Genomic DNA, 67,775 nt, shown 5'->3' on the forward strand with positions numbered 1-67,775 from the left:
GAGGAATTCCGGGATATAGTCGATAACGAGCGAATTGGTCCGACACAACATAGAGTCTTCAGAGTTCGGGCGATCGGTTCTGGGAGTAGGCACGCATGCATTCGACCAGGGGCGAATAAACTCGCTGGGCGCTACGCACGCTGGAGTCGAACGCGGCAGGGACAGCCTGCACGTACATGTCAGCATCAGAAGAGAAACAGATGATCAACTGTTCACGGACCGACATGGACTTGGCCATGGCGAGGTTGATGAGGAGGTCGGAGCAAGAGAGCTTCACGACCTCCCAGGCCTCCTCGAACGCGGTGAGCTTCTCAGTCAGCTCGCGGCAATCGTCCTTGATCAGGGAGGCGGTACCGCGCGTGCCCATCCTGAGTTCTTCCTGGACTTCTGAGTCTACACGTGCGGATACTGTGAGTTGAAGAGGAACAATTGTACGGGAGAGAGCTCACATGGGTGGAAGCGGATGTCCGTGCGAAGGGGGCCAACAGAGAAGTGCACGGAATTGATGCCCGAGAGCAGGCGGTGAAACGTCTTGACGAGTTGTGTCAGCAACTTGTATAGCGCCTGCCAGATCGTCATGCACAGTCTGTCCCCTTTTCAGTCCCTATATGCGGCACGAGGAGGTAGATAAACTCTTACTCCTCAAGACCCGACCAAATCTTGGTGAAGAAACCCTGCGATTCGGCCTGGCTGCGTAGCGCGGCAGCGATCTTGAGCTGGAAGGTCTCGACGTCCTTGCCAAGCTCGTTAAACTTCTCGGCAGTCTTCTTCGCGTTCTCTTGGTGGATCGCGATGGCCTTCCAGGGCGTCAGAATACAAGCTACGAATCGAGCGCGCACTCGTACCTCCAGGAACCGCGTGACCATGATCCTCTTCTCTCGATAGGGCATCTTGGAGTGCGAGAGTGGGATAACCACCTCGACGAAGTCTGTGTCGGTTATGTCCATGATACACGGGGTAGCAATCACAAAACTAGTGGAGACATACTGTGGAGGAAACTTGCGCATTGCGAAGCGTTGTGTTGCGAATCACGGTACACCCTCCGGTGTCTCTGGCGAGCGGAACGTCTTTCCTTTAGTTTCCTATGAACGTGGATTGCCTATCATGACTGACCTGACGCAGAGTGTTCCACTCCTCGGTGAGAGGGTGATGCTCGCCGATTTGCGGTGTTGTCTCCAGCTCTCCGGAGACGGATTTGAAGAGATTCTGTATCTCCTGCTGATCGCTCAGAAGGGGCGCGAAACATCTCTTGAGCTCTTCGGCATTGTCATTTCTGTATGGAGGGGGAGGCGTCCTTGCGCTGCTACCAGACATGGCTGTATGTGAGAGAGCAAGACAAGGACGGCGAGTAGAAGCCCATCCGACCAACGCGATTATACGCCATGAGGCAGCCACCGAGCAAATCATGTGACACCTACAACATGCATCTGTACCGCCGGGTGTGTGGCTGTGCATACTTCCTGCTTCTTGAGCTTGGACCTATATACCTACAGTAATGTCGCGACGCCTTTGGTCCACGTTAGTGTGATGAATGAAGAGTCTGACTCCGTGCTACCTCGAACGACGTCGACCGGGATGTTCAGTGCAGGTGAGCGCACAATTTCCGTTGCACATTAGAATCACTCTCCAGTGTGCATTATTTCCTGCCAGGGCTGCCTCATACTGAGTTGATTCATGAGTTATGGTTCTGTCACCGGCGCCAGTAAGTTCGTAACCTAGCTTCCACTCCACTCGCAGAATCATGTTGGGCTTATGTAATGGATGCCCGCTTGACTATGAGTGTACTGACCGTGTATCAGACTTGAAGCCATCTTTCACGTCGCTATTCGTCGATCACCGAGACATACAGAGGCTCTTCGCAAGAGTTGCTACACAACCTAATATGATGCCTGAAATTGGGTCGTGTTACCCGCTCGGTGAGGAGTGGGAGATCCTACGCTAGGTCAGTCCGATTTCTGGCCGTTGTATATGTTAGGCTGCCGGCGACTTACTGTGAAGTTGTTGTATCGCATGACACTGAGTAGCATCCTACAGATCTTCAATGAACACAAGGCGAAAGCAGAGCGATGTCCAATTTGATTTGGTAACCTGTGAAGACTCCTGTCCTTCATGAGCACGCAATACCATTGACATTGCCGTTGGTTTGTGTAGCCACGTTATGTGTGAAACATCCGTGCGGAAAGATTCTACGGACTTCATTCATAGTTGTTCATGATAGCAACCCCTCACATTTCGCCGCAATCCTGATAAGCCGGGGCTAACCTGTCGCTGCCGGTTCACTGCACAGCGCATGGGGACAGAGGCTCAGAAATCGCAGCCGCGTGAGTTCTTATGCGGTTCTGCATCCACACGACGCGTCTATTGTCTGATCGTGTTCGAAGGTCGTGATCAAACTGCACTAGGCTTTGGGTGATATTGCATGAATCCACCTTCGGAACAGTACAACGCCCCGGGCCCACCCTGCTGTATGATAGAGACGACCAGGCTGTATTCTCAAGCTTGCCACACCCGTGTTGCTCAACGAGATCCAGCTGAATGCGCTTGATGACCTCGGAGTCGTCCCTGAGGCTGATAATCACCAATGAATCCAGAGGCGTTTCAAGGGCCTATGACTCTACTACTTAGGTGACTGTTGCCGCGCAGCAAGTTCCAGTAGACACGTTGTCTGAGCTCGGCCCATATTGTACGCATGTACTCCGAGTCCTATACTTCGCATTGGGTATATGGGGAGTGAATGCACAAGGGCTGGCAAAGGGCTGCAGACGTTCAGCTGGTCAAGGCATCAGGGAGACGCCTGATTTCAATGAGCGACGCGACGCGTCTGCCACCTGACCGTGTTGGGCTTAAAGTTAAGGTTCCGACTGCCATGCCTCTCAGAGACGATATAAAACCGAACGGCGTGGGAGGGCGCCCGCCCGCTCCTTGTCTAATGTCTTGCTCTCCGACATCCCCGCTATGCCTGACAGCAACATAACGCCCCCACCCCCATATACCGAACCCAGTGACCATGTCGCAGAATTGAAACATAGCTTCATGTCTCTCTTCACTGAGGACCAGGAGATACGGAGTCTCTTCGACGTCGTCACCACCCGACTAGAGACTACGCCCCAGATTGGGCCGGATCACCCGCTCGCTGAGGAATGGACAACCTTGCGCAAGGTCGGTCCTGCTTTTGGCGACAGCCGGAATACCATGTCCAACGTAACGGGCCCGACAGATGTATAGAGACGCATACAGGGATACACGGGCACAGGCAGATCGATGCGCGACCTTTCTAGAGCGTGAGTGACAATTGTACTAAGTCTGTTGTTTTCGATGATGACCGTATGTACAGACAGTCTTTCAAGATATCGTTCTTCCGCTTTCGCAATCTGAGTCAAGTGTTCCCTTACACGACAGAGTCGATATGGTTCAGCAATTTATAGCGGTATGTAGCGTCGATCCTTTTGTCGTAGGCTCCTTTCATTGCGCGTGCGCGTCCACAATTCCTTAGCACCTGCCAAGGGCGCAATGGTGCCAGAATCTATGCGGCAGCTTGCTTGGTCGCCCGTGGCTGTGCTTCACTTGCGATCATGCCTTACAATGTTCCAAAAACCGACGGTACTACAACTAGTGCACCGGTCAATCAGAGCGTTGTACAAGCATGCCAGTGCGACGCAGCGTTGCGTCCGTCCGACCTCAATTGCTTCTTGGCCCAGATCCTCTTCAATATACTGCTTCCCCTGAGCATTCAATAACTTCTGACAGATGATCGACGAATACAAGTTGGATGTACAAGCATGTTCGGATAAATTCAACGAACTCAAGGAGAGGATTCAATCTTTCGAAGACAGGCTACGCACAGAACCGGTTCGAACCGCCGCGCCTCAGGACTTCTTTGCAAACACTTGGTCCCAAATTACAGAGTACGCCCGCCGGACGTGTTTGTGAGATGCAGTCTCTGACCAATGCGGGATAGCTTCTGTTCAGCCATTGGGAAGGCGATCAGCAAACTACTCGACCATTTTGTTACGTTGATTCGACAGCTCTTCTCGGAGGTGAAGTCTGTGCACATGTCGATGGGTAAGCAGACACTACCGACACCGGCTATGCGCGGGTACACGACTTACACGTCATCTTACCCTCCAGGGCCTCTGCGCATGAGTGCGCACTTCGGCGATGGTAAGTACAAGTCATCTCACGAGCTCGCCCTGCCATTGCTCAGCGCTCAGATCCTTCTTCGCCTCGTCCCAGACTCGCGGATCTCGGAAGAGATTGAAATGAATCCACGAGGAGGCATCGCCGCGGCACCAGAAATCGACGATACCGCTCGCAGAATCGCAGAGAAAGTGAGCGCATCTGAGTTCGCCTGGGATGCTGTCAGGATGTCCTGCGATACGCTACGAATCCAGCTTCGCCTGGCAGGAACGACGCCGTCTGTAAGTCAATCATTTTCACATAGGCCGACTAGGACTGACTAGTGATACTCGCACGTAGGTTGCTCCTGATGCTGTCCTCCAGTCGCAGTTCGAGATGGTTGGGCTGCTTATCGGCCTCTCGTCAAGAGCATGCGAGCGTATTCTGTGGGCAGGCCGCCCCAGGTTTGATTGCGCGGAGCTTGTCGCCTTGATGGCAGCCCGGATCGCCAAGCACCCCGACTCGCCATTGCGTGGAAGATACCTCGTTGTTGTGGACAGCGACCGAGGACCCGCGTCGATCGATAGTTTGTGAGCATCATGTTTCTTGGTTGCATACGTATGCTTTGTATGAATGTGTAGGCAGTTGTACATAATCCTATGCTTCAGTGACATGCATCATCTTTCAGATTGAATCCGCCTTGTGTCAATATCATCGATGCTCACTAGCACTGTATATGAGTTTGTATGCATTGTTGCAGACATGCTGGATTCGGACGTTTGGAGCGACGATCTCGTCAATAGTAGCATGTCGTTAACGCTATGCAAGCATGCTGTAATATATATACACGGAGAGACAGCAATGTAATGGTTTCCACAGCCATGGACAGCACGTACAGTTCAAATGTTCAACCACATAAGCACACCACTCGATCCAACCTCGCATCCTCTCCTCCTTCCTCGTTACTTCACCCTCCTATCCCGAGACAAGCTCAGGCCCAGGTCATGCGAGGACCATCATGCCCGAAAACAGAGTTGCGACGAGCGAGACGAGGATACCCACAGCAAGCGCGGGGCCGTTCACAGGCGCGATGAGCGCCGCAGCGCTCGACGACGAGCTGCTGCCGCTGGACGACGATCCTCCCGACGAGCCATTGGCTGAAGCGGTCGACCGACCCGACGCACCCGACGCAGATGCAGACGCAGACCCGGACACCGAGATGGTCGCAGGAACAGAGGAAGAAACCGCCGCTACCGAGTCAGGTCACCCCTCCGACACACAGCAGCGGAACGAGACGCACCTGAGCCGGACCCGCCCGCGTTCGTCGAGAGCGCCGCGAAGCCGACCGCGGCGGGGCTCTGGCGGAAGACGGAGTAGACGTTCTTGAGGAAGGTGTCGCCGACGACCCACGTGAGGCTGTTCGAGTCGCTCGGCACGTTCGACCCCTCCGAGAGCACGAAGAACCCGCCGAGGCAGTCCGTCCCCGCGCTGTCCACCGCGCCGAGGTTCATGTCCGCCGCGCTGATCGGCCACGCCTGCCCGCCGAACGCGATCGTCACGTTCGGTTTCGTTGTGCACGCTGAGGGCAGGGGTTCAGTACTCAGCGGGGACGAAGGGGACACGAGTGGGGCGACTCACGGAAGGCGTAGTAGCCGGCGTACTGGCCGGTGAGGGCCTGCGAGCCCTCGATCTGGGCGTAGATCGCAGAGATGGCGTCGCTGGGGCCGCCGATGAGCGTTGTGCCCGTGTCGATCGCCGCATTCGCGCTCGAGCTGCCGAGGCCGACAGAGTTCCCGTTCACCGTGACTCCCGAGATGGTCAGCGTCCAGTACGTGGGGCCGCTCGTGTCCGTGAGAGGGTAGTACGTGATGTCGCCCGAGTACAGCGAGCCATTCACGCCGCCGAGGGTGAACGTTCCTCCGGGCTCCTCCACTGATGCGGACATGTCGTCCACGAAACGTGTGAGGTAGAACGCGAACTCGGGGTTCGCGAGCGAGTTCTGCCCGATGAGCGCCTGCCAGAAGGGCACCGCGCCCGTCGCGGCGAGGGTCTGGAACGCGAGCCCCATGATGCCCGTGACGTTCCCGTCGAGGAGGTTGGTCGAGACGTCGTCGACGACGAGGAACGTCTGCGAGCTCACCGTCTGCCCTGCGAGCGAGACGGTGTCGCTACCGAGCGAGCCCTGCACCTCACCCGAGCCGTACGTGATCGAGACCGCGCCATTGGAGCCGCCACCGTGCCCACCACTGGACGAGGTGGAGGAGCTGTTGGACTTGAAACTCGACGAGGAGGAAGAGTCATACTCGGGTGTGTCGGAGGGGCAGCCGGAGCAAGTTTTGGAAGCCAGCCAGAGGTCGGACGAGCCCGTGTCCATGATGACGGGGAAGGATTGGGAGGGCGTCCCGACGGAGATCGTGCCAATGTAAGACGAATCATAATCCTGGGTCAAAAAGTGTCAGCGCAGCCCAATTCAGTCAGAAAAGCATAGGGTGACGGAATACAGTCATCCGCAGTAGCATCACCGTGTCTCGTCTGGGCACACGAGCGCATCAGGGGTCCCAAGTGTTCTGGACGCTGCAGAGAAATTGAAAGCTTTTGGGACCCGTAACGGTCGACGCCGCCCGACCAAGCATGCGATGTAGTTCACAACCCACGACGGGGCCCACAGTCGCCCGAGCGCAAGGACCCCCATCTTCGGCTTCATCGTCCACCTGCCAAGGCGCAGAATGGAGCCTCGAACCTCAGCAGCCGGAATCGCGTTGGCTCACATCCGACACAGGCCAGGTCCTCTGCGTTTGACACATCGTGACCCTTCTGGTGAAAACAACAATAAAAGACCTGGCGCAAAGTGCGACGGCACTCCAATTAGTACTGCATTCATAGTCGCAGTCGTACACTGTCACCCCGCTGAGCAGCACTAGGCGTGAAAACCTGCTATTTCAACCACCGGACGTGCTTGAGTCCCTGTTTGCACTGCTACATTGCGTAGCAAGTCACAGAAGAACGAACAGCCGCCGGACAACATGCCTGGCTAGCCAAGCGTGGAAGTGACCGCACGAGGCGATCCGCACGCATATCCGATCATACATTCGACATGAATGCGCAGTGCGCAGCAACAAGGAGGGCGGTGGGGCAGGCAACGGGCACCACCCAGCCCAGGCATACTCGAAGCCGGTGCAAGTTGCACGTCCTACGAGCTATTTTGCGGGAGGACAACAATTGTTGGCAAGCGTATAGCCAAGCGCTAGAACGCATACAGAGTTGTGCTAGACTCGCACGCCGATAGTTGGTGTTCGCGCTTGGATGCGCAGTTCCTGCCTGCCTTTGCTCTGGGCCATGGCTCGAGCATAATGCCCTTTGCATTGCAGGACGTGTGCACCCAGGGAACGAACGAGCATCCGGAAAGGTGCAGTGAAGGTGGGGCGAACTCCCAGCCTATGCCCCAGAACAGAGCACACGAGCTGTACAACCAATGCGCATGACGATTCTATTTCGTAGCGTCACTCGACACGACAGGGAAAATCATGGGCGCCCTGCCTGACGACCGACAGGCGTGGTAGGGGAACAATGCTCACCTGGTTGGTGAGCTGCGTGCCCACGGTCTCGCCTCTCTTCCTGAGCTTGCTCGCCATGGTCTCGAAGCCGTACTTGCTCCTGACAAAGTCGCCGGCCGCGGGGTACCGGCTGACGTCCTTCACGCGTCGGCCAGTGGCTCTCTTGGAAAGCGGGACATGGATGGGGTCCGCGAGCGCGAGCGCGGCGAGAGAAAGCGGTATCCAGGCGGTCGCATGGACCATGGTGGGAGAGGGGTAAGTAGTAGATGGGGGAGAAAGAGAAAGAGCGGGTGAGGGAAAGAGGGGCAGCGGGAGGACGTCGGGATATAGACCGTGGAGTCGTCTGCACCTCCGCAGCCGCTCTGCCCAGCCAACAGCCGCCCGTCCCTCGATCGCCGGGCGCTTCGGCGCCACGGCGCACTCCCCTTTTGACTTTCTCCTCCTCGACGCCACCACCTCTCCCACTCCTCCCCGCCGGCCGCCGCCTTCCCCCGCTGCGCGCAATATCCTGCGCATTTCCTTCCCAATTTCCTGGGGGTATCTCTCTGGCGGTTGCTGCCCACGTTCGTCGCCGGTGCCTGGCCCGACGATGCATGCATAGCCTTCGTTGTTGTTCTTGTCCTGCCAAGTAGTCCCCTGCCCAGGTCTCCAACCGTCATGCCTCCGAACAAACGCCCCCCTGCCAAATCTGCAACGCAACTGAGTCAAAGTACACCTGCGCACAGTGCAGGATCGTCTAGTACGCCGCATGTCCTCTCCGACGCACCCAAGCTGAAGCCGGCGGGGCTCCAGCTGCTCGATTGCGTGCTACAAGACCCATAGAGGTACGCGCCCGTGCCGCCTTGGCCTTGGCCCAAGTACAAGCTGTCTCATCCTTATTCTTCGCCTATTCCGACAGCATCCTCGTGTCAGCCTCAGCCCGCGCCTCCGTCGAATCATACGACTCTTGACAGCGGTAACGAACAACACGTTCAAGTCGCGGGCCCGTCCACGATCGACCTTGGCCAGCAACTGAGTCAGACAGGCATCCTCGGCGCGGGTCACTCTGGCTTGGATGACGCGCCGAGAAGCAGGGACGTGCACGTTGAGACACCGTCAGTACCGCTCCGACCACTCACGTCACTAAAATGGCCCTACGTCCCTGAAGAGTCTGCGTACCCCGACCCGCTCAAACGGGATGACCCAAAACCGCTACAGCTTCACCAATATGAAGGCATAGGTAAGGCTCGTTGTATTGCGTGTTCGCTCGTCCGTTCTGTGATTGTCTTCCTCCTTCAACGATCTGTCAAAAGTGCGACGGCAATCATCTCGCACGTTCAACACAAATGGCGGTCAGATCCGTCTGCACTGTCGATCATCTCTGTCACTGCCAATCCAAGCCCTGTCTTAGGGACGATCACGTACTCTCCAGTTCGCCTGGCCGCATCGCACTGCGCCCGCCACACACACCCCACCCTACCGGTGTCGACACATCCAGAACGACCATCACATCGCATGAGCAGCTGCACAGACAGAGGCAGAACTCTACCTTCGCAGCCGAGACCGACGTGTCAGTGTCTCAGCGGTGCTCCCCCGCGAGTCAGCAGCGTGCCCCCAGTCCGCTCGCTCGCGCGGTGACTCAGAAACACCACTGCGACACAGCACCTTGGACAGATACATCCCGCCGTCTTCACCGCACCCCCTCCCCTCCGTAGCCTTCTCTTGCTACCCTCGCTGACCCACTCATCCATCTAGCGACCTCACCCTCCATCCGCCGCACCCTCGCCGCGCACCCCCACCTCCCCACGCTCCTCCGCCAGATCGACGCCCTCCGCGGGCCCGCGCGCGAGGCGGCGCTCGAGCGCGCCCTCGGTGTTGCCGACCCGAGTCCGAACGACACAAGAGGAGCGGGAGCGGGACTAGGCGCAGGGCGGGGCGAGGACCGGGAGGACAGGAAGGCGCTGAGGGAGCTCGCGGAGGCGGTGGAGGCGGCGGTGAGGGGCGGACGGGAGGGGATGTTGGGCTTGGATTGGGGGGATTGACTTGGGATTGGTATTGAATGTCGAGTGTCGGGTGTTGAGTGTGTCTTCGGAGCTGACTTGGAACGCGAAGTGGTCCGGAGCTTAAGCCAGGCAGCGGTGTTATGTGGGCGGGAGAGTGGGATGGGGCGTACGAATGGAGTGGATCCAAGTGATGCTCGCACCGTGCGCGGTTGTCTAGATATGAGTGCGGCTTGCGTGGCTGAGCCTCAAGGAGCCGGCGTCGGCGTATGATGCATGATGCATGATGCGGCTCAAGCAAATATCTCGTCGCGTGTGTGGTATGTATGTGCATATGACGGTCCGACTCCCAGTCTTCCTGAGGCTCCTCGGTCGCAACTCGTCCTCGATCGGCGGTGGCTGACTCGGACCGCGACGCGCAACGCGTTATGTACGCGTTGTTTGGTTCGCGTTCCGTTCCTGGCAAGTATAGACGTTCCTCGTCAGCCGTTGTGAGATGGCTGCGCGCCCCTGGCGAAACCCTCGCGGTCTGCAATGCTGGGAGATTTAGTCGGATACATGACGGGCTCTCACTCTGATGACAAGAGGCCTGGCTGTCCGCGTACTAGCGACGATTGCAAAACGCCGTGCGGACAGTTGCAGACTGTAGGACGCGACAAGGACGACCGATGCCGGTGACACAGGTCGGGATATAGACGCAGAATGTTGAGAATATTGAGAATACTGTGTCGCACTCTCGAGGATGGTGGCACTGGGCGGGCGGTGGGGTCGCATGTAATCCCAACTGCACCTGAAACGGCCCTTCTTGTATTCAGACACTCGTGATCGCCCGTGGATCATGGACACAGAGTACTTATCTTACAACCAATTCAGGTCCTGCGTGCGGTAGTACAGCGACATCCCACCGACGAGACTGCGCAACATCCAGGCTACACTACCGTGCTTAACGCCATAGCGACTTGCACCATCACGGTGCCACGAAACCTTGAGCGACATGGCGAGCATCATAAATCGCGCTTGATGTCGTACCTCAGACTCTTCAGAATCCCACAATATCTCGAACGCGTGGCACTGCGACTTCAATCGATTTGTATCGCTGGGATGCTGCGAATACAGTCACTCGTATTGAATATGTCGCCTCACCTGCTCTCCGGAGCACTTGTCAGCCTGCCCATCGCGGCCCGTCTTCGATGTTGCCTCCAAGTTTGCTAACACTTTATAACACATTGGGGTAGACGGTAGCGACAATCATCCAGCGGTTGATCATGTAAAGTGATACTGATCGCGTGCTCACCAGCCTTTCATTACAGGTACCGCTTGAGATCAGTGTGGAGGACCAAGGAGCCTCCGTCGCCCGAATACGCATATACCAGTCTCGATAACGCTGGTCGGACAATTCCCTGTCTATGTATGACTTCCTTGACATCCAGGGAAGAAGACAGGGGAGCTCACAGCGGCGGGATCTCCTGCGAGAGCGGAAGCCTGTCAATCGAGATGTCCACAGTGGTCAGCATGCTGGTCGAGGACCTTTGCCCAGAGGGTGTTCTATTATTCGCGCCATTAGACAGCTATGTGTTCATAAGCGGAGAGGCAAGTCGCATCTGTATGATTGAGCTCTCGAATTCGGACATGGTCGTTGCAGGTCTTCACGGTTTCGATGGAGAGCGAACGGTTGCATGAGGTCGAAGCGACGGTGTTCTTGGACGAGAACCCGCATCCCATGAATCGAAACGAAGGGGGCATATGCAACCAGCATAATGAGGCATTCTCGTATTGTATTTCGATCACGTTCCAAGGCAGATTCATTGAACGTTCCATGTGCGGCACTGAGCTCCGGACGTCCTCTTCAGCGGACGTCAGATTTGCACAAATGTGCGCACTAAGCGGATTTGTGGTGGAGAGTATCTGTCTGTCGACTATGGGCTGGATTAGCGGCCAGCCATGCAGTAACGATACCACGTACCTCGCCAATGCCTTGCGCATAGACACACCTGTATATGAGTCTATTAGACACTAAGGGCAAGCAGTGAAGCACACCGAGTGAAGACTGATACAATTAAGGTATGGTACAGGTTGCCCGGCATCTCGCGAGTGGGTTGGCGCCCAAGTACAAAGGACCAGCCACAGTCGCGTTCCCCCAGTTTCACTTCCCTCTTCGCACCTGCATTACCCCGCCCTCAACATTGCGCACAATCATCCATATCCTGGCTTCATATCGTCATTATACAATGCCGACAACGATCTATCCCGATCGCGAATGCACCCACCTGCCAGATATGATACCCACCGACAACGCCACTGCGAAGACACGCACCCTACACTCTTCCGACGCGATGTCGCAGCAGCGCATCGATGAGACGCAGGACCCCTCCTGTTGCGTTGACGTGCCTTACATACACGACGTGAAGGCTCGACACCAGCGCACTTCATCTTCCGGGACCTCATCCAACGCGAGCTCCTGGAGTACGCAGACATTTACGACAGCCGACAGCCATGCCAAAGTGGTAAGTGAAATGACCACCTGGAGTAGTAAATGCATGTGTACTCACGGATATTGTACGATAGCTGGTCCCCCTTCAGGACCGGAACTGCAATACCCTGGCGAACCATCGTCGTCCCGAAGCGCCACCGACCTTCCTTGGAGGGGCCTTCCTCAACCCAGTCTGGGTCAATACTCCTCGTGTCGGCCTCGGCCATGTCGACCGCCCACACACCCACATGCTCGAGCCCTTCCGGGTTCCAAGGGGTGCGATTCTCAATCCCGTATGGGTCGACACCCCCGGTGTCGGACGAGGGAACGTGTCCGGTGCCCGCGCGGACCTCGAGCCTTTCAGGCCCAGCCTTGCCGAGGGTGCGCCATGGCCGAAGTGCCTCAGCCGCCAGAGGCAGGCGACCGCAGCCCCGCTGGAGCGTCCCCCGAAGTCTCCTGTGTACGATTATGGGGGGCCTCCGACGACCTCGACTGGGCTGTCGCGCTCAGCACCTACGACCGCCTCGATATCGAGGAGACGAAGCATGCCGTTGACTTCCTGTCCCTGTGGAAGAGGAAGTCGGAGAGCTTAGCCAGACGGTACGAGGTGCAGTATCGGAAGGCGATGAACGTGGTCGAAAGAGCTGGGGAGGTGTTGCTGGAGGAGATACGGATGGAGGATGCCCCGAGTTTGCTGCTCGCACCGTTGGAGGAAGACACGTCAGCCGAAGTTGCCGACAACTCCTGGCCTGATGACCTCCAGACGCCGTCGAAGTTGGACAGCATCATGCCTAACCTCGTCGGATTAGGCGAACACTTCGAGGATTGAAGGGACGTTGGGGGGAGGGGGAGTGAACATACGGTGACCATCGAAGAGATGCAACGCAAGGTCGTGGCTATGTTGGCCACCGAGAGGTGTATAAAGGAATGAGGAGATGGTTTTCAGCGATGTGTGTATCGGACAGCCTTGTATTTGTTTCGTGATAGCGGCTACCTGTGACACAAACCAGCGCGCTCTCGACAGCTCCGTTCGCATGTTCGTGAATATCTGACTAGCCGCGTAAGCGCCTATGTTTGAAAGGTCGGCAACAGCGCGACGCACCTGTGAGCTTCTGCCCTCATCAATAACGAGACACAACGAAGGCATCACTTCCTGCAGCACTTAAGTCAATGCGTTCAACACAGGAACAGGCGAGTGAGCTTACCGATCGTCTATTTCATCTGAGTAGCGGAGTCGAACGCTCACCACTTTCATCCTAACTCCGAGTATCGGCGGTGACCCTTGGAATCGACAAAGTACGAAGGCCGCCTGTTATAAGGTTGCGCAAGGACAACGGACACCGCAGAAGCGGACAGCCATTCGGTGAGATTAATGGTCATTAACCTCAGGAACAGGATCTATGCTTACCAGGAGTTCATACACGCGGCAGTATACAGCGATAGGCTAGCAGAGTACGCAATGACGGATCGCGCGAACATGCTGGATTCCTCGTTGTAGTCCATCCGCGGCATGTTCAACACGAGAAGCCACCTTCAGATTGACGATAGCACGCGCCTACGGTCCTTAAAGAGTGCATCTGGTGCAGAGGAGCTGCTCCCCCTTAATCCTGGAATGCAACGTATCTCCGGTGTAAAGAACGAAGGTACAACGACTGTGCGAGCGGGTACTGTAGACTGACAGACGCAAAACGTCATTCAGAGGTACTGGCTGATGGTGTTGACGAACACCCACCTAAACTTGCAATGCATACTTGAATGATCTTTCGTGGTTATCCGTGAAGAACGAGGGAATGACTTGAAGTACAAGTTTGGTTCCTATACGGCTGTACCAACGCTCGAGCACAGTCGCGTTACAATACGCTAAGCTCGCCACAGGCCGGTGTGGCTTGGGCCACCATCGCGTAAGCGCTCAGCATAAAGGCCGCCACCGACCTGAACTCGACTTGCACATTCTTGTCTTTGTCCCCCACGACAACAACGAAGCGAAGCCCCTCAAACCCTATACAAACCCTACAAAAACCTCGCCGATCACTCATCAGCTTACAATGCGCGCGACATACTTGCTCTCACTTACCAAACGCGACGCGAAGGGGAAGGGGAAGGGGAATCTGAATCCCGCGAATGTGGCGTACGCTCAACCAACCACTGCCCCGCATGCAATTGGTGGACCATCCTACGCCGACGCATATACGAGCAGCCCGGAGAGCCTCGTATGGGCTGACGAAGCCAGACGCGTCGCTGTTGAAGGCAACGCCACTCCTCTCGATGTGGCCGCAGCGTCCTCGCGCAAGTACTCGCGTACGCGACGCGTCCCCGACTACAGCATGATGCCATACATGACTCCACAAGAGATGGTTATGGAGTTGTGGAAGCCCAGCATCGCCATCGTAGAGCCGATCGTCTTCGCGGCGCCACGCCCGACGCGGCCTCCGAAGGTCGACAGGGCAAATATATCCGCCGTCGTTGATCACGACTGGGAAGTCTGGAGAGGTGGTGTGCGTCTGCAACACACAAAACAAAGTACGGTAAACGACGACCACCCGGTGAGTGACCATGTGCAACCGTACTAGGTTTTGTGCTTACCTTGGATATGCGACGTGACTATGTGCAGGTGGATAGCGAGTACGCTTCCTGGCCACCCTTCCTACCACACCGTTGCGAGACGGCACAATCGACACACGAGATGTCTTCGGGGCTTGCGGGTCGAGGCACGGGCACTCTGACGCTCCAGAGCCTCGTCACTGACGACCTGGGTTCAGAGCCCGTCGATGCCAATGAAGGGTCCAATGTAGGCGTCCTGTCGGAGGGATCAGACTCATCCTCCGATACGGCAAGCAGCTTTGGCCGCGACGATGGATTCTGTGTCCAAGGAAGAGAGGATTGGGCATACGGGCTCGCCACTGTCGAGCCAATTGTGATGAAGACTGCAGACGGCCCGTTGCGCGAATGCGACTGGATCGACTGCCCGTTCTGTCCTTCTTCGGTCGGTGAGGCAATCTTCTCGGAAGGGGATGCCAACAGCCTCACAGGCCGCGCGCATTAAGGCAACTCGAAGGGGTCGCCCAAGGAGAGCGGGTCGCGAGCACGGGCGTCCGGACGCTCTCGACGTCGGGCTGGCTCATCGTCTTCAGGCAAGAAGAGGGCCTCGGCAAAGACTCGTCACGTCGAGACAGGCTGCATCCCAGCGAGAGAGAAAGGGACTCGAGCGTTACCCTCCACGAAAGACATCTCCAGTTGCCCGCGACCTTGCGACTGGATCGATTGTCTGATCTGCGAGCAGGCTGAGTCCGCGTCGACCACGGCGCGGCGCGAGAATGCTGGGCAATGCTCGGCCGGAGAGAGTACAAGTCGCAAGCCGTCGCACCGCAAGACCAGGAGAAACGGAGGCGGGGAGTTCCATCGGGTTGCCGTCATGTTGGGCCTGGTGCCCGAGCTATGACTGCGATACGTCCGCTCAGGGGGATCGGATTTTTCTATCTAGTTGATGTTCTCACCTGTACTTGTAGAGTAGGCTGCCGTCAAAGAGAACAGCCCAATCCTTGGATCGTCGTCTGAGCAGTCGGTCATGATACAGTCGCAAGTGCCAGCAGCGGCCGAACAGCCACCGTCATCATGAAATAGTAAGTTGAGTCGCAAGCGCTGTGGTGTTGCTAGTGGGGTCGACCAGCTCGGCGAGGGCAAAGATGTCAGGACTCAGGGCGATTTTTGCAAGGAGAAAGACACGACGAAGACAGGTGCAGTCACTGAGTCAGTGAAGGACGACGTATCTTCTTCCGGTTATTAGGGGCAGCACGGGCCGATGTATTGATGCTCGATTGAAGCTTCAAAAAATGTATTGCGTGTCTCTTACCGTGGCATACAGAGCTAAGACTACTTAATGGTGTGGCTTAGTAAGTTCAACTTGAGTGCGGTGTTCATTGATCTTCCTCTCCTCATCTCAGACCACGCCGTTCAACGGCCACGATGCATGGTTGAATGTCGCCTAACTGCATGCCTTGTGCGGACTCCGTGTGTAGCATCGATATGGCCCTCAAGGAGGACTCTGAGTCTTAAGGAACCACACGGGTCGTTGCAGCTTGCGCGTGGCGGAAACGGCGGGTTCCACCTCCACGTGGCGGGGATGATCGCCACTCGTAGTCTCAGATTCTGCCACGCCAAAATCATACTGACGCATATTGTTTCAGAATCAGTCCACTGTTACAGTGCCAAAATGTCGAAAACTCTGGCAAGAACTCGTCTGGGCTCATTTCGTTCAGCCGTACACAAACTCAGGACGTTGAAGTATCATCCCTCAGCTGCGCGACCTCACGACGTCAGAGCAATACAGGCCATATTACGAGGAAACGGCTATCCTAGAGCATGGAACAGAGCGACCCGGTGGTCCTATGTAATTTTGCTGGCTCAGCCTGGCTGTGAGCCGGCAGTGCGGTTAGTCGCACGTGCCTCCGCGTATATAGACTGTCGCAGACGAAGGTGACGGTCTTCGCCTACGACCACACTCACGTCGTGTTCGGCTCCTCGAGCCTCCCTGTTGTGATCCCGTCCACTCGTTTACGACGATGACCATGCTGTCTTTCCTCTCTCTGGGCTTGCTCGCGCTTCCTGCAGTCCATGCAACAGGTTCCCCTTTCCACGCTCGGGATGCTTCAACCGATTCTGCAAACTCAACAAACTCGACCGTCGACATGGTCGCGGCGGCGTGGTATACCGGGTGGCACTCCGACACCCTCACGCTGGGCAACGTAAGCTGGGACAAGTACACCCACCTTGTGTATTCCTTCGCGTGAGTGCTTTACCTCCTGGGTGATCTGCGTCATGGAGAATCAGCGGCAACTGCATCATTGTTATTGGTACCGCGGCGCGGACACATTTCATAGAACTAGACGAATGGGGACACGACGTTCAGCCGTGTTCTCCCACCTATTTGGTGTTGTTTCAACCACACGCATTCCGCCACACTCCCGTAACAATTCTTTCCATTCTGTTTAGTCCCAAGTCGCCAAGTTACACGCAGCCGTGTTTAGTAGCATGACGATGCGGATTGCAAAAGTGACCTTCGCATAATACGACAGAACGAGGAACGTACGTTGGCTCAGGGTGGCGTGGCTGGCCTTTCCTCCTCTTTGACAATATGGGATTTCTTACTCGATCATCTCAACTAACAGCCCATTTTTACTTTATCAGTGCAACAGAACCCTCAGCGAACGTCTCTCTTGACGGCTCCGACCCCGAGCTTCTCCCCCAGTTTGTGTCCATGGCCCACGATAACGTACGTACACGTAACTCCGTCCTTGAGACGCATCGTTGAACACCGTCAATATACAGGCCGTGAAGGCCATGGTGTCTGTCGGCGGCTGGGGTGGTTCCACCCACTTCTCAGACAACATGGCAACGCCAGACAACATCACCAACTTCGTTCAATCTATCGCCAGCTTCGCGACGCAATACGACCTGGATGGTATCGACTTCGAGTGTGTACTTACTTCACTTGTCTCGTTGGCTACCTGACTAACAATCTACTAGCTGGGAATACCCCGGCAAGCAGGGTATCGGTTGCAACGTCGTCTCTGAGAACGACACAGACAACTTTCTTTCCTTCCTGCAGGCGTTCCGTCAGGAGATGGGCTCGAAGTTCATCATGACCGCCTCCGTCCCCGTCGTGCCCTGGACCGGCTCGAACGGCAGCTCCGTCAGCAACGTCTCGGACTTCGCCACCGTCCTCGACTGGGTAAACGTGATGAACTACGACGTGCACGGCAGCTGGGACTCCACCGTAGGCCCGAACGCACCGCTGAACGACACCTGCGCGAACAGTACGACCGCGGTGGGCAGTGCGGTGAGTGCGCTCGCCGCGTGGAGCGCCGCGGGTATGCCAGCGCACCAGATCGTGCTCGGCGTCGCGGGCTACGGCCACTCGTACGCTGTCGAGCCCTCCGCCGCCGTCGCCCAGAACGGCACGCTCAACATGTACCCCGCGTTCAACACGTCCGAGCAGCCGCTCGGCGACGCGTGGGACAACGCGACGAACACCGACGTCTGCGGCGTCGTCTCCGGACCTTCGGGCGTTATGGACTTCTGGGGCCTCATCGAAGGGGGCTACCTCAATCCGAACGGCTCCGTTGCTGACGGCATCATCTACATCTTCGACGGGTGCAGCCAGACGGTGCGTACATCCCATCCCTCGCTAGGGCTGAAGGGAGCGACTGACTGATGGGTCGACGTGTAGCCATTTGTGTACGACGAGTGCTCCCAGGTGATGGTCTCGTTCGACGACGCGGACTCGTTCGGAGCCAAGGGCAGCTTCATCGCGGACAGCAACCTGCGCGGCTTCGCGATGTGGGAGGCGGGCAGCGACTACAACGACATCCTTCTCGACTCGATCCGCGCCGCCGCCGGCTTCCCCGACGACGAGGACGATGACTGCTGAGCGTGGCCGTTGATTAGTGACTGCTGCATGTCGAACGGGCTGCTGTGCCGCTCGGACGTTCTTCTCCTCTCGCACCTTATCTGTTATTGTTGGCATCTGTCTAGCTCTGCGGGACGGTTGAACCGTCCGCTTGCTGGTCTTGGACTTAGCTCCCGCTGTGCATCGTCACGCTCGTCATCGTCATCGATCCGTCTGCTGCATACTGCCCGTCGCTACTTATCCCATCGTCACCGTATCAATAATGATCTCGCATCCATAAGTCTGCATCTTGGTGACACTGTACAGGCTATGCCCTGTACTGTTAGGCTTAGACAATACTGGGCAAGAGCCGGTGCCGATTGTCAGTGTGATCAGTCGGGTTTGTCCTGCTTCCGTAACGTCCGACAGATGTGCGGTGTTTTTGCAAGCCGTATGTACATAAAGCAGCAGTGGGCGTCTATAGTAACGCGCCCACATCTGCCCACCGTACTTAAGTACATGCATGTGACATTCTCCAGTCAAACAACGACGTTCACCCCGGCCGGGTTCTGGCAAAGTCTGTCTCATGTCCTATGGCGGTGTCTGCTTCGTGCCATACGTACCACATCTAGGTACGTGCATCCTACCTTCCGAATCCATAGTACTTACCTGCCGACCTGTGGCTTGCGGCTTGCCCACATATCCTGTGCGGCCCGTGCATACGTCAACGTTCGGAGGAACTGCGAACTTATCACCGATTTCCGGTACAGCACGAACTTCCGATTTCACCGCCAACGTTCTGCTGGCAGCCGGGGGCCATCGCAACGGACGGTGTCCATATGGTCCAGCTGCGCATCTTGCGAAAGTAGATGTACACTTGACAGGGTTTACGTTCCCGGCACCGCCCAGCAGATCGACCTGCTTCACTTGCCCACGACCGCCGGTACCGGTCGGAGGCAGTGGACTGCTCCCATGTGGTCGACCCACGGCGAGTCCAACTCGGTGCCTCTGAGGCAGACCCGGGCCGGTGCCATGTCGCGGCAAATGCCTCTCTGACACAACCCGTCTGAAGCTACCCTGCTATTGATAGCTTCCTACCTGCAACAGGTTCCGAACTGCATTGCGCGGTCGATTGTCGAAGCGCTGCTGTGCGCCCGCTGTCGGACATGGAGCGCGACGATGAAGTCTGGTACCGTTGAAGAGCGCCCAGGTGCGTGAGGCTGTGTTGTCTGGTTTGATCCACACTGACCTTCGCCCAACTTTTGCCCCCACTACTTCGAGGCGCTTGCCACAAGTCTGAGGATGCCGCTATGGGACCGGGGGATGCGCCCATTGACAAAGATCGCTGTACGTATGACACTCGACCTACAGATGTTCAACGTCCAACGCGCGCATAGACGACGCCGAGACAAAGTTCATGTAGAGTCCGATCACGAAGTCACTGAGCGCGGGGAAGTTCCTGAATCGAGATTCGAGATCCTCGTACGGGCTGTCTTGTACTATGTACAACGGCCGATGCCTTGAATGCTGAGCGCTGCGTACTGGTAGGTCATGGGTCGGCGAAACGCCAGGTAGGAGGTAAGTCTGCTGCGGGTATGATGGCCGACGTTGACTATCCGTGCGTACCATGCGTATGTGCCCGCTTCTTGACATGCGACAACCTCATTGTGCGTCCTCGCAAGCACCGTCTCGAATTGTTGTCTGTGCAGGGCCACGGTCAATTCAAAGACCATTTGAATAACGAGACCGCGCACGATCATATCACTAGCGTCTCCGGTCCTAATGAATACCTTTACACAGAAATCTGCCACGAGGCTCATACAGCACTCGTTCGGGCTTCATAGAAGCATCCGTCTGGTCCGCCGAATTATTCCCGACCTGAAGTATTAATGTATCACAAAACAAAGTTAGGTGCGTATTGTTGCTAGCTCCTACCATGACCCCGTATTCGACGGAGTCCGCCGATGGCCCGCGCTGCCTAGACGAAGTAGCATTTTTGAGGCTCCCCCGGTCTCCACCACGTTCGCAGACTTTCGACGATCGAGCCTGAGCTCGTGCGGTGGAGGGCGCACCAGAGCCTACACGCACTTGTCCAGGGTTCTGATGAATAGAACCGCACGAATCTCAAGCTGACAGATACCTGTTGTCAGCGGTGATCTCTATCGAAAATGACAGCATGTGCGCACGGGGAACAGAAACAGACGGAAACAATGTCGCACCGAAGCAACCGGTCGCCTTCTCTCTTCGAATTCAAGGACGGGCGCGCGCTTCGTCTTCCCAGGCTTGATTTCGCTAATATTGTATATCGCAGGCTCTCTGCATGCTGGAGGAGTCGAAGGCTGGTCGAAGGGCAGACCCATACGTGGCGAAGTCGTAAGGACCCCGGCACGTTTTCTTGTACTGAGATCTTCACGTAGACGGCGATTACTGACCGTCCACTCAAGTGCACATGATGGCCACCCTATCAGCCCCTCTCTACCCTTCGCCCAAGGCTTCACCGTCTCTCCAGAATGGTCTCCGCCTTGTTTCTTCTGTACACAGCACCGATGGCTGTGTTGATAAGTACGGAAGTCCTTCCCGAACCCCCTGGCATTTACGTCGATCCTTTGTCGAGCACCCGGCCTGTGCTGACGGTAGAAGTTCTATAATCCACTGTCACGCGTCAAGAACCTACGCTAGCCGCATGCCAATTCAAATGTGCCGATGAGCTACTCGAGGTGGCGGAATATTTCTGGGCCGTCATGTCGGCTACCTGTCGGCACGTTGGGGGCAGGGAGCGGGGGCTTATTGCGAGCTTGGGCATGTGGCGACTCCGGTACTGCAGTGGCAGCACAGTTGCTGTGGATAAAATCCGCGCAGAATACCGCGGAGAAACTACCTGACTTAACCGTCTGTAACGGTCCCCGGGGCAGTCTCGTCGCGACGCTTGCACGCTGAATCCCGGCTGATGTCCCAAAACCACCGAGAAGACGGCTTTTCGAAAGGCGAATTACTCAACCCACTGGCAGGGCCAGGCAGGCGCTCGGACGATGGAAGACTGCCGCTGTTCGAGGGTAAATCCAAGTGAAGATATCGCACACAACGCGGATCCTCTCGTCGAGATTCGGTTTCATACCGTCTTCTCGTTCCCGGAGTCGGGATAACGAGTGGGTTGACCGCGACACTACGACCTCTATGATTCAACAGCATGTCAGCGAACACAAGCGAACCGCTGTCCGCATCAGCCCGAACAGATGCTCGAGACACGTAAGCACTTACTCTTGTTCTACTTGCACCAAGTTGAATACGGCTGTCTTCTGTGAAGATTCTGCCCGAACACTGGATATCCCTCTTGGCTCTTCAACAGGCTGGCCGCCACGATCACGACACGGATGGTTCGTTGCTAGGCTGCTAGTACTGCGCGGCCGGTTTTGCCCACATGATGTTGGTGTGTCTGTTGACGATGCACAGTAGCTCCGCTCAACTCTGAGGCCAGAACATCAGGACGTCTCGTTACTACGACCGCCGCGACTATAGCCCGGATCCAGCAACTCGCTGAAACGATGGAAAGGACCGCATCTCACTGCCCAGCCTCGTTTAAAGAGCGCAATGTGATTGGAAGACTCGGTGCATAAACGGTGAGTGGACAATCGGCACTGTCCGTCGCGCAGGCTATACCCCCGGTATCTCAGGAGAAAAATTGAAGCCAGCGTATCATTCCGAACTGGCCAGGCAATCAGGAGACGACTTTCAAATGGCCGAATGGAACAATCAGCACAGTCCCTAGGCGGTAGTACACTACGCTCAAATCCAGGTTCTTGTCGTCCAGCCTCGCACACAGGGAATGCTCATCTCATAGTGCTCCTCCCAGGAATCTTTGTTGCTCGAGCTACATCGCTAAGTGTTCAACTGACAATGGTTCAGGAACCTGTAGCCTGGGATCGCTGATCCAGAAAGTCATACTAGTACGTGGTCGCAACAAACAAGTGACGAGATCCACGACACGGGATGACACTGCAGAGAGCAGGAACGGTCCTAGCCAGCCCATTGATATCGACCCTATCATTCTGACGCTTCGCAGTGCCATATATCAGCCGGTACACTTGCCATCAACCCACGATAGAATCGGCTCACGCAACCCAATGCAGTGACGCAGGCGTCAACTCCCCCGATCACGTCGACGAGGTGAAGGGCCTTTCCACTTGGGTACGACCGGTCTCCCCACACGCCTTGCGTGTAGATAGATGGCATCAGGTTCGCGGCAGAATTGGATTCACCTACATCAAAGGAATCACGAATAAAGTCGTTGTACACATTTTGATCACGCGACGACTCGGACCGTGGTGAGTCCTCCCGCTGCTCTCAGTAACAACCGCGAGTTACCGACCAGCTGGTATCGGTACCAGTGCGAAACGCATTCTAGCACCACGGGACCGATCGTAACACGCACGCTGTTGCTCCACGGCGGACCGTGTCACGACCATTCTTCATCTCGTCGCCGTTCCTGCTGCGCACTGGCACCGGCCGGCCGGAGGACTCTCATAATGCACTCCTCGACATCGTCGCCGGCTCGGTTCCTGGGTCCTCGATCGCGGCTGCGGGAGCAGGCTCGATCCCGGCGGACCCTTCTTCGATCGAGCGACCGCAATTTCCCAGCAACGAATCCGCTGCGCGCAAACTACAGGGTCTACTTACGGACGACTCGGAGGGAGATCGCAGATCCGCAGCGCGCACACGGGCGCTCCGTCGCCCTGATCCGCTCGCTGGTGGCGGAGGCTGTCACCTCGAACCGGGGCTCGGAGGTGGCTGGCGCGCGCGGACGAGGCGGGATCGCCGCCTGGGACCGGGAGGGTGATGCGCGCGACAGCGACGGTGATGATGGTCGATGGAACTTAGAATGCGGTGAGTGCCAGTGCGACGCTAGAATGATCGCGAGTCGGCCGCCGCGCGAGCGTGTCGTTGGGGACGATGTGCAGAACGATTAGCAGCGCCGTCCGTGCGGATTGCCGTACGTGTTTTGGGAGGTTCATCTGTCGCGCGATGCCACGGTTGGAAGGCACTCGCATGCGCGCAAGTTTCCGCGGGACGTCCCCAGTGGATCTCAGCAGACGGTACTACAGCGCCTTCGGTTGTGTCTTAGGTGGATCGAGCGGGGAATCTGAGATGGGCATCGCGACTCCTCTGCCAGTGCGGGTGACGCGTACCAGGGATCCACTGAGCGATGCAAGTCAAAGTTCATGCACTGGCACCAGGTACACAATCTGCCATGGCTCGCCTCGTGCCAGTGCGCGAGTACCGCGCCTGTTCACGTTGAACGCGCCGACACGACGTAGGGCCGCAGCACGGTTGTCACTTGTGTGTATTCACGCCGGGCTTTTGCTCAAACACCGGCTCTTTCGCCTGTCACCGTCGACTTTGAACGGGCTCGCGACGGAGCACTCATACGATACGCCGAGCCCTGCTTCGTCCGCGGAGAACACGACGAGTATAACCTGTGCGCACCTCATCTGCTATTCAACACTGCGTTATGCAGGGCGAGGCTGATAGAAACGAGTCCGCAGATGCGAGAGAATGCCGAACCAAGTTGTACCGACGGTTACTACGCACCACCAGGTTGGTTAGATCATGGTCCATATTTGTGAAACAAAGGCGAAGACATACGTACGACATCTTACTAACGAAGGCTTTCCCAATTTGCGTCGGACCGACTCTATGTAAGGTAACCACTTCGTTGGTAGCACAGAGATGGTCTCGGAGCCAAAGCATCAAATGGGCGCACACACCTGTGCGAAGTATTTAGTTCCACCGCGGACTAGTTTCAAAATTCAGTGATCGTCGCTCGTTCGCCTCCTCCAACACTTACCAACATGATAGTAACCCCAAGAAGCCAGCTCGTTAGCTCAGTTTCGAGACGGACGGCGTATTGACGCTCCACCGCCGTGTGCGCGAGTGATGCGCCCGAGGACGAGCAGCCCCAAATCGGGCGGATGGAGCGTTGTTCGGCACACACGTCTCCCAAATAGGCAACAACTCCAGTGCTTCGTGCTTCGCAGGCGTAGCGGAGCGTGCGGGAGGTGGCACGGCGCGAAGCGACGGCTGCACGGGCGCTGATGCGGCGAAGGGGATCGGTGGTCGAGAAGCATGTTCGCGGAATGGCGGCTGGGCCGATCGCCAGCGGCCGTAAGATCGATTCGGAACTCGCGTGGCTCAGTGTCCTCGGGCGCTGACCTGGTCCGTGCTGCATGTCAGCGCGATGTTTCTTTGGTCTGTCAGTAAGGGAAGTCGTGCGCGGTCGATGAGGCGTGGTGCCCGTGCGCCTTCTCTGCGCGAAGATCAGCTCTGAGTGAGCATTACGACATGGTAACATTGAAGGAACGGGACTAGTACGGAACTGTCAAAGACAAGTGTAAGATGTTCTTTCGCGCCGTCCAGTTCGGAGACGTTATCTTCCCAGCAGGGATCCAGGTGACTATTGGGTATTAAACTTCACGCGTTCTCCGACGGCGGATGATGGACAATGGACGCCCATGCATTGGTTATGACAATTGTACTGGAGACGGGCCATCATTGTACTGCGAACTGTGTAAGGAGATAGGACCACGAGGATGGGTCAGAACCGCGCTATCGGAATTGCTGGCGTCGTCGAAGGCAGGAAAGAGCAAGGCACGCCCCTCAGGGATGGTACCGGCGGCATGAGCAGAGGAGGTCGGCCGGCAGGTCTTTGGGCTGTATCGATGTACGCCGAGGGTCGCATCACGTCCGCGCCCCCCTGTCTGCATTTGGGCAACCGCCTCTGCTATCCCCTTCCGGGTCGCGTAGCGGGGGACCAGCAGGCCCGGGACCGCAAGGAACGATCTCCGATCCAAGCCCGCGGCAAATGCCTCGCGGCCAGAACAGGCAAAGGTAAATTGCGCGCGGAACGCATGGCTACGCGGGTGATTGGATGATCGCGCGCCATCGCTCGCTCGCTGGCGCTGCCCGAGCGCGACGAACACGGAGCGCGGCGGGGGTGGCGGGTGGCGGGGCGGTGGCTGGGGTGGGCCGGATGAGAGCGGCGAGGTCTGTGCTCGTCCCACCAGCGACCTGCGACTGGCGTCGAGACGAGGACCGCCAAGTGTCGAGTGGGACGGGTATGATTGCCCGCTGTGAGAGGGACGTGGGAGGCGCATATGACCATGATGGCACGCGTCCGACTCTGGGCAAGCAGTGCAGCGGGCGCCTACACGCTCTTGTCGCGACAAGCCGGAATTATGGCTTCCGCGCTCTCGCCAGAAGTGATTTGATACAAGTACGGCTGGATCGTCCCCCGCCGGGGTCGTTCGCCTTGTTCTTCGCCTTTGGCTCTCCTCGTCCTCCTCCTCAGGCGGCCGTCTCTGTCTCGTGTGACGCACCCGGCTTTGCTCGCCGCCTCGAGTCTCCCCTGGATAGGGCTCCCTTCCACCGTGTACCTTCTTTTGGGCCCCGACCCTTGCCACTTTCTCACCTTCTCCGTGCCCACCTTTGCCCTTTCGCATATTCTACTACACTATTTTTGTAATGGCCGAGAAGCGGGCGTCCCTATCATCCACACCGGGTCCGAGCAACACCCTCCAGAGAGGTCCGTCTCCCCCGCATCCGTGGGCTATTTCCGATCCACTTACTCTCATGTCATCGTCCTGCCGCAGGTAAAGCATGTCTCCGCTGCCGGAAACGCAAGATGGTCAGTCGCCCCGCCCTTCCCCCCACACGTGCCGCTGACGCCCCAGGTAGCGCTGCGACGGCGCAAAGCCCGCATGCCAACAATGCGTCCGCGCAAAGAAAGGCGATGCCTGCGAGTACGACGACGGGAAGGGGAAGACGCGCACCCAGCTCATGCGAGAGCACATCGCTCGCCTCGAGCTTAGGGTCAAGGAGCTTGAGGGCCTCGAACACTCGTCTCCGTCCGTGACGCTGTTCGATCCTCACTCACAGACCCCGTATTACTCTGGGTCGTCCTCCTCCTCTAGCCACGGTTCCCCGGGCACCTATAGTCTTCCTACTTCGGCATCGCCGACGCCGTTTCAACCAGGTGAGCCGCCACTCGCGTCGCGCTGCTGCCCCCCTCGCTGACACCCGGGTCCGCGCTAGACGTAGAGTCAAGTTGGGAGACACAATGGGAGAACATGGCAGTGCGTGTGTGATCCTGTCTCACTGCTTGCGTTGTGTAATGTCCCCCTTAGGACTTCGCGGGACCTGTCAGCGAACCATACAATCCGTCAGACGAGCCACCACTCGAGCTTGCGCAGATGCTGTAAGTACGATCATATCCGATGCGGTCTAGAGGGCTTACTCCCCATGGCACGTAGGTTGGAGATCTTCCTTCCCCACAGGCATCAGTGTGGTCTTGAACTGCATCCTGATCGTCTGCGAGAATCTCTGACTCTCCCCTCATCAGAGCGCCGGCATCCAGTCCTGATGAACGCGATCTACCTGTGGGCGTGTTACCTGTCGCGGCCAGGATCTCTTTGCGAGCATGAGCCCCATTACTTGTCGCGTGCGCTGTCGGCTATGACCGACGCGATCCAGTACCCATCCAAAGTGATCGACGTGATCCAGGCGTCCTGCATCCTGTCAGTGTACTACCTCTCGAACGGCCGCCTGTTCGAGGGCAGCTACCACTCGACCGTCGCGTCTTCGCTGGCAGTGCAGTTCGGTCTGCACCAGATTGATGTGGACGAGCGGACGCCGCTGTCGAGCGCGGAGGACTGGGACTCGACGTTCAGACTTGAGCCTGCGAAGGACACGATTGAGCGCGGAGAGCGAATACTGACGTTCTGGCAAGTGTACAACCTGGACCGGTGCTGGTCCGTGGCGCTCCAACGGCCGTCGACCATCCCGGACAGCGATCACCCCTGGACGTGTATCAGCACACCGTGGCCACAGAGTATGGACGAGTATGCATGTGTATGTGATGATGCGTAACTTATGCCCCGTAGGAATAGTGTATTAATCTGTTTAATTGGGTAGGGAGACATTGACGTGGGCAACGCGAGCCCGACCGTGCAAGGCTTTTTCATGCACCAAGCTCAGACGTCGAACATGGTCAGTGGCTTCTCGACTGCAGCTCTCCGCGCGAAAGCGTCCGCACTCTTCGAGGCTGCCAACCGGCTGTCGTCAAGCTGGAGCTCACGTACGTCCTGCTTTCCTCGCCCGTGAGGCGTCGCTCATCCGTCGTTTGCCAGAAGTGCCCTCCTCCAACGCGTTCATGGACAACTTCCGCGTCCTCGAGCACACCATCACGCGCTTCGCGTCGACGCTGCTGCCCCTGCATCAGCTCGGCGCGGCGCTGCCCGAGGACAAGTACACGCTCATCATGGTCCACAGCCTGGCGCACGCCGCGATGGTCCGTCTGCACTTCCCGTTCATGGAGAACGACGCCATCTCGCGCGAGAAGTGTCTGCGCTCCGCGCGGGGCATGATCCTCGTCTCTAAGCACATCGTCGACATGGACTTCGAGTTCCTGGACCCCCTGATCGGTGTACGTCACATCATTGCTCTCGTAATCGTCCCGGGTTCTCGCTGATTAGCGCGCTCGTATCTGTCAGCCCTGTTGGTCTTCGGCAGCGAAGGTGCTCGAGTCAGAGCTGCTTCGCCTTCAGTCTTCGTGGCCGCCGATGAACTCGCTGGAGATCCAGGGCGAGCTGGGCGCCGTCCTCTTTGTCATGACGAAGCTCAGCGCACGGTTCCCGCTTTTAAGTGGGTTTTCCGCCTATCGTCGTGGTGTTGCATGTGTGACTGATCATCAGCGGTGGAGTTGTAGGCTACCAGGCCGCGAAAATCCAGAACTTCCTCGAGTCAAAATAGGTGTTTCCGCCTGACCGGACCCTCTACGACCAGTCGTTATCTGGTCTCTGAACACGCGCGGCCGTCTGCGGCCGCCGATTCAGCTACGTTATTTTTACGTTCTTGACGAACTTTCACGCTCCCTCGGACAGCTATCTGCTTTATGCGTTTCTTCACGCTCGAGCTCGGGGAGCTCACTGACACTCGCTACGAACTGTCGAACTTGCCTTCACGCCACTCGGACACTTCACGGACACGGACTCGCTTGGGCTGTTGTCACGGACTATACCAACGGACTTATTGATATCGGACTAAGCTACGGACTTGTTGCCACGGACTACATAATAACGGACACGGACACGGACACGCACTGTACTTTTATTCATCGTCGCATATCCTAAGTAGTGCAGAATATTGACAAGGACTACTGTAGAACTAGACGATACTATCACTTGGACCCGAGGTTGTGTTCTGGTCTAATGTAGTACATCGAAAGCGAAGCAAATCGTACTAAAACCCCGTCTCCTGTGATTTAGGCTTCGTCTCTTGGTTTCCACATGCTCAAGGCTCTATGCTTTGACAGGGAACTCCTCCAATGCGGTATCAAATAATAGAGGTTCAACGTTACACCGGCTCGGGCTCAAACATGACAGAAGACGATCAACGGTCGTTAAATGCAGATAGTTGTGTGTGTTTCTGATATATTATGCCACTAGTCTCTGGAAGCCACAGCTGTACATGTCTCGTATTTATCGTCTCTCGAAACTGTCGGTCTACTGACAATACCCCAGACCAACGACCCTTCCGGATCAAAAGCCCAAGCTCGACAAGCGTCGACGCCAGCTTCGCGGTGGCACGAAAGGCAATCGGCGATCACTGATGTGACGACGTGGATCAGACGAGACATGAAGAAGGCATGTGCAGTGTCGATCGGTATGCGCGAACCCAGCGGGCAGTAGTTCCGAGCTGCGAGAAAGGTGGGGGTGCAGTACATTAGCGGTGCTTCGCGTCGGTGGCCTTGGAGCGAGGAGCACAGGGATGCTATGGCTGGCTCGTGAGACCGGCCATGTCTTCGAACCACTCCACCACGGCGGCGACTTTGCGCACGGAGGCGTCGCTGAATCCTAGCCTGAGGTCCGGCCGGAAACGTTTGTCGCCTGGCATGAGGGGCATGGTGCGGTAGCATATTTCCAACCGAGACTTGACATTGGCGGAGGCGGTGAGTGTCACCGGGGCCGCATTACCAGAAACCTTGTCGGTGGTGGGGTCACTGATCCCCCAGGACGCGAGGACATCTGGTGCACATGGAGGCTTCAATACATGGGGACATTGAGCGCACGCATGAAACTCACTCTCGAGCAGGACGATGTCTCCGCGTTTGACGCCAGCAGCTGTGTCTGCACCGCCCCACGTTTCAGCGGTCTCTCTCCACGCCGTGACCTTACAAACGCATCCTTCTTCGTCACCCAGAATGAGCTTGAGCAGGGACACCTCCTTGCCGGCCTCAGCTCCCTTCTTTATGCGGATAGTGTCCGGACCCTCGACTTCAAGCACTGCTGCCAGGATAGTGACCTTTCGCGATCCTTTTCGTCCTGTGTTCCCCGCTCGGCCAATGTCTGCTTGTGCATGTGCCGCCAACTGTGACAGGGTCGTCAAAGTGTGGATGCTGAAGTGGAACTCCGGAAACCGCCCGACGGAGGATGCGTCCGAGTACTCAAACGAGCCAGACGCACGAGTGTCTTGCGTCTCGAGCATAGAGCGAACTCGCGATATGCTGGCGGTCGGTCGCAGAAACGTTAGAGCTGTTTTTGACAGATTTTGTGTCTTCGTCGTCTCGAGGACGGTAAGGGGCCAAGTTATGGCAGCTGTGTCATCTGCGGCCGAGCGTCGCTGCGGTGAGATCGATGACATGACCATGCGGTATAGCGGCAGTACCTGGAGGAGCTACAGGACTCGTTTGCAGATTCTGTGCGACGTTCATTACGCTCAGGTAGTGGCTCTCGTCGTCGTCATCTTGAAAAATGATGTTTTCATACAACGCCGATATTCTCCTGCTTGCGGCCTCAATGGTGTCGGGAAGTAGGGTTATGTTCCGTTGGCTGATCGACGACACAGTCTGCCAGTAGTACGCCTCTTTGTCTTCCTTGATTTCCCTGGCCAGAGGTGCCCCCAGGAACACTCTATGCGACTTCATTGAGATGAAGGAGTTGGCTGGAATGATATTATTGTGATTAGTACATGCGCTCCCATGTCAAAAACATTGCAAAGGGAATCATCGGCACCACAGCTCTGACCGCAAGCTGAAGGACGTGCGGATTTTGATGAGACGTGTATAAGTCAGTCATGAACAAGTCAAGTGCACAGACATGTACAGAGGCCGTTGTACCGTTGTAGCACTGGGAGACAAGAATACTTGCATTCCAGTCAGATAATTTCACCACAGTCTCCCTGCGACTCCTCAAGGCCTCAAGCTCAAGGTTCAACAAATGCATGTGCTGTGGCGAGAGCAGTCTCAGACTTGAGTGAGAGAAGTCCCCGACTCCGACCGGAGGGAGAGGAGGGCTTTGTCCACCCTAACTTGAGACGATGCCGGCGATGCCGCTCCCTCCGTGGGAAACACGTGACTTGCAACTCCCATAAACGGTATCGCAGCAATGCCCGAGTGTCCTACGAGGCAGCTCGAGGCAGTTGGATCCTTCCGTGCATCTGGCTGTGTCTGGACGCCTGGATCTCTGACCATCAAACGACTCCTCCCAAATGCAGGAGAGTTTCTCTCATTTTTGATAGCCTGCACTTACAGACTTATGTACTGTGATACATAAGTACTGAGTACTGAGTCGTGGAAGCCCGAGACGCCCGGGCGGCGAAGCCACCGCGGGCGTGAGGGCTTCCAGTTGAGTCTCCATACCACTCCGATGGTACAATATTACAATACATACATAATATACTCTGGTGCCGCTGTGGCAGGCTGAGTAGCTGTGTTCCATACAGGAGTCGGGGATCGGCGCTTGCGCCGCTACGATTATGTAGAAAGGCGCTTGCTGAGTACTTGAGTTCGTTGTCACGTGTGATGTACTGGTTCGTGCTGCTTCGAGCCCGATCGCGAGCGCGTCTCGGATGCTCCTCAGCCGCCGACAGGCCAACACAGTACATTGCTCCGACTCGCCGCTCATGACCAGTGTGCTGACTTCGTCGTCTACCTCCCTCGACTGATAGCTCTTAGACTGCGACGAGGTCTTTGGGATTTTCGATCCAACTGTCGTCGTCGACGCGTCAAACAGTTGTATTCGATCGTGGTCACGGTGGCATACGTGTAGTAAGGCTTTGACGGTGAGTTACCTTGGTGCTCAGATCTCATAGCCCGCTACGACTGAGCCATACTTTTTCTGTACCACAGGATCTGGTCTAAAATTGTGTATTCACCATGTCTCGCAGCGTAGACGATCTGAGACCTGCTGCGATGGACATCCCGGGCGCACGTCACGCACAGGAATTGGCCGACCAGCTGCACATCATCGTAGGATCTCCCGAGCAGGTTGACGACGGCAACCTACGTTCCCGGCAAATGCGCAGTCCTCCGTCGCTTGATATTCCTCCAAGACCTAGCATTTTACGCAATATCTCAACTGCAACCCTCCCACCTACACGAGGGTCGGGTACGCACTCTCGTATTCACGACCTTCACTCTGGTGCTAGCTCTGGCTCTACCCTAAATCACTTCCAATCACGAGAATGGAGCGTCTTTGGCGAGTTGTTCGACGCGAAGGATCGGCTGAGGACGCCTGCCCCACACAGCACAGAAGTTCGCTTGAGGAATCATAAGAGACGCCATACCACGAACCCGACTGCTCCTTATCCTCCGTCGCAAGATCGAGAATGCCCTTCCGACACGGTGCAATCGCCAGTAGAAGATCCTAATCTCACAGAACCTTCAACAGAAAGTTCGGAAGAGGAATTGCTGTTTCATGGCAGTAATTCACGACCCAACGCTCCCTCCCTGACAGTGAACAGTACTTCTCACTCCTCGTCGACGCGCCCGCGGTGGCGTTGGCCATCCCTTTCTGCGCTGCCACCTCTCTCGCCTCTCCAACGCAACATCCTCAAATGTTCTGTAGCTTACTTCGTGGCGTCTCTCTTCACGTTTTCGCCATATCTTTCGGGTTTCATTGCCGACCTCACCAATTATGGCCCTGGCGAGTCCTTTCCCGCACCTTCTGGCCATATGGTCGCTACAGTGTAGGTCGTATGAGCCATGTATTCGGTGGATTCCCTGACACTGGATTGGGCAGTGCCGTTTACTATAACCCCGCAAAGACACTGGGCGGCATGATCGAAGCAGATATGTACTGCATGATGGGACTTTTGTTCGCAGCGTTCGTATCCCTGAGCAGCATGACCATGTTTTGGTTCTTCGAGGTCAGAGCCGGCTGGGAGTGGCTGGCAGATGCCCTAGTGATCTTGTGGATTGGGACTGGAATGTCTCTTGTTGCCTGGACGAAACTATGGATGGCGAAGCCAACTTTCAACACCGGTTCGTTAGCCTTGATTCTTTACGCGTTCACTCACCAATTCTACTTACAGCATGCAGTATGACCGCCATTATTCTCTTCGTGGTGTGAGTGTCCCGGTGCATCGTCCATACGCGATTTCTAACGATGTCCCAAGAGTGATCAAGGAAGGTGGCCTTCAGACCCTTCTCCAAGTCTCCTTCATCATCTTGTGTGGAGCGACAGTCTCAAATCTCGTCTGCATGCTTCTCTGGCCTCAACGGGCTACTAAGAATCTGCAGAAAGCGATGACTCAGACGCTGCAGTCATTCTCCACCCTGCTGGAGATGCTCACGGACACGTTCCTCCTCGAGGATTCGCTACAGAACCTCACTGGCGACAAGCTGCGAAAGGCTGCGGAGAGCCACCAGGCGAGTTTCACGAGTCTGAAGAAGCATTTCGACGAGGCGCAGTCGGAGTGGCTCATCGGCGGCCCCAAGAAACCTCGCGGAGACAAGACGGACAACCTGCGTGAGAGCTCCGGCCAGGCGTACCAGGACGCGATCGGATGTCTCAACCGACTCGGCCAGCATCTGAACGGCCTGCGGAGTGGCACGACCCTCCAGTACGAGCTGATCAAAGCGGAGAAGGACGGGAAGCTCGTGTTGAGGAACCGGTATCCCAATACGTCTGGCGGTACAATGCCCACGGGGGCTGCATCGGACTCGTCGGCGACCATCCGAGAGGACGAGGATGCGGCTATGTTGCAGGCTGCTGCTTCCATGTTTGGAGATCTCATTGACGACCTCGGTCCCCCGTTGAAGGCGCTCTCTGTACGTCTCTGATCACGTCCACTTTTGCGTGTCGTCTTGACTTGCAACACTCCCAGACAGCTTGCATAACGACGCTTAAGAGGCTAAAAGACGGATTTACCGCGCGTAAAGATCCCGTAAACCGTATGACCTCCGCGGAGTTCCAACAGCTTGCGGATGCTGTTCGAAGGGCTCTCTTTACATTCGAGAGCACGTCCAACCACGCCGTGGTTCGGATGTACAGACGCCAGCAGAACATGTCTGGTACACAGTCTCGGGACTCATACGGCTCGGCGCTTTACGAGAACCATGTCCTGATGGACAATGATGGCGAGAGTGTCTTCCTGGTATATTTGTGAGTGCTTTGCTGCAATTGGGACCGGTTCGTCTCCGGGTTCTGATGCCGACGCACGATAGCTTCATTTTCACCCTGCAAGAATTCTCGAAGGAGCTCATCGCTCTCGTCGATGCACTGGAAAGACTATATGCGGCGGAACATGAACGTGCCAGCCCGCGTATGAAGTGGAAGTGGCTGCGAGATGCTATTAGTATATCTGGCCCGCGGCGTGCCTCTCAGAACAAACGCAATGAAAGGAGCTTTAGCAAGCGATTCTGTACGTGATAAAATTTGACCTTCATTGCTGTCGGCCTTACTTCTGCACAGCTGTATATTTCAATCCAGGTCCACGACGCGATCCTGTAGCGTTCCCGAAGATCCGACCCCATGCCCCGAATACTATGCAGACCCCTGCACGATCAAATTTGTCACTGATTGGTCGGTTGAAGCAATCGCTGTGGGCGATCGGCGCACGGTTAAGGGAACCTGACATCAAGTATGCTTTCAAGGCCGGAATGGCTACCGCGATGCTTGCCGCCCCTGCCTTTTTCGACTCTACACGGCCACTATTCTTGCATTATCGCGGAGAATGGGCCCTAATCTCGGTAGGTCTTGCCCCCCAACCAGGTTAGCACTCGCCCTCATAACCCACCACCAGTTCTTCGTCGTCATATCCCCAACCATTGGAGCAGTGAGTCTACCTCTCAATCGATGCGCGCTACATAATATATGCTAAAATCACAAGACAAATTTCATGGGAGTGCACCGAGTGCTAGGCACGCTGTAAGTCAATGGCAACTCCAGTACCAATTGACAGAGTTGACACGACCTGCGATCTAGCTTCGGCGCAACAACTGCAGCTGGCATCTGGACGCTTTTCCCGGAGAATCCCTACGCCCTCTCGATCTTCGGATTCTTCTTCTCCATCCCTTGCTTCTACTACATCGTAGCCAAGCCACAATATGCGACATCGTCCAGGTTTGTGTTGCTGACGTACAACCTGACGTGTTTGTATTGGTACGATATCTTCATCACTGATCGCTATTGCGGCATTTGACTCTGTCGACCTCCAGCTACAACTTGCGGCGGAAGGATGTTGATGTCCTCGAAATTGCTTACCATCGCGCAGTCGCCGTCACAATCGGAGTCATCTGGGCAGCCATTGTATCGCGTTACTGGTGGCCGACGGAGGCACGACGCGCTCTGGGTAAAGCTCTTGGAGAGTGAGTAGCACGACACCCGCCTTTCTCCCTATTCTCATGCTGACTGTTCGACCAGGTTCTGCCTCAATATGGGATGGTTATACACCCGTTTGGTCGCCTTTAACTCGTTTGCCGATGCCGACTTGCGAGCAATGCAGGATGATGCCGACGATGAATCTGAATCATCGCCTTTCATGCCGCAGTCGCGAAACGCACATCTTACCAACTCCATTCATCACTTCATGGCCATGTGGGTAGCGCAGTATTGCATATCCATACCACAAGATCCTGACTGACTGTCGATACTTAGGGAGCTGCATCTGCAGATCAAGCTGATTGAAATCCAAGGCTTGCTGGCTCAGACGCAACACGAGCCTCGTTGGAAGGGTCCATTCCCGGTCACCTTGTATCGGTCAATCTTGACAAGTCTACAGAAAATATTGGATCAATTACACAGTATGCGGTGTGTGACGGCGCGGGAGGAATGGTAAGTGCATCTTGACAGATCATCGGTCAACTCGACAACTGACGTTGAATCTAGGCATACGGTGCATACCACATCGCGACGTTATTGATATAGCTACTTACGTGTGTACACAGACCGTCCGTCGCGACTTCATCTTGCCCGTGAACAGGGAACGACGCGAGATGGTTGGGAATATTATTCTCTATTTCTCGACCCTATCCGCTGCGTTTGCCTTGAAATCGCCCCTTCCTCCGTATCTGCCTCCCGCCGAGGAGGCGCGACTACGTCTGGTCAGTCAGCATCGTTGTCCTGTGGAAAGAGGCGAGCTGATGACCAAATAAATGCAGGTCGATGCGATCAGGAAGCTCGACGTTGTCCGCAATCGAGACGTACGGGGGTCGAGGCAGCTCCTCTTCTTCGCCTACGCGCTCACCATGAAAGGCGTCATACAAGAGCTCAACTTCCTCGGGCATACCCTGCAAGATGTCTTCGGTGTAATCGGACAGTCGCGGGAAGAGTTCGAAGCTTTGTTCAACGTCATCGATGCGCCCAGCGACGTCTAACATGTTTACTGCTGCGTCGTACTGATTCCAACCGATGGATTACTTACGGGGCTTTCTTGGTCCACTGTATATTCTCATAGACGTAACTCATAGCATATATGGATAGACTTAGGATCGGATCCAATGGCACGGCTCGATAGGACAGGTCACTGCAATACTATCGGCGAACCTCGCAAGGTATGGGAGTACAACAGATATTAGGATGTCTTAGTCCTTTTCTTTCTCCTCGGTCCTCCCGGCTGCTCATCCCCCTGCATCCTAGCCAGCAACGACGATTTGGGCGTTGGGCTACTTTGCCCATTATCCGTAGTCGCGGCTTTCGCTGCGCCCTTGATGCTGAAGCCCAACACCGGGTTCTTGTCTGGTTCTTGACGGCCATGCCGTGGCTGCGCCATTGTTACCGGTGTAGAGTCCAAACGACGCCTCCCACTGTCCGCTCCACGGTCTCCGGTTATACTACCGTTCGAAGGCAGTGTTGCAAGGCGGCTCAGCAACGACGGCGACTCGTCGATGCCGCCTCCCTTCTTCGCCCGTTTCGCCGCCCGTAGCTCGTCCTCCTGGGGTGTTGAAGGTTGTCCATTGCGTGCTGCGGCGCCTGCGATGGACAGTCCCACTAGTGGGCGTGGTTGTGACGTTGATGCACGCTGCTGGGCCGTCCGCGACGTCGACGGTGTCACGGTCACCCCGTTCGTCGTGCTCGCCGTTGGGCGGGGCGGCAAACTCGCAGGCTTGTCTTCATGCTTGCGCTTGACGTTCATGATGCGCCGCTCCGCCTTAGTCGGGGAGGCGCTGCCGGGGCTGGGGCTGCTACTTGTACCTTGTGAGGCATTAGTAGGTGCGGGTGCTGCCGATATCGGCACGGGGGGCCTGCCAATAGCCTGGAGAGACTGCTCAAAGAGAAGAGAGAAACGTGTCGGAGACAAGCAGCTAAAATGAAAGACGGCCCATTGCGAACCCTAATGACACTCTGGATGTCTTGCTCGTCGTCAATCTTCGCGTCTTTGCCTTGGGTGGTGAGCAGATTCTGGATGTTCTGGAGGTCGGTCCCCAGACGTGAGGGCAAGGCCCATTTGTACTCGTTATGATGCTGCAATGTTAAGCTGCTGGTAAGACGGTAGTTTGCGGGCAAGGTACTCACACGTAGGCATGTCTTCAGGAAGACGTGGCAGGCTTTCCATGGTCGCTGCTCAGAAGTGAACTTCGTCTCGGAGAATACCTGCGGGCGACGATCAGCTCGTGAATCCGCCGCCGCGACACTATCCATACCTGTAGGTAATTGTGGCACACATGGGGTGTTTGCCTACGCAGCGTTGCGTCTTCTTGTGGCATCATGCTTGCACCTTCGAGAGGGCTGGCTTGGCAGGCTGCAAGAGTATCGGCAACATTGGATAGTACGAACGCTTGGGCGTCCTCAGTGAGCCTAAGCAAAGTGGGTTTCGCGGCTAGTTGTGATGTAAAATAGAAGCGCAGCAGATGTGAGGGGTGTGCCACACGCTTCTGTACGGCGATAATTGAAGCAAGGTCCAGGTAGTATCGAGAGTTGGTCAGCGGTGTGTGCGCTTCAGCTGCCAGGAGGTCGGTCTTGAGAGACCCTTTGGCTTTCTCCAGGACAGCATCAAGTAGTTGTTTGCCGCGAGGCGAGCTTGGTTTGAAGGATGGTAATGACAACAGGACGTCCTTCGCAATGACATCTATATCTGCCGGGGTCAGCTTGTCAACTGCCTGTGGCGTTTGTGTTAGCCTGCATCGAGGCCCGGACTGACAACCACACACACCCTCAACAGTCCTGCGACAAGCGTCTCCTCCGCGGCGCTCCCGGGGGTACTTGTATGTCGTTCCACAGCGCGCTTGGCTTCACCTGTCATGAATGATAGTACCAGTGAACGGAGCCGAGTCCGGATGGCTTGCTCCTCTTCGTCCATAGGTTCGTCGGGTGGCACGATCTGATCGCAGAGGACACCTAGCGTGACAGCGGGATCCATGTCGAGGTGTTCAGAAAGCATGCGCTTGACGACTGAGACTTCGTCTTGTTCATCTAATACATAGGGAGCATGTTAGTGGCGAATGATGTGGTAGACAGCGACACTTGCGGGCGACGCTGCAAGCCGGTAACAGAGATCAGGAAGCAAGACTCACCACTCTGAAGTAGTTGCACCAGCACGTCCGCGTTTCTCTTCACCCACTTTGGCTGTTCCTTTGACACGTCTGCGATCGCTCTATACCCGCACATTCGGACCTGCAAGAAAGACGTTGTCCCTTGTACCCCGATACGAGGTCTGAAGCCACATACCTTCATCACCTGGTCCTCACAGAGGTCATATACCGCATTGATAGCGTCGTCTTCCAGTTCCGGGAAGTCCTTGATGAAAACCTTGAGGTTCTGGGCCACCACGATCTTGAGCTTTGGATGGGGGGAACGCGCTAGCTCAATGAGCCGCTTCATGGCCTCTTTTCTCTGCCCGCATCGTGTGAGACAACGCACATCACGTAGTACTCGTAGCTTACATGGGAGGACTTTGCTGGTGTTTTGAAGGCCTTGCGCAGGACCTCGTTGATTTCCTTCTCCTGCTCGTCGAGGCTTCTGCCCTCCATGGTTGAGTAGGTTGATGCGAGAGTCGACTACGGACTTGGTCTGTTGCCGCCACACCCAGTCTGAGGCTCCAAACACACACAAATAGACGCCAGCCACCCCAGCAGCGACTCTCCGGCGCTTGCCAGCACGTACAGTACACACCCAGCGTGCAGACTACCGGCTCGTTCGCCTCTAAGAGACCCGGAGTCGGGACTGATGGTGCTACAGAGACGAGTGCAATCTTGAAGATGGGATTTATTGGCTATATCTGACAGGTTCCACACCAGGTTTGTGATAGCCCAGGATTCGGGAAAGAGCGACGCTGCGCTCATCACAACTGGCACTGAATCGTATCCCAGTCTTCATTGTGCCTACGATACGTAGTGAGTGCAATGCAATTGATCGTACGGCTACTGCTGAATATTGCCCTTGAAATGTTTGATCCTCAATCACCTGTGAACTTCGGTCCGTCAGCTCAGAGGGCATTTAGACTTTAGCTTCATCGCTCACAATGCGTGCCACGGATGATCGCAATCCATACAGGAAACCCTAGTCGAGCCCCTCGCAGAGTGTGCTATCTCCATCCAGCGCCGTGTCCTCCGAGGGGGACAGCATGTACTCGCCCAGGAACATGAGCGAGTGGTTGACTACCTCCGCGACGGGCGTGAGGAGCTCGTCTCGATACTCGCGTATCTCGACTGGGTTCCTCTTCGGCGAGCCGCTGCGATCGAACGTCTCCACCCATACCAGCGCGTCGATATGCATGACAAACGCGGTCACTAACTTGTTCCTCCTCCTCAGGTCGTTCTGCATGATCTGGTTAATCGTCTCTTGCCGCAGCGTACCCTGCCACCATCGCAGGAATGAAATTCGCCCGGCTTCGTAGGGTTGGATGCGAACCGCGTCACGGCGCGTTCGGATGCGGTCGTCCAGAGTCAACAAGTCTCTGAGCAGTCCTCGCTTCAGCGCAACTCTTTGGGTGACAACACGTTCCGGGTCGTTGGTGAGTTTCGGATCCATTGTCGTGAACCTGGAGACTATGGTTTTCATTTCGGACGGAAGCGCGTCGAACTTCTTGCCGCCTAGGACATAGTCCTGGAGAGCGAACGTGTAGTCCACGCAGGGATTGACCTTGCCGAACCTCGACATGGTGAGCAGGGGTGGTAGGAGATGTGGAGCGACGACTGCAGGCCAGTTTGCTGTACGCTGCCTTCTTCATGGCTCGCTTTTATAGCAGACGGTCTCGCAATGGGTGGCCAGCTGTGGCTAATTCGCAGGTCCCCGGAGGTTGCCGCGAGCCACTCAGCTAACCAATTCTGTGCACACAGGCGATATTGTTCGCCTAAAGCAGAAGACTCGGGGCACGGCTCAGGCTGGAGTCATCGTTTGTGCAAGACCGACAATGCAAACACTGGCGGGGCTTCAAACCAATGTAGCAGACGAATAGGCGGACGGGGAATGTGACTACGGACTCGGACGTCCGTACGAATAGCCCTTCATTTCCTTTGAACGAGAGCCTTCTGTTCCGAGTCAGTCGCAAATGTTCAGCCACAACTTGACATGCCACATCATAAGTACCTGTATACAGTTTGCTTACTACGGTAAGTAAATAAGTTAGTAGGCACGTACTGCACTTCTGGAGCCTGTATCAATACACTTTCTCTTCCACCGCAACCACCATGTAGCGTTTGCATCGATCCATCTGCGCTCATCCAGCAGTCGACCACGATGCTTTCACACCGTTCCAACCTAGCTCACTGTTTTATGATGCCCTCTGGCCGCTGTTGATCCTTGCGCCCGCGTCGTGACTGACTGATCAGACGACGGTCCAAAGACCGAGCTGTTCTCTTCATCGGCCTACTCTAAAAGTACAGGTGAGAACACAAACTAGATGGAAAAAACGATCCCCCTGAGCGGACGTATCGCAGTCATAGCTCGGGCACCAAGCCCAACATGACGGCAACCCTATAGAACTCCCTGCCTTCCTTTCTCCTGTTCTTGCGGTCCGACGGCTTGTGACCTGTGATTTCTCCGGCCGAGCACTCTCCAGCATTCTCGCGCCGCGCCGTGGTCGACGCGGACTCGGCCTGCTCGCAGATCAGACAATCGATCCAGTCGCAAGGTCGCTGGCAACTGGAGACGTCTTTCATGGAGGACGACGCTCGAGACCTTTTCTCTCTCGCTGAGATGCAGCCTGTCTCGACGTGACGAGTCTTTGCCGAGGCCCTCTTCTTGCCTGAAGATGATGAGCCAGCCCGACGGCGAGAGCGTCCGGACGCCCGTGCTCGCGCCCCGCTTTCCTTGGGCGACGCCTTCGACTTGGCGACGCCTTCCGAGAAGACTGCCTCGCCGACTGAAGAAGGGCAGAATGGACAATCGATCCAGTCGCATTCGCGCAACGGGCCGTCTGCAGTCTTCATCACAATTGGCTCTTCAGTGGCGAGCCCGTATGTCCAATCCTCTTTCCCTTGGGCGCAGAAGCCATCGTCGCGGCCAAAGCTGCTTGCCGTATCGGAGGATGATTCTGATCCCTCCGACAGGACGCCTACATTGGACCCTTCATTGGCATCGACGGGCTCTGAACCCAGGTCGTCAGTGACGAGGCTCTGGAGCGTCAGAGTGCCCGTACCTGGAAACGCAAGCCCCAAAGACTTCTGATGTGTCGGTGGTACGGTCTCGCAACGATGTGGTAGGAATGGTGGCCACGAAGCAAACTCGCTATCCTCCTGCACCATCCAGAAAGTCCGATCCACGGGGACGGGCGTTTCCGAAACGCGCAACGCGCAACGCGAAACGTCACGAAGTGTTACCAACTGTGACCCGTTACGCACCTTTCGTGGCCCGAGTACCAAGAATAGCAAGCTGAGTAAGCCGCTTCATTCCATTCATTCGGCTTATATGCTGCTTCAAAGCCTCAGTAAGTATTTTGGCTTTGCTACTAGCAGTAGTTGAGTCTGTATTAGTGGGTGGTTGATTTCTCACAGTGTTTCCGAGCGCGCGGGCGCCCTGCAACGGTGCAACCCGATTTGGAAAGCTCTTCCAAATCAGGCAATAAGCGCCTCACTTCGCGCGCCCCTCGCTACATCCGAATGAGTTGATACTTAAATCCAAATCTTCCTCAACTACTTGCTTGCTGCTTGGGAAAATCACTGTAATGAAAGATTTAAAAGGGTTACTCGCAATATACTTGTATTTTCTAGGAGCAACCCTTGGCTGACCGAGCGACACAAGTGGCCCGATGCCCCTGTAGGTGCTTTGTCAGTTACCGTATTCAGTAAGTAACACTGTGACGGACGTTTCGCAGAGGCGTTTCGCAGGGGCGTTTCGCAAACGCGTTGCGCAACGCCTCTCCCAGTCGATCGGACGTTCTCGCACCATCACGACGCGCACCCAAGGTAAGCACAAAGCCGAGTACGGTTGCACATGGTCACTCACCGGGTGGTCGTTGTTTACCGTACCCTGCTTTGTGATTCGCAGACGCACACCACCTCTCCAGACCTCCCAATCGTGATCAACTATGGCGGATATATTCGCCCTGTCGACCTTCGGAGGCCGCGTCGGTCGTGGCGCCGCGAAGACGATCGCCTCTACGATGGCGATGCTGGGCTTCCACAACTCCATAACCATCTCTTGCGGAGTCATGTAAGGCATCATGCCGTAGTCTGGGACGCGTCGCGTACGCGAGTACTGGCGCGAGGGCGCTGCGGCCACACTGGGAGGAGTGGCGTTGTCTTCAACAGCGACACGTCCAGCTCCGTCAGCCCTTACGAGGCGCTCCTGGTTGCCAGTATATGCGTCGGCATAGCATGGTTCGTCAATTGAACGCATGACGGTGGCCGGTTGAGCGTACGCCACATTCGCGAGGTTCGCAACTGCGTTCGCCTTCGCGTCGTGCCTGGTAAGTGAGAGCAGGTATGTTGCACGCATTGTAGACTGATGGTTTTGGTCAAGGTGATTGTAGTATGCGAATGCGCTTTGTGTCGCTAGATAGACGTCGTCGTGGGCGGACAAAAACAAGGATGTATGGGTGGCGTTCCAAGCTGGGTGGCGATCTTATATGTTGGGCGCTTACTCGATCATGGCCGAAGTCGTACACAGCTCCTTGGCGTAGATGGACCTCTCTTATGCGCGAGGCTGTGGCCATGTACGAGGACGTTACAAGTCCGGGGTATGCGCGGGTATATATACGATCTGCAGATCTCCCAACTTGCCAGGGCCTTTGATTATTGCTACCCCCAGCATATCCGCCTGCAAGTCTACGAACTCGCGTCTTCATCCCGCCCATTCACGTTCTACTCCTCACAAAGGCGCGGCCATGCCTGTCTGATCGTCGGACGACACTTCGTGCGAGGAGCGGCTTCCAGCGCGCCGACAGTAGAGGGTTGAGGTGCGCGGCGTGTCAACTGCTTGCGTACAGTCAACATACGACGTATCGGACATGTTGAAACGTCTAGTGACACGGAGAAGGCGTTACAGAAGTATATACCACAGGTAAAAAAAAAACAGTAAACCAGAATTGTATCCGACACGAACAGACTGCTGATGCAGCGTCTTGTCAGATTTTCGACCCGCGTCCCCCCGAGAAACCATTCTTCTCGACCATTTCCTCGTGCGCCACAGAGCCTTTCAGAAGGCATCACGGGACCACCCATTCCGAAACATCCTCAGCCAAATTGTCCAGCTCTCCTTATTTGTCTGCATTGTCCTGAGACAACGCAGCGCCAAACCGCAGGTGTCGAGAAGAGGGCGCGCCCTCGAGTTCGGAATCGTCATTCCCCTCAAGCGAGGGCAGTAACCACGGAGTAGCATCCGGGTACCTATCTTGAAGCAGTATTGGATCCTCGAGGAGCGGGTCCTCGCCTTGCTCTGCCGCCTGACGCCGCTGGCTCCATGCTATCGTCAACTCTGATTCCTTCGACCACTCTGTCTGGAAGTCTATGGAGTGCGTTGCCTCCTCGGGACGAAGGTGGTCATAGGTCTTCAGGGCGACTGCCCAGTCGTACTCGATAGATGGTCCGTGATCATGAATCGGATACATCGACTCGAGAAGGTAGGCGTGGGCGCCGGTTGCATGTCCCTGACTGACCCGCGTCGCGTCAATCCGCACCGGATCGAGGACGCCACCTCCATTGTCCATGTAGGGCTCCAAGAAGTGAGTGTGGTTGCGGTCCACATCGCGCCACTCGATCTGTGGCATGTCGTTCCATACTGAATCCAAGGTTGTTCCTGGTTGCACATGGAGAGTCAAGTCGGTGTTGGTTACATCGGACAGATATATTGGGTCGAACGGGAGTGGGATATGCTACATGATGACAACGTGAGTACACACCCAGATATGACTGAGATCGCTAGTCTGACTTACCGTTCTGGCATGGCGGTCATCGGTTGTATTTGTGTGTGTACTGTAGACTTTTAAATGATTCATCACCTAGGTGTGACTGTGACAGCCGAAACGAATTTTTGATTTCGTCAATTGCCTTGTGTGACCATGACAGAACGAAAATTTCGTCAAAACCCACTGTATAGAACTAACAAAATGTTACTTATCGTGTTTTGTAGAATGCCCAATGTTAGGCGCCCAATTTTCCAATTCGCCCGCTCCAAATGTGACCGTTATTTTCACCGAAAAATCGTTCCGTCAGGGGGCCTTGTGACACGTGACCGACGAATCATTTAAAAGTCTACAGTACTCTCAGAGCTCATTGTTGTGGTCCCGGGAAGAGCGATCTGCTGTCCAGCACCCGCATTCTGGGTGTGAAGCATGTTGATATCGGTAGAAGTAGGGTGTGTACCCTCCCGCAACGTCCCACCGGAGGAGGTCAGGGTATCCATGGTCTGAGTGGCGCTGCCACTGTTGGCCACCGTAACTAGGAGGTGGGTGGATTCATGATCGAAATCGATAGTCCTGGGCATTGTAGGATGACGATGTGGAATCAGAGTTTGATTTTGCAGGGTGCGATGCGACAACAAGTGCAGGAGAGCGGGGTAGGACGTCGAGGTGCGATGCGAGACGTGAATGTGGCTCGTCCTTTGACTTCCGGCGCCTAACCGCTCGCAAAATGCCGGGGCACTTGTGCTCCCCCTCATTCGTCCTCCATTAGCTAAGGCTATGGACACTGGACAGACTCGGAAAATCTGTGCCGAGCGGGTGATATACTTGATTCCATGAACGCTGCGCGCGAGAACATTATATCGGGGTGGAACGAAAACTTTGTGAACCACGACTCAGCGTTGCAAGGTCAGCGGCTGCATTTTCTTACGACTATTACTGCTGTCGCGGACCCATCGTACCGACGAAAGGCAGGCCATATAGGCATATGTTTGTACAAGATCCTTGTAGTGAGCATGGAGTGATCATACATAAACTCCAGTACTTACCTGCAGCCATTCTCATACATGAGCTACCACTCGCTCATGTATGAGCGAGGCGCCGTCATGTATGAATGAAGCGCCGTCGGTCGTTACCTGATATGGCAGCTACCCCGGGCGCCTGGCGCCTTCGTCCCCGGCGGGGCGGTACCACTGGCGGCTACCCCATATGGATGGACATCGGGGTCAGCGCATCTGAGATCAGGTACGATCTCGGATCCCCTGCCGCCCTGCCCTGCCCGCTGCGTGGCGTCGGTTTCGGCCAAACCCGGGAGCTCGCCACGAGCCGAGCGAGCGGCGAGCGCTTCCGCCCGCCGTTTACGACCTCCACTGGCACCACCCCGCGTCGGTCACCGACGTCGTTAGAGCACAGCGGGCACGACGACAGCGAGTAGCCGACACTGACATCGAGGTGAGCGCAGACGCACACGAGCGAGCGAGCTGACCGCAGCCACAGGACGCGGCGACGTGCAGTACACTCGTCGACCGCGAGCGCGTAGGGCTAATGCCCCGCGTGAAAACGCAGCCGACGGATGGACGACGGGCACGGGTGCGAGCGCAAGCGGACGAGTGGACTGGTGGACTGGTGGATGGACGGGCAGGCGGACTGGCGGGCAGGAAGACGAATGGGCAGACCAGCGGGCAGGAAGACGGGCGGGCAGGAAGACGGGCGGGCAGGAAGACGGGCGGGTAGGAAGACGCACAGACGAGCCGACAGTTGGGCAACCGAAGCGGACGGGTAGAAGAGCGAGTGGACAGGCAAGTGAACAGGCGACAGCACACGCCCACCGCGAGCGCGCCGGGCGAATGCCCGGCACGCAGACACAGCCGACGAATGCACACGCAGACGGGTGGGCAGGCAGTCAGATCGGCGCGCAGGCAGGTGAGCAGACGGACGAGCGAGAGGGCAGGCGGATGAGCGGGAGGGTAGGCGGACGAGCGGGAGGGCAAGCGGACGAGCGGGTGGGCGGTCCAGAACAGGTGGACAAGCAGACATGGAGGCGAGCGGGCAAGGAGGTGATTGGGTAGGCAAGGGCACCAGCAGGCGCGCCGGAAAGCGAGTGGATGGGCGAGCGAGAGGGCAGGCGGGCGAGAGGGAAAGCGAGCGGGAGAGAAAGCGAGCGGGCCCAGAGTGCGGATGCCATGAACACTACACGCACGACGACCGCGTGCGTGCCGGGCGAATGCCCAGCACGTAAGCACGGCCGACGAACGGAAGGCAGGCGTGTCAGTGAAGAGCGGGTGACCGCGACGGCGGGCAGAGCAGGGGCGCGCGCAACACGCAGCAATCGCAAACACACAGTGCGACTGCCTGCCCCTGTATGCAGACACGGCCGGCGTGTTCGTAGATATACCATCTGTAATGTAGTACGAATCTACTCTATAAAAATGAATTTGGTATATGTCGCGCTGGAACGCTCCTTATGATGACCGCCGAGCTTCAGAGAACCAGTACCGTATACTTAATAGCGTAGGCATCCCTACTGTACACGAGGACTTGGGGTTGTGTGTTGTACTACTGCATCCCATCTTATGTATTATATGCAACTGATCACATATATATTCCCTACGACATGCGTACACAGTGCGAAAACGCCCAGAAGGCGAGTCGCAGGTATGTTGCGGGCCTAAGTAGGACCATTAAACGTGTTCTGATTGGCCAGGAACAGCCCGAGCACATCGGGCATTCCTCATTCGGTGAGGCAGTAAACAGATACAAACGTTGAGTTTACGGGGGCGCCCGCAAGGCTCGCTTCACTTGCGCGTGCTACCGCACCTCTACTGTCTCGCTTTTACGCCTTTACCTGCACGGAAGAGCACGATGGAGGCCCCAAGTCACATCCAGAAGTGAGTTAAACCAGGTAAGCACAACAACAATGTACTGGACATGCACGCACTAGACTGACCCTCTTGTTCTATCAGTGCTCGCATCCTTTCCTTGTCGCTCGCTGAATCGCTCGTCGACGAGTGCATCGGACCGTGACGGTGCATCAGTCAGCGTGTCCGAGTCGAATGGCACGTTGATCAGTACATCGGTGGGTGCGATCGACGGCACGTCAGCGGGTGCCATGAATGGCGACACGTCGACCAGCACGGGTACGTCAGCAGGTACAGTGTCTGTACAAAACAACACGAACGGCGTGTCAGCATGTACCACTGCGGGTATGAACGGCAGCGCATTCTAGCACGAATGGCGGTTTATCAACCAGCACGGCGAACGGTGCGTCAACGGGTACGAATGGCGGTATGGATACGAATGGCGGTACGGGTACGAATGGCGGTGCGTCAACGAATACGGTGAACTATGCACTGACCACTGTGGACGAACTATCAGCCGCCGTTGGCCGGGCGACGACAGGGTAGCCTGGCCGGTGCAACCACAAGCCCTTCGTGCTATGAGCCAACCGTTGATCAGGGCGGGCGAACCATGGGAGGTTGCCGATGACGGGTGGGAGGACAACATCCGGGAGGATGAAATGCGGGGATCCGTGGGTGACGGGCGGGAAAGCAATGGGTGGGACAGTGACGAGGTGGGCGATGGACAGGAGGATAACCCGGGTGCAGTTGATGTTGCCGCATAAGGTGACCTTGCCCGCCTGTTCTACAGTACTCAGTATAGTGTATTCTGCACGAGTATTGAATATCCATAGCCCCCACATTTGACATTTGTCGGGGCCTTAAACATACCACATCGGGAGGGCTGCCGCTTAACCCTTCGCCATGTATGTCTGCGTGTTTGTGGACCTCAATGGTGTCCAGGTGCTATGCTACACGAGAAATGGGTTTATACAGCACCGTACCTAGCCCGAGAAGGTATGTCAAGGAGCACAACATACAGGCTGTGCATATCTAAATCTGGATACATGAACTAATCAGGCACGGAATGAAAACAATTGCTATATATGGCACCCTGGAACACGCGAGATCTTACAGATCAAAAACCGTGATCGCACTCGCCCGATGGGCCCGCAACGGCACCCAAAGCGGAAGAGCGCGCGGCAGGACCTATTTAGGGTAGGCGCCGCTCTCCCCGGCGGGCAGTGGGTGACCCTAAAGGGCAGCTCCCCTTTCGGGTAGCAAGCGGGGCGCCCACTGCAGCCATTACAGCGCCTTTATATATGAAGGCTCGCTGTAAGCTCTGGAGTTTATGTATGACCCATTTGTGCTAAGCACAGGGATTCATACATGAGTCTGCCAGCATCTGGTGCGAAAGGCAGTGGTCCTCGTACGCGTACGTCCGCGACATCGCTCCTGGATGCTTCATGCAAACACTAATGACACATCTAGGATACAATATACGTGCAGTTGTCCATACCACATCCTTCGGTGCCCTCTCAAAAACAGCTTCCATTGTCCGCGACACCGCCTGCTCGCTCCCTCGACGCATCCCCGACACGCTCAGTCCATCCGGGTAAGCCAGGGTGCGACCTCTCCACCCAAACCGCGAAGGCCGGCGATCTCGTCCAATGTGCCCAGAGTCGATGGGACGTCGCACGAGACACAATTCTCCACATCGGCTCCTTTGCTGCCCGCGAGCAGCAGGCCTGGAGCATCACCGAGGTGCGACTCCTCCATTAACGTGCCGGCAGACGCAGACACTTCGATGGCATTGTCACGCTGCCGGAAGAGGTCCCACCACAAGGTGAACGCCTCCGTCTCCTTCTTCCATTGCGCGAAGTGATCCATGGGATGGATTGTTGCGTGCGCGGCCGCTTGCTTTGCTGGACCAATGCCCAGGAACTCGTCCATGGAGATGGAGATGGCCCATCCGGTGTTACCGCGGTTGCCATATGCGTAAGCGGGGGACGGGAGCATATCGTTCAGGTCCTCCGCGCTGATATCAAGCGACATCTTCAGGAACATAGCTATGTAAGCACGCAATTCATTCCGGCTTGAGATGACGATGGCTTACCAGATGACCGTCGTTGCCTTTGGCCGTATTGATTTGGGTGTTTTCAGAGCTCAGAGACGACATCGAAGAGAGGCCGTCTTGAGCAGGTTGGACCTCTGACCGGGGAAATAGGTGCGGCAAAAAATTGAGCGCGACAATGTTTGCCTCGTCAATGTATTCAAGTATTGTGGCATCGTAGTCGCTGGAAGCCGCAGTGGCGTTCGCTATGATTGTGTGGCCAGAAGTAGTCACAACGATGGGATACATGTCCATCATTGGCCGCGATATGTTCTATGTCGAAGTGACGAGCAGACGTTGGTGGTACAAGGTTGTGCGGTGCCTGGCGCGTGAGGTTCGTCGACTTGGACTGGGTGTGCAAAGTCAGATGAGAGAGCCGACCGTAGCCACAGCGGTCCTTCGTGTTTGAGCGCCTACGCTGCCACTCGCAGAATGCCGAGCGACTTGTGCTTTGCCTCCATAACTCTCAAGCCTGTGCGGCCGCCTCATGTGTGCACTCGCGTACATAACATATGTATGCAGCGCCGTATATTATACGCCGGACACAATGGCCCTTACTCCGATGCGTTGGTGAGGTCTAGGTTCACCGAGAGCTCATCGAACCTTACAGTGAAACTGAAGCTCAGTGGCATCTGTCCTGAATCACGAATCACGACGTTTCATATGCATGAGCCTCGTCTCATCCTTACAGCTCGCGCCGGATTATGAACGGTGTTCAAACGCCAGGAGGGGCGCTCTAGTGGCAACTACCGTCGCCTCGGCTGTGGAGTACGAGTACGAGCTCCGAGGTTTGCTGGCACACAGTAGATACATGTGGGGACCTATTTCATCCTCCCATCCCAGAAGAGCATCTCCAGGTCATGTCTAACATCCAACCTGGAACCTGCCATGCCAGACCGGATGCCCTCCGCCGCCTCCGACTAAGGCGCGTCGATCAGCGGTGGCTGACCGCGGGGCAGAGACGCGTTGTGTACGCGTTATTTGGTCCGCCTTCCGTTCCAGGCAGGTGCGCTTGAAGTTCGTGTCCGCGTTCGCCCATTCTGACCTCACTTGCAACTCTTGCGGGCTGCAGTGTCAGACAGTCTATTCGATCTTTGCCGCGCGTATTCTGGAACATTTGCTGGGGTTCCGTGAGGCTGAAGTAACGCCCCCAATCTGATCTGCCAGTAGGCTGAACCTGAGTACTTGAGTATTCATACGTCACAGTGCATACATGCTCACAATATCGTTCACAACCTGTACCACCAACGGCTCACACGCGCCAACTGGAACGTGTTCGACCCGTTGATAGTACAGACTGCACAGGCATCACAGGTTTTCTAGCTACGAAGACAGGTGCGGGAGTGGATGGACAGGCAGGAGGGTCGACACATACGCGATGAAGAGATACATGCAGGAGACGGTGACCCGAAACACAAACCACGAACCCATATAGCCACTCGCAGCACGAGGGCGAAGCCACCCGCAGCCTTTCGGCACGGGGGCGGGCGGACAGCTCCTCTCGGTGCTGCCGCCAGTAGGCCACCCGCGGCATGTGCTCCGCACGCGGGGGCAAGCGGACAGCGCCCTTCGGCACTGCCGCATCGAACCCACGAACACTACATGAGCGGAAGTTGAGTGGACAGGTAGGGAAGGCATGACAGGCGCGATGGGTGGATGGTACATGAGGGGAAGCGGACCGCGGACGACGAACCACGAACCACAAGACCACACGGAAACTACTGACCTTCGCCTGCATGGAGCGGTGAGTCGCGACCTTGATTAATGGTTGATGAGACGACGCACCAAGTGCTTGAAGTTCACAGATGACAAGACCAGTGGAAGGAGGTGAGGGAGGAAAGGAAAGGAGTGTTGGCGACTCGGTACGTTTGCGAGGTCTTTATATACCCGACTGGGCTGTCAGCCTGGCGGATGCGGCTGGCTCAGCGCTCAGGTCTCTGACCGCCGTCAGCAACCCACCAATGTTCTGCGCGCCAGCCTCTCACTCGATCTGTTGGCCTGGGTCGCAACGCGGTCACGTGATACGTCTTTAAACCACCTACGGCAGAAGTTGCACAGCCTTGGACCGTGGGTACCTGCGGCTCATGCACATGGCCCCCACATACTCACGGAGACGAGGATTCTCCAGGATGCGCTTCAGGTGATGTGTTGAGTTCCCTGTCGGTGGGCTCTGCGGATCCCTAATAGGGCTTACTCTGACACAAGCACACCGCCGACACTCGCAAGTGTGAGTACTGGTCGCATCGATGATGTGTACGATACTGACCTCCTCAACGTCAATCGAAACTTATTACCACCTGGATGTCCAGCGCCCCCGGTAAGGAAGAGAATCGCTCTTTGCGCATGTCAAACGATGTTGCACGGAAGACGCACTTCCCGCACCGCCCAATGATCGTCTTGATGCGCTTGTCATCCTATAGTAGGGTTGGACGGCCTGCGGCTCCCTTACTACCATACTCGACGCCTCAAACGTCATTGATGCCTCGAACCTCGAGATTACAAATATTTCATGTTCAACGTTTGTCATTTAACAATCAATCGCGCCCATATCCCCTCCGAGTCGCGCCTACTCCTCACAGTCCGCGAGCTCCGGATCCAAGAACGCCATCCTGTCCCCGTTCTCGCACTGCTCTGCCCCTTCCCTCTTCAATTTGAACTCGGTCAAGCGATGCCGAGGGTGCGCTCGAGCGCGGAGTCGCACCCAGGTCCGCGGATGGCGTCAAGCCTGAGTGTACGGCCGATCGTAAAGGAGGTCGCTGGACGGTAGTTCCCTCAGGCTTCTGCACCAGAGCCGTGGATGCTCGATGAGGATGTCCGAGGCCCATTCATTAACTAGACAGACCAACTTCGCTTCGAATACATTGTACAAGCTCGACTACGATCTTCTCCAGTTTCGTCTCACTGTACGAAGAGTATCAGCTGAAGTCCAGGGGGGCGGTGCCAATGCGCTACCACACCTTCTAGTATATACGAACTATCTGCCTCGTTGCTAGGCTGCGTCCATAGTGTCAGTTGCCAGTCGAGGTGTTATGTACGATCGGGTCAGAAAGCATTCTAAGCAACCACTCATCCAGCTGCCGTTCGTTGTCCCGGAACTCCCGGAACTTCTCGTCCAGCCGCTCCGTGGTACAATGGACGATGTCCTGTATGTTCGGATCGCTTCTGAGACTGTCGAGGAACATCGTGGATCCTGGGTCGTTCCCGATCTGATTCACGCAGAAGCGCACTGCTGTTGGTTCATATCCAGCGCGCACGAGGCGTTGACGACATTCTGCGATAGCGTCCTCGAATTGGATCTCGTAGTCGCCTGGACAGCCGTCCGTGATAATACAGATCAACAGTGGGCGGTCGAGGAGGCGTGCGTGGTGGTCCGGTCGGTCTAGGACATCGTAGACCAACGGCTGGAGAACATGTCTCCTCAGGTTTGTGCCCAGGGGTGTCCCACCATCGGGTGATACTCTACCGACTGCGTTGAGTACTTGGGTAGCGGGAATGTTGTCCTGTGCTGCCCATACAGCATTGATGAAACGTATACTGACGCCGTAGGGAGGAGGTAAGGCCCGCGTTGTGATGTTGGCAATGCGGGCTACGGCGTCACGCTGAAGGGTCCAGCGCGTTGGGCTATCCAGCGTCATCGACCCGCTGTCATCACAGTACAGCACCGGATGATACAGACTCAGGCGAATGAGTCGCGTGACGTTTTGCCTCGTCACAGGGAAGGATCGCCCATCGTCTTTCAACTGCGCAGCGTTCGCCTCGACCGTCTTGACAAATGTATCGTTGTCTTTGAAAAACTTCTGTAGCCCAGACGCAGCGACGTGCTCCGTGATCACATCGTGGGCTTCCTGGACGTCCAGAGCCTACCGACGAGCCATTCAGCGTCTTGATCAAGATATCACAAAGAAATTGAGTAATACAACGGTGCTTACCGGTGCAGAATACTCCTGAAGTTCGGATCCTGGCATCCTTTGCAGTAACATTACACGACGGGATGGGGCGGCCTCAGGACATGCAAGGAATCCAGAGCCTGCGTCTGAAATTTGAGCTTCCGTAGCCTGAGGGATAGCACGGCGAATGGCAGATTGAGCCGATGTGTGGGCATCTACTCCAGTGGAACCCGACCGGACAGCGTGATGGACCCCCTGCCGTGCAGATGTCTATAGAAAATTGAAGACGTTTTGAACATAACGCCAAAGTAGGCGCGGGATGAACGACATACCCCATCATCGGATGATGGCACGCTAAAATCACCAGGCATTCCTCGCAGGCCACTTGAGCCATGAGCACACGGGACAAAGTCATCATTTGTGTCCAAGCCGTCATCCTTCCATTGCCATGTTAGCTCCCACGAACAGTTCAAAGGCTACAAGACGAACTGCATACCTTGTCGACGGAAGGGCTTTGCTTCGGATGTACCATCGGAGAACCATTGTGCCTGGTATGGGATGCAGCCGGCGTTGCTACGTGGTCATCTTCTGCTGTAGCCTCCTTCTCCGACAGGCTCGCTGACGTCACATCTGGGGCTGCAGGCAGGAAGTAGGCGATAACGATGCCTAATGCACCACATATTGCTGCGATGATGAATCCCCACCTGTACCAACATATCAGCTACATTCGACATGATGCGCGAGCAGCCCCGAGTCCTACACCACACTCACTGCTTACGGAGATTCTCATCGATAGTGTTGAAGGCATGGATTCCCGCCAAGGCGCCTGCAGTCCCGAAGGCGGCAGTAACACCGTAAAATGACCCCCTTATATCGTTCTGTCAGAGCGATTGGCGAGGATGCCTATGGCTGAGGTTTACCTGAAGTTCCGGGGGTACGATCTTGAAGTTGACCATCAGTCCGGGGATACGCGAGATGGATGTGATAGGGTCGACTCACTCTAAGGCGATGAGACTCAACATATTTCCAGGACCCTAATTTGTCGTCAGCGAATGCGTCCAGACTGTCAACTATCGCGACTCGCCAGGTTTCCCATGAAGAGCATCAAAGCGTAGCTGTTCAGAGTTGAGTCATTCGATAGGGTAAAGGATGAATGGTCACGTACAGAACCACCAGAAGAGGGACGATCTTGACGAGACGGTCGTATGCACAACCAATTATCAGGGCTGTGTCCGTACACAGCGACTTACAAGATTAGAAAGGTGGAGTGTGAGAGGCAAGCGACTGACCAAAGACAACATAACCCGCGAGTGAAACAAGCATCTTGTTCAAGTCCCAAGCGTCAGCAGCCGCAGAGCATCTGGCACTTATATAGATGCTCACGATGTTACGTCTTCCCATAGCATCACACCACATAGCGCCTACCCAGCTTCCGCAGAGAGCAAAAACGCCCAGCAGCAACTCGAATCCTGCGGTTCTCCACAGGTCCCCATCGACGATGGTGTAGAGAATGACTCCCGAGAGTACAATCTTGGGGTATGCCACCTACATGCCTGATATCAAGACTCAAGAAGCATAGATACGTGAAGGTCATGCTTACGAAATTATACACAAACCTGAAGAAATCAATCGGGTAGAATTTTGTGAGAAAATGCACAACAACAACAACTAAGGCGGCGTACCATAGGCAGCATGTACGAGCCATCCCAGCCCAGTTTCGTCTGAGCTCCAATGAATACACGGATAGATCTGCTAAGATTAGCTATGTTTAGGCGTCGACATGCGTGATTTAACAGCTCGTCCAGACGTACGCCCCATGATACGCCTTCCGTACCTGTATATACCGGGGTCACCTATCAACTCATGTGGCAATCATGGTTACACTCACCGTTCAGAAATGTCCCGTAGGCTGCTATAACAAATCGCTGCTAGTGGAATGACGATCCCTATCCCAGTGCACACTGGCCACACAGTAGCGAGATGTTCTGGACGCGCCGCTGACAGCACGACGAGGAAGACAATTGTTGCTAGCGGAGCTCCAGCCTTCAGTGATGATGTTAGAGACACGCTTCTACTTACGACAACAGCATACGCACGCTGAACATGACGTTGGTCATCAGAACAAATACTGGAGAAACACCGCAGTCAATGTACGCGGATCATCAAGTCAACAAGATGTCACTACCTCGTCCCTTCTTGGTGGTCATATCATCGACGGCTTCAAATGCAATCGTACATGCTGAAGTATAAATGCCGCCAATTCCCTGAGAGATGTAAATGCATCGAATCATACATAACATGAAATTGGTATGTCTCCTACCACGCCTATGATACCTCTCGCGACCGTCACGAACCACAGCAGGCCCGACAAGCCTCCGTGAAGACCGCGGGCAGCTGTGCAAAGTACAGCGCCCACGAGAATCATGGCGGCTGACGCAGACAACGAAGCCTTCTGTCCGAATCTATCGCAAGATAGTCCGAAGGCTATCTGACCAAGAAATTGCCCTTGGCGAGCATACATCAAGCGTCAAACTCCGTTCGGCAGGTCGAAGGTAGGGCTTGCACCCACACAGACTGACCGACGAGTAGTGCGTCCCACGATCGTAGCAGGTCCTCCCTGCGGTAGCTTTGATCGTACAACATCGCGAACACAACCTGTATCGCCATTGGGTCATGAATCGATGTGTATGTTCCATACACTGCACGCACGTCAATCATGATAAGTATGTTGAAGTAATCTGAGCGGGGAGACGCCAATCGGTTCCGTCAGGTCTTCATGACATGTAAGGTCAATATAGACTTACAGGACGCAGAAAGAATAGCGAGAGCTAGGACAATGGAAGTCGGAGGCATCCGCGAGCTCGCCGTGACGCCCTCGCTCGCCATGCGAGGGTTCGCGGCGGGCGCGCCGTCTCCTAGGTCCGCAGTAGGCTTGGGTGAATGAAGCATTGAGGAGGAAAGAGATAGCTGGTCACGCCAGCGCGCAGCACCATTAAGTATGACTTATCCCCGGGAACTCGCCAAGGATCATGGCCGGTCAAGAGTTCGCGTCAGAGATCGGCGAGTAGCGGTCATGACACGAGGATGTGAGGCAAACTGAAGCAGTAAAAGAGGGTCAATATGCATCCAGTCAACATCGACTCTGCCGGAAGTAACATCACTTCGCTCGACCACGTTGCAGGCCACGTTTCGGCTAAGTACGAGTATGGTACCTTCGTTACCATACGACTGTCAGAGCTGAAGCAGGCAATGTGGATAACGACGAACCCGGTGAGGCAACTCCCCAGGGTGATTTATCTTCATTGACCTCGGGGACAGGTGCCGTAGCGACGGTAGAAGCCGCTGCATGGCAAGCCATACAGAAGGGCCTTGGTCGCCATGATTAGTCGTTCTTGGTCTCAATATCCGACTGAGAGGAATCCTCGTAAAATCGCGAGAGAGTTGCCCATTCAAGTTAACCGTTGGTATTGAACAGCCGAAGGACTCGGAACAACCTGAGATACTATAATCCCTCAGTGTCTGCTGCTTCTGTGTCTAATCATAGAGTCTACGGTTCGCCGTACACGTACGCAGCAGGGGTTTTGGTCCTTACACAAGATCGGGGATTGGGATGGACGGGAGGCGTCTCGGATTGGCGTTCGTCGGTGGTTTAGGTCACGGTTCAATTAATCCTAGGCGCCTGTAGTATCATACATAAGTACGCTACTATATCGGGTCACGATCTCGGACAGTCTAGGTAGTCGGTCACTCGAGCCTCATTCAACAATCACCCCTTCTATAGCTATGAAATAAATTGTAGCATGTCTCAATGCATCCTTGTAATGCCTGTACAAAATTTGAGGCCAATACACTGAGATCTGTGTGCAGGAAAAATCACCCTTTGCGATGATACCTATTTCTGGTAAGCAGTGTGGCTCACCCTACTCTCGACCAGAACTTTAGCTACTGAGCTCGACTCAATGATTGTATATTTTTTCTCATATTTTTCTCGTATTTCTGAGGTCTCTTAACATACCTTCTCACAATAATTAAGGTCATTATGGCCCATACAGAGTGAGGAGGGCTTGTCGAATGCTAAGGTGGACGAGATCGTGACCCGATATAGTATTGTAATACGATTTTGAAGTGTCAATACAATGGTGCTATTCGGGAGAAGTCCGCGACGTCGCTCTACTCCGAGTCTTGTCCACATCGGTCGTGCAGCCTTGAGCCATAGCTTTGCACTAGCTACTCGATGCCAGCGGATGGCACATCGCTTCAGCCTTGGCTTACTGTCTCACGGGCAGTAACTACTTAATCAATCGCGACTAAGTACGTCGACGTGGTACCCACTGATCAGACGAGGAATGTGCTACTCTCTTTCAAAGCCCTCTAGGTGAGAAGATAAAACACATTGCACGGAACGAAACAGCCCTGAACATATACATCGCCGCCAGTCATGCATTCATGGCCCGCGCACTAGGCCCAGCATGACCGCGACCTTGTAGAACTCCCCTCCTTCCTTCCTCCCGTGCTTGCGCTCCGGTCCCAACTTCCGACGTATGGCATCCTCAGGCAAGCGTTGTGCATCGGTCTTGCATTCTACCTTGGTCGGTGCGGATATGGCCTGCTCGCAGATCGGACAATCGATCCAGTCGCAAGGCCGCGGGCAGCTGGGGACGTCTTTTCTCTGCCCCCATCGCTGGGACGGTGCATCTACGATGTCACACCGTGTTTCAGGCTGGCGAGGGGCGTGGGTGTCTAGAAATCTTCCACTCAAAGCATTCGAGCTGGAATCTCGTTGAGGGCGAGCGGACGTCTTCGCATGGTGAAGACCTTCCCTGCGCCTCGTTTTAGGGTGCGCCTTGTCCCGTCTGGCAGCGGTTTGGGCGGCGATATCCATCGTCGAGTAGGATGCGTCGCTTCCCTTCTGGTCTGCCACAGGTGTGCAGAACGGGCAGTCGATCCAATCACATTCGCGCAAGGGGCCATCCCCCGCCTGTCTTGCGGTCGCGTCCACCACGCTAGGCTCGTGCTCTTCGCCATCAGTCGGCGTGCCATAGGGAGCACTTAGTATGTCCAGCCGGCCAGCGTCGCGACCAAGACTCCAAGACGTCTCGGAGGATGTCTCCGAAGCATCTGACGCGGGTGGGGAGTTCGTGACTGGGTAGAACTGGGCGTCCTGTAAGCACCCCGCCATACTCCCTACATTCGGTGCACTCACCATGTCATCCAGGTTGATCTGAGAGCAAATGGATTTCACTTGTGTCGTATCGCTTCGCCGCGGCGAAAGAAGCGGCCATGTAGCAAAGCTGTCGTTATCCGTCTGTAGGCGTGGCACACTAGGTGAGCACGAAGCAATATACGGTTATACGCGGTCACTCACATGGCGATTGTCATTGACCGTATTTGTTTCGGTGCTTTGTAGACACACGCGACCTCCGCAAATTTCCCATTCGTGATCCACGATGGCGGATATGTTCGCCCTATCGACCTTCGCCGGACGCATCGGTCGCGGTGTCGCGAAGATGGTCGGCTCAACGACGGTGACATTGGGAATCCACAGCTCCGTGACCGTCTCTTGTGGGGTTATGTAGCACATCCCGTCATAATCCGGGACGCGTCGCGAACGGGAATGTTGGCGAGAATACGCGGCGGCCACGCTCGGGGGAGTGGCGTTGCCTTCAAGAGCGTCGCACTGGGCCTCCTCGGGCTCCACGAAGGACTCCGGGCTGTTCGAGAACACATTGGTGTACTGCGGTCCACCATTTGAACGTGGAATAGCAGCAGGTTCGGCAAACGCCACATTTGCGAGGCACAGGTTCGCGTCCGCGTTGACGTTTGTGCCGCGTCTGGCAAGTGAGAGCAAGTATACCGCGCGCATTGTAGGCTGATGAGATTGATAGGGTTGTTTTGGCGTCCTGGGAAGGTTTGTGCCGCGAGACAGTTGTCGTCGTCGGGGACAAAGACGAGGATATGCAACTCAAGTTCGGGTTGGTGGCGGCCTTTATGCTGGGCGCTTACGCGATGGTGGCCCAAGCCACACTGGCCGGCGGCAAGCTATGTGGATATCGCCTCGGCGCAGATTGGGTCTCCCGCAAGTGTTGTGCGGTGGTCGGCGACCGACGTTGGATCACGAAGATGGGGATACGCTCAGACAGTGGTCCGGCCGAGTTACATGACCAAGTTCTTAGCTATGCATAGCGGCTATGTTCGTCATCGAGCACATCCAGGCGTTTGTGAACAAGAAATGGTGGTCTTCAAAACATATAAATCACTTGAACCGATGGCTTAGACTGGCTATCCCAAAACAAATACAAATGCTGCCCGACAAGCCGCTGATAGGATCCCTCCTCGCTTCACTGGCGACAAACACTCCCGTCTCTTATGCCATGCCCACTACCTTCCGTATTCACCGTACTCTCCCAAAGCCTCGCCACCACTTCGACCAGCCGGTACCCGAGTTACTCGCGTAATCCGACCAGTCCTGGGTCTACATCCGATGGCGTCTTGATGCCAGTGGGCAAGGTGCTCTCGGCTCTCTCGTCTGACGCATCTTCGTGCGCCGGTGCGAGCAACACACTCGGGGCGTCATCCGTACGGGGTTTCTCCAGCAATGGATCCTCGCCAGCACTGCCGACCATCTTCTCAGCCTCCCGCCACAGCGCCTTCGCCTCCTCCGATGGGCCCATATCCTGTGCCAACTTCTCGACGTTCAGCGTCGGCTTCTCGATGTGGAGGTAGTCGTAACTACGGAGCGCGGCAGTGCAGACGAAATCTTCGGACACTTCGCGATCGGGCACCGGAGGAGACTGCCACAGGACTCTGGTAACCTGCTTCTGTTCGCCGACGTACTCGAGCCATGACGGATTAGCGAGGCTCGGCCTAAATGGCTCGAGGTCTGCGCGGCCCCCGGAGATGTTTCCCAATCCAACTTCGGGCATAGCGATCCAGACAGGGTTCAGGATCGCACCCCTGGGGAGCCTGAAGGCCTCAAGGTTGTTTCCGCTGGCGAAGGTGGAGCGGTACCCAGAGCGAGCGGTGTTGCTACGGATTGGGTTGAAGACGGCCCCTCCAGAGAAGGGCAGCGGTGCTTCAATACGACGAGTCGCAAAGTCGTCCGATCCTGGGTGTCCAAGGGGAAACCCCTACCGCGTCATTCCGGTGAGCACACATGCATTTACGTCTGCAGATTGTCATTTTGACTTACGGCTTTGGCACGACTGCCTGCTGTCGTATTTGTGTTTGTGCTCCAAGAGCTCGTCGATGTGGTCTCCGAAGATGCGCTGCGCTGGTGTCGAAGTCCTGTAGTAACGACACGCGACCGGGATACGGCGGGCATATCATTGACGTGTTCCCTTGACGTTGCTTTGGTGGAATGTAGGGGGGTGATACTGGGGGTGGCATCTCTGATGGGTATTATGGGAGTCCGCAGGTAAGAGCCGTTGTGATGAGGCTGAGTGATCGACGACATTGTGTATTAACGCGGCGAAGCTAGAATGTATATGCTTGTGTGATGCAATGCAGAGTGCGAAGCAATGGGGACACACAGTCGAGGCAAGTGCGAGGACAGTATTGGTACGCGACTGTGGCTGCTGGTCCTTTATGTTCGGGCGCCAAACGCCACGCGAAATGCCGGGGCTCTTGGACTATACCTTAATTGTCGTCAAGGCCGAAGAAGCTCAAGTTGCACGAGTGCTCAATAGTGTATGTAGGCATACCTCTCTCTGTCTTAATTATCATCTAGTGGGGCTCGGGACATCGACGAGGTGAGTCCATTGAACATCTGTACTTATGTCCGCTCATGCTTGAGTTTTTCCTCAGTCCGGAACTGGCACAGTCACTGACAGCAGTCCCGCAACGGACATACCACCGTTACAACCCAAGCCAGTCTCAGCCGCCTTGAACGTCGATCAGATCAGAGCCCATCCCACTCGACGCACTGCACCGAGAGGTCGAGGAAGCCGGTGGGGTTCCGTGATGGGTATATGTTACCATTGGAACACCTAGCTGATCTGTCTGATATGTCGAGGGACTCTCCCAACCGCAGCGAGGCGAGATCGTGCAGCAGGATCGACCATGGACGAACGCTCAGGCGGAAGCCGAAGCCAGCAGCCAGGGATATGAATGCGAGCGTCAGGCCCACAGTGGACGTCCTTAGAGTCGAAGCTCATGGCGAAGTGTAGGTAACAAATCAGGTACTCGGTGATTGTTCGCCGTGCATCATAGGTAGTTGTGCTTTTTTTTCTGTCTTGCTCGATGGGGATGGTATCATCTGGGTATCATACCGTGACCGTACTCCTGCCATCTGTTCCTCAACCTGCGACTGAGCGCGAATTCCACTGCGAGATAAGCCAGCCACTATGCGTATTAGCCTGAATACGCTTGTAGACTCGCAAGAGACACAATATATCACATTTCTCGGAAAGTCCGAGTTGTCTGCGCACTGAACTGGCCGCTGCCGAACTTGTTGAAAGACCGCGATCGGCGATAGGCGATGGTGATCGACGGTGGCGGGAGGACTGAGGAGAGCCGCCCCTCCGAGCGGTCAGCCCAGCACCAGTCAGCGGACCGCGTTTACTCAGGCACTGCCCTCCAATCTCAGCCCATGATTCCACAACTCCTCGCCTTAGCACTCGCTCTCATCCTCCCCCTCGTCCACATCTACCGCCAGCGCCGCTCAGCTGCCGCCGTCGCTACCATGTCGTCCTCCGCCAGCGAGAAGAGCGAACCCAAGTCCGTCATGCAGCCGCCCCGCGAGGACATTGCGCCCCCGAAGGACGACCCGATCACGCTCGAGCAGCTCAGGAGTTACGACGGCTCCGACCCGTCGAGACCCATCTACGTCGCGATCAAGGGTGCGTCCGCCTCGCACGACCTACGCGATCGCTGTTCATCGCGCGTTGCACAGGCACAGTCTTTGACGTGACGCGCAAGGCGGACACGTATGGGCCGGGCAAGAGCTACAACCTGTTCGCGGGGAAGGACGCGTCGAAGGCGCTCGGGATGTCGAGTCTGAAGGAGGAGGACGCGGTGTCGGACTACAGCGGCCTGTCGGAGACCGATCTGAAGACGTTGAATGACTGGCACGACTTCTTCTCGTACGTGGCCCGCTCCCCTCTGTCGTTTTCGGATTCCTGGTATGACCTGTGTTATCGCTGCAACATAGGAAGCGGTACAACATCGTCGGCAGGGTATCCGATCTCCCTCCACTGGCGAACGGAGGTCAATCAAGCCTCTGACACCTGTGACCTACGCTCACCGTCCACACATATCGCGATATCCCCTGTTCGACAAATTGTACAACAGCAATTCTTCATCGGTATCCCACCATCGTAGCCGGTTCGTCGTGCTTGGCTAGGTGCTCTTGCAGCCTCTTAAGGCTCTCTGTCACGCTCGGATATGATCAAGACGATCCTCTGACCATCGTCTTGAAGCACATTGGTCGTAAGCTCTACCGTATCTCCTGCTCCTTGAGTCGAAGTCTGGCGCTCTCTTCCCCTCTCTCATCGCGTTTGCACTAGTCCGCTCACGTCATCGCGCCTCCTCCGTCAGTGTACATGCGATACAGCCTCAGTCCGACGTCTTCGAGACTTGCGGTTAACTTGCGGAGGCCAACTTTGCATCCCCGTTGGTAAGGTTCTGCTATATGGAGGTTTGCGGTCTGCTCGGCGGTATCAGCCACAGTTCATTCCCGAATGCATCGGTTCGAAGGTCGGGAGCCGCTGGAGCCTCCGCTGTTGCCCAGACAGCTACTTTCAAAATCAGAGCGTGTCGTCGGGTTCGCCTTTCTAGTGAATGAATGAGGCCTGCTATCCGGAAGGTTGTCCAGTTAGCAGCGAGTGGTGCGTCTCCCCCTGTACCGCGAAAACGTCCTCTTACCGCGCTGCATACGTAATAGATGGCCTTGATATATGTCAGTGGCTTGCATTCCCAGATTTAGCTCACGAATTTGGAAGAAGTCAGTCATACGCCAATCAGAAGCTGGCCTTGTATGCCCTGCTGGCTGACCGCGGACAGCACACGAGACTCTGCTCCGTTGTCTTCGCTATTATGACGAACTGGGTGGATCAAGTCAAGCGCGTGACGATGGCCCTCTGAAGAGGAGACTCGATCGTCAGTCAAGCTCTACGGGCCCTTGCAACTCGCCAGCGTAGATGCGCACATACCCACCCGTTTGTACTAACTGGACACCCATCTCCACCCCGGAAGGAGTGCGTCTTGATCCAATTCAGCCTTCGGACGGCGACGGCCGTGGACAACACCGGGCGTGACGTCGACGTGTGGCCTTGAGCCTATCAGGTAAGCTCGATTAATTGACTGCTCCCGTGTCCGTAAGGTCCTATATTGACTCGACCATTGTCGCTCCCAGCTTCCTGCAATCACCTCTGGAATTTTCCAATAGCGGCCCACGCTGTCAGCCAGCTCAGCTGACCGCGCGCTCAGCCTGAGAAGGTCAATGCGACGCCACGAAGGGCGTGGCGTGGAGATGGTTGCACGCGAGGATTGCGATATGGGCATCCGAGTGGGGCACGCCGCGTTGCAATGGACACTGAAGCACAAATTTGACAGTGAGTAGCCAAGGACACGCCTGTGAATACCTGAATGGTCGCTCGCCTGTCAGCACGTCATGAACGACTCCCCGCGACTCGTCTGTACGGTGTGCGGAGGACCGGATCACTCCCGGGGTCGTCGCCGGTTCCTCAGCGCGAAGATGGGTCTAATAGGAAGCACGGAGTGCTGTTGTGGTCTGGGGAAGCCAGCCGCTTCGTGCGGTCGCGGGAGAAGGGTCGGAGTAGCAAGGATTGTGGTTTGCAAGGTGCTTTTATACGCTGGCGCGGGCGGGCTGACATGGGCTAGTACCGAAGTACGTGGTCTGAACGGCAGCTGCACTTCGATCGCGGCTCACGCTTGGATCTCGGTCAGGGCTGACTACTGAACGGGCTGTGTCAGAGCCAGAGCGTCAGCTCGGAAACAACGAATAAATGGCAGCCATACTTCGATCGCAGTTCACAGGGAGATCTGGGTAGAGCTGACTAGTTGAACGTGGAACATCGAATGAGCTGTTGACATGCACGTATGCTCAGGTCACCCTAGAAGCAACGACTGAATGGCAGCCACATCTCGATCGCGGCTGGCAAGACTAGGAGAGCATATAGTTGTATGCAATATGAATGACTCGCCGTGTTGAACCCAGTCTGATCCAGGACCTTCGTGGCCACTAGAAAAACCACTGAGCCATCGGAGGCGATCTGCGACCCACAGACCCGGACATTCGGGACCTGTTCGGTGCGTAGCTCGACTGACTCGATGATGCTCTATCTGTAACTGACCCGCGCCTCGGGGCCGTATCGGCGTCACCAACAGGAACTCTAGTACAGCTGGGCACAGGGCCACATCAGATGCAAGTCACCCGTAGTCACAGCCCGGGCCTGCGGACAGATATCCGGACGGACGAACTCTACACCGAATCGCTCGCATCCTTAGGTCTGCTCGCTTTCCGTTATCGCATGGGCGATGTATAGGTAGACGACTGAACCTCGCAGAATCTGCATCTCGATAGGTGGCGTCGTCGTGGCTATAGGATGCGTAGCGGATCAAAAGTAGGATACATTATACATATCGCCCCTCCGACGAAGCCGAATCTGCAATCCGCGAGCGCCGTGGCCAGTGACAGATCAGTTAGGATGCTGAGCAAGGCGGCGGCTGCCAGTGCATGCAAGCCGCACTTCACCTGGTGCTGTGTGTCCCAGGCGCCGTCGAAGTCACTGAATGGCACCGCATTCTTGCGATCGGAGGCCGGGGAGCCCTTTCACTTGTGTGCGCGCGCATGATGCAGGTATTCGAGAACCTCCCTGTGGGCACAATTGTGGACAAAGCGCGTGAAGGTCGCAACTTCTCGTGTGGTCAACGCTTGGACAGCTGCGTCTTGACGAATGTGATGGAACTGCGCGGTTCCGCATGGAGGGGGACAATGCGATGAGTCTCGGACACTGGGCGAGGCCGCACTCTCCCGTGAGGCCCTTCGTTACTCAATTGCAAGCGTATTTGTACCATGTATTCAAAGTATGAGGTCACTGCGCAGGCGTGTGCAGAGCCGCTCGCTGTACGCATGTCCTTTGTGTCATTCGTCGTGTGCGTGTACCTACTCTCCAAGCACAACACGCAGCCCGCCGTTGCTTTGACCAAGCGGGTGCTTGGGCGAGACCGCTTTGACTGGGTGCGGTGCAGGCTGGAAGGACGGGTGCGGACACGGGGCACGCGGCGCGCGAACGGCGCCACCCCGAGTCGGCTAGCGCTGGAGAGGCGCCAGGGATATTAGGCGGACCACGTTCCCATCCACGTTCCCTCCAGCGGGCTCTCTCCACGACCCAAAGCTGACGCGTACCCGCCAGCCTCAAAACCCCCGCCGTCGTCCCCGACCGCACGCTCCTGCTCCTGCACCAGCACCAGCACTCCATCCTGCCCCAGGGCATCGCTCTCCGCATCTCTGCCTCCCTGACTCCGCACCACGATTCCCCCGCTAGCAACCGCAACATTGGATCTGCTGCCAGCGCGAATATACATCCCCCGTCATGGACGCACTCAAATCCCTCGTGCAGCCCCTCGTCGGCGGCGGCGGAGGCTCCGTCATCGACGGCATGAAGCTCGTCGTCCTCGGTGGCACCGTCGAGACCGCGCGACGCATGGCAAGCTCCGGCTGGTGCGTCCTCCCGCCCCCCTACTTATACGCCACGTATCGCTGACGGCTCGTGTCTTCCGTGCGTCTGCAGGTCACATTTCATAAACTGTGAGTATCGCCGTGGCCCGTCTTCTGCGGCGCAGGCAGTCGTTCATACCCGGGTTCATGTCCGGGTGTTCGCGTGGCGTTCAGTGTGTGGTGTCGAAAGCGTATCTGCCGAAGGATGTGCATGAGCCTTGTCCAGAGTTCAGTGAGGTGTCGTCACCATCAGCCTTTGTAGTTTGACGGACATACTGGCCTTCTAGGCCATTTGTAGCTACGGTATCCTTCATGGAGTGGGGTTGCTCGCGGTGCTGCCCCGCCTGCGAAAGAGGCCACACATCAGCCTGTATGCACTCGAGCGTCGTCACGTTCCCTCGCCTGTCCTTTGACCCGAAGTAGAGCGTCTCGCTGACACCCCCGCAGCATTCTTCCTGACAGCCCACTTCTCCGAAGAGGACTACCCCTACGATTGGCTGATGCTCTGGCTCTCCCGCCAGCCAGAGTGGCAGCGCTCGCGCGAGTTCGAGACGACAACGCGGACAGCGAGCCACGCCTGGGGCTCGGGCGCCGCGGACAACTCGTTCGGCGACGAGGACGACGAGAGCGAGGATGCGCCCGGCCGCGTCAAGACCCGCGTCGTCTTCCAGCCGACGACGAACACGACGCACACGATCTACTACAGAGGCCACTGGCTCCGCGTCAAGCGCGGGCGTAAGCACGACTCGGGCTGCGACATGCTCTCCGTCTCCGTCGTCGCGCGCAACAACTCGATCCTGAAGCAGCTCGTGCTCCAGGCGAAGAAGGAGTACGAGGCGGAGGCGGTCCACCGCATACAGATCTACTTCGCCGACTCGCACGGGTGCTGGCGCTGGACGGACTCGCGGCACAAGCGGCCGATGTCGTCCATCGTGCTGAACCAGGGTGTGAAGGAGATGCTCCTCGCGGACACGAAGGACTTCCTCAAGTCTGAGAAGGTGCGTCCAAGTGCTGTGCGTCGTGTCAAGGGACCGAGTCCTGACGTGCTTGACGCAGTGGTACGCTGACCGGGGTATCCCGTTCCGACGCGGGTACCTGTTATACGGTGTGCCCGGCTCTGGGAAGAGCTCACTCATCCATGCGATCGCAGGAGAGCTGATGCTGGACATCTACGTCGTGTCCTTGTCTTCTTCGTGGATCAATGACAGCACACTCACGACGCTGATGGGCCGTGTCCCGGCACGGTGCATAGTATTGCTCGAAGACCTCGATGCGGCCTTCACGCGAAGCACATCACGGGATGACGCGTCTACAGGTAACCCTGAGGGAGAGAAGAGTACGACGACAGAGCCAGAGACACACACCCGTCACAGCAGCCGGCGGCATAAGGAGCAGTTGTCGGACGTCAACACGCTGTCGCTGAGTGGCCTGCTGAATGCGCTCGACGGCGTCGCCGCCTCGGAGGGGCGTATATTGTTCGCGTGAGTAAATACACACGCTCACCTCTACCCGTGTCTAACGACGCTCCGCAGTACCACTAACCACCTGGAACGCCTCGACCCTGCGCTGTCGCGGCCGGGTCGCATGGACGTCTGGGTTGAGTTCAAGAATGCGTCCAAGTGGCAAGCTGAGCTGCTCTTCCGCAACTTCTTCCCATCGACTGACGAGGACGACGTTGTGATCGAGGGCGAGCTTGAGGGTATTGAGTTGCCAACACCACCTTCCCCTTCAGCGCAGTCGTCTGGCTTCTCGTCGCTGTTCTCGTCAGGCTCTATGCCGTCCACGCCAGTGACTTCTTCGATGTCCACGCTGCCGACGCCGGAGGGCAAGGCTACGGGCAAGGCGAAGGCGTCGTTCATTGACAACAGTCTGAGGAATCAGGCGTACCTGCCGCCACCCGTCGACGATGAGATTGCCCAGCACTCTGCGAAGCCCCTGGACGGCCAGACGCTGGCGCGGCTGGCCAAGATGTTCGCGGATGCGATCCCGGAAGAGGAATTCAGCGTGGCCGCGCTGCAGGGCTGTGAGTACCCATTTGGCGTTGACTGATTGCCAGTTTGCGTGTGCGCCCGCGCGGGAGGTGCTGCGTTGTCCCCGTACGTGGGGGCGCGTGTGCTCGCGGCTCCCACGCGCTGGTGCGTTGCGGTCGAATTAGGAAAGAGAGCTGACTGGCTTGCTTTGGCGGCGCCTGCGCGTGTCCTGCAGAT

General features: G+C 56.3%; 9 protein-coding genes across 9 annotated transcripts; 5 read left to right on the forward strand and 4 right to left on the reverse strand.

Annotated features, from left to right (window-relative positions):
* Positions 1-16,481: 16,481 nt before the first annotated feature.
* On the forward strand, positions 16,482-18,994 carry B0H18DRAFT_57891 (chitinase). Its single transcript, XM_048038657.1, has 5 exons — positions 16,482-16,902; positions 17,304-17,388; positions 17,445-17,590; positions 17,643-18,282; positions 18,346-18,994. Exons 1-5 carry the CDS (start codon positions 16,679-16,681, stop codon positions 18,544-18,546), a joined length of 1,296 nt encoding a protein of 431 aa, XP_047887925.1. The 5' UTR covers positions 16,482-16,678; the 3' UTR covers positions 18,547-18,994.
* Positions 18,436-19,714, forward strand: B0H18DRAFT_57978 (uncharacterized protein). Its single transcript, XM_048038662.1, has one exon. It carries the CDS (start codon positions 18,574-18,576, stop codon positions 19,558-19,560), a length of 987 nt encoding a protein of 328 aa, XP_047887926.1. The 5' UTR covers positions 18,436-18,573; the 3' UTR covers positions 19,561-19,714.
* Positions 19,715-24,857: 5,143 nt separating this feature from the next.
* On the reverse strand, positions 24,858-25,673 carry B0H18DRAFT_1036976 (uncharacterized protein). Its single transcript, XM_048030379.1, has one exon. It carries the CDS (start codon positions 25,650-25,652, stop codon positions 25,020-25,022), a length of 633 nt encoding a protein of 210 aa, XP_047887927.1. The 5' UTR covers positions 25,653-25,673; the 3' UTR covers positions 24,858-25,019.
* A 346-nt stretch (positions 25,674-26,019) lies between these two features.
* Positions 26,020-28,305, forward strand: B0H18DRAFT_958648 (uncharacterized protein; the record flags this gene model as incomplete). Its single annotated transcript, XM_048042715.1, has 10 exons — positions 26,020-26,080; positions 26,148-26,182; positions 26,233-26,530; positions 26,590-26,630; positions 26,682-26,752; positions 26,808-27,405; positions 27,469-27,631; positions 27,684-27,979; positions 28,047-28,197; positions 28,262-28,305. The coding sequence occupies 10 exons, from the start codon at positions 26,020-26,022 to the stop codon at positions 28,303-28,305; spliced, it is 1,758 nt and encodes a 585-aa protein (XP_047887928.1).
* A 613-nt stretch (positions 28,306-28,918) lies between these two features.
* B0H18DRAFT_1096644 (uncharacterized protein) lies at positions 28,919-30,488 on the reverse strand. Its single transcript, XM_048032460.1, has 3 exons — positions 30,220-30,488; positions 29,637-30,158; positions 28,919-29,579 (listed from the first exon to the last, which is right to left on the reverse strand). The coding sequence occupies exons 1-3, from the start codon at positions 30,476-30,478 to the stop codon at positions 29,326-29,328; spliced, it is 1,035 nt and encodes a 344-aa protein (XP_047887929.1). The 5' UTR covers positions 30,479-30,488; the 3' UTR covers positions 28,919-29,325.
* A 918-nt stretch (positions 30,489-31,406) lies between these two features.
* Positions 31,407-36,187, forward strand: B0H18DRAFT_1036985 (Fusaric acid resistance protein-like-domain-containing protein). The gene is given in 20 exon segments (XM_048030380.1): positions 31,407-31,615; positions 31,637-31,652; positions 31,684-31,688; positions 31,702-32,225; positions 32,289-32,520; positions 32,574-32,815; positions 32,866-32,899; positions 32,950-33,604; positions 33,661-33,938; positions 34,001-34,197; positions 34,248-34,525; positions 34,579-34,611; positions 34,666-34,703; positions 34,761-34,937; positions 34,994-35,143; positions 35,199-35,372; positions 35,433-35,609; positions 35,664-35,670; positions 35,723-35,878; positions 35,936-36,187. The coding sequence occupies 17 exon segments, from the start codon at positions 31,709-31,711 to the stop codon at positions 36,149-36,151; spliced, it is 3,561 nt and encodes a 1,186-aa protein (XP_047887930.1). The 5' UTR covers positions 31,407-31,615; positions 31,637-31,652; positions 31,684-31,688; positions 31,702-31,708; the 3' UTR covers positions 36,152-36,187.
* A 61-nt stretch (positions 36,188-36,248) lies between these two features.
* On the reverse strand, positions 36,249-38,775 carry B0H18DRAFT_1036990 (uncharacterized protein). The gene is made up of 7 exons (XM_048030381.1): positions 38,657-38,775; positions 38,442-38,606; positions 38,288-38,387; positions 37,927-38,186; positions 37,418-37,873; positions 37,107-37,367; positions 36,249-37,038 (listed from the first exon to the last, which is right to left on the reverse strand). Exons 1-7 carry the CDS (start codon positions 38,741-38,743, stop codon positions 36,349-36,351), a joined length of 2,019 nt encoding a protein of 672 aa, XP_047887931.1. The 5' UTR covers positions 38,744-38,775; the 3' UTR covers positions 36,249-36,348.
* A 497-nt stretch (positions 38,776-39,272) lies between these two features.
* On the reverse strand, positions 39,273-39,872 carry B0H18DRAFT_958652 (uncharacterized protein; the record flags this gene model as incomplete). Its single annotated transcript, XM_048042716.1, has 1 exon — positions 39,273-39,872. The coding sequence occupies one exon, from the start codon at positions 39,870-39,872 to the stop codon at positions 39,273-39,275; it is 600 nt and encodes a 199-aa protein (XP_047887932.1).
* Positions 39,873-41,304: 1,432 nt separating this feature from the next.
* B0H18DRAFT_1037005 (uncharacterized protein) lies at positions 41,305-41,682 on the forward strand. Its single transcript, XM_048030382.1, has one exon. It carries the CDS (start codon positions 41,419-41,421, stop codon positions 41,587-41,589), a length of 171 nt encoding a protein of 56 aa, XP_047887933.1. The 5' UTR covers positions 41,305-41,418; the 3' UTR covers positions 41,590-41,682.
* Positions 41,683-67,775: the final 26,093 nt, after the last annotated feature.

The sequence above is a fragment of the Fomitopsis serialis genome, assembly GCF_022376445.1.
Source record: "Fomitopsis serialis strain Sig1Antser10 chromosome Unknown B0H18scaffold_111, whole genome shotgun sequence".
Taxonomy (NCBI): Eukaryota; Fungi; Basidiomycota; class Agaricomycetes; order Polyporales; family Fomitopsidaceae; genus Fomitopsis; species Fomitopsis serialis.

Coding starts and splice junctions, on each gene's coding strand:
- B0H18DRAFT_57891 (XM_048038657.1), top strand. CDS start 16,679: ATGACCATGCTGTCTTTCCTCTCTCTGGGCTTGCTCGCGCTTCCTGCA. Junction 16,903..17,303: donor CACCTTGTGTATTCCTTCGC/GTGAGTGCTTTA, acceptor TTACTTTATCAG/TGCAACAGAACCCTCAGCGA. Junction 17,389..17,444: donor TGTCCATGGCCCACGATAAC/GTACGTACACGT, acceptor GTCAATATACAG/GCCGTGAAGGCCATGGTGTC.
- B0H18DRAFT_57978 (XM_048038662.1), top strand. CDS start 18,574: ATGTCGAACGGGCTGCTGTGCCGCTCGGACGTTCTTCTCCTCTCGCAC.
- B0H18DRAFT_1036976 (XM_048030379.1), bottom strand. CDS start 25,652: ATGCGCCTCCCACGTCCCTCTCACAGCGGGCAATCATACCCGTCCCAC.
- B0H18DRAFT_1096644 (XM_048032460.1), bottom strand. CDS start 30,478: ATGAAGTCGCATAGAGTGTTCCTGGGGGCACCTCTGGCCAGGGAAATC. Junction 30,159..30,219: donor GAGTCCTGTAGCTCCTCCAG/GTACTGCCGCTA, acceptor GCTCGGCCGCAG/ATGACACAGCTGCCATAACT. Junction 29,580..29,636: donor AGACATCGTCCTGCTCGAGA/GTGAGTTTCATG, acceptor CATGTGCACCAG/ATGTCCTCGCGTCCTGGGGG.
- B0H18DRAFT_1036985 (XM_048030380.1), top strand. CDS start 31,709: ATGTCTCGCAGCGTAGACGATCTGAGACCTGCTGCGATGGACATCCCG. Junction 32,226..32,288: donor CACAGAACCTTCAACAGAAA/GTTCGGAAGAGG, acceptor CCTCCCTGACAG/TGAACAGTACTTCTCACTCC. Junction 35,373..35,432: donor ATTCATCACTTCATGGCCAT/GTGGGTAGCGCA, acceptor GTCGATACTTAG/GGAGCTGCATCTGCAGATCA.
- B0H18DRAFT_1036990 (XM_048030381.1), bottom strand. CDS start 38,743: ATGGAGGGCAGAAGCCTCGACGAGCAGGAGAAGGAAATCAACGAGGTC. Junction 38,388..38,441: donor GTGAGGACCAGGTGATGAAG/GTATGTGGCTTC, acceptor TCTTTCTTGCAG/GTCCGAATGTGCGGGTATAG. Junction 37,368..37,417: donor TGTGCCACAATTACCTACAG/GTATGGATAGTG, acceptor CGTCGCCCGCAG/GTATTCTCCGAGACGAAGTT.
- B0H18DRAFT_1037005 (XM_048030382.1), top strand. CDS start 41,419: ATGGTGGCCACGAAGCAAACTCGCTATCCTCCTGCACCATCCAGAAAG.